Source organism: Pectinophora gossypiella, chromosome 12 (assembly GCF_024362695.1).
Source record: "Pectinophora gossypiella chromosome 12, ilPecGoss1.1, whole genome shotgun sequence".
In the NCBI taxonomy this organism is placed as follows: Eukaryota; Metazoa; Arthropoda; class Insecta; order Lepidoptera; family Gelechiidae; genus Pectinophora; species Pectinophora gossypiella.
In genome coordinates, this window is record NC_065415.1 from 14205885 (window position 1) to 14272972 (window position 67088).

Consider the following 67088-nt stretch of genomic DNA (forward strand, 5'->3'; position numbering starts at 1 on the left):
ACATTGAGCTGCCAAAGGCGTTACATTTTCATATCTAATATCTGTCTATGTAATATTTATAGATATGTATTAAGTACATCATTGTTATTGAAGGTTAGATTACACATTAATAAACTACATACATAAATAATTCATGATAAATTTCATACTTTTCATCTATTAACACTTCACGCACGTGTGTGTAAGCGAGTTACTCGGTACACACAAGCCACTTCTGATAAAATTAACCTATCGCAAATATACGACAATTTCTTCATAAGATTAATTTCCAATCAAATGAAATTAGCTTGAAGTACAGAGTTCAAAGGCAAGCTAAATTCAGTATGATAATATTATACACGAGTTATAATCATAGTCTAGTAGGAAACTACCCACGTACCATACAATTACATTTTAATAACATAAACTTATAACGTTCTAATAAAATAAGTTCATCATCATCAATTTAAGAGCCACGCTCTTGTCGGTGTAGCATTTTCCATTCCAGTATATCAAAGGCCAATTCCTTGACTTCCCTATAAGACACGACGTTAACCTTTTCTTTAATCTGTTCCATGTAAGCTCTTCTTGGTCTTCCCCTTCCCTAGCTTAAAATAAGTAGATCTAACAAAAATCTCGGTGAAGCGTGAGCACTTAGTTCATCTTGAGATGGATGTATCGTACCTCTGACAAAGTCGTGAGCTTTCTGCTGTTCTTAATAAAATGAATTTACGAATTGGCGATTGTCGGTTTTAATTTTATTCATACAATATACATAAACCTACTAAAGGGATGAGCAAAGCACACAGAAGACAACTTGCAGCCACTTTTGCTAAATGGAATTCTGAGATGCCTATGACAAACTGTACGGCGAGTTTGATGTTAATTTTAGTTCTTTACTCACTGAAGACGCTCAATGGGTAGGCCTGCTACAAGGTGGGCCGACGATCTGATGAAGGGAAGCCGCTGGATGCGGGCAGCGCAGGACCGATCGTCGTGGAGATCCCTGGGGGAGGCCTATGCCCAGCAGTGGGCGTCGTACGGCTGATGATGATGATGATGATGACTCACTGAAGTACAAATTAGTAACTAACGTAATCATAGGACACGACACTGATTTCCGTAATAAAGGTATCTGAATGTAGCTCAAGAGGTAGGAGTACAAAACGAAACACAACGTTATTCTGTGTAAATAAAGTATTTCTTATAGATATCTAGGGCCCTGTGCCGAGGTTTTTCTTGCAGCTTCTTTTCCCCGGCTATACAAGTTGTGAGAAGCTGCAGTAGTTTTAGGCGGATGAGACGTTCGTTATGTAAAAATTGACGATTCAAACTGTAACTATGTTACCTACTGAATAAAGATATTTTTGAATTTGAATAATTAGTGTAAATCTGAATCGGGCGCACAATACGCACCAAATGAATGTACGTGTTTGTTTCAGTACGCACGCACCAAGTGCGTACACTTGATAAAATTAGTCCACGGTGCAGATTTGGCGCGCATCGCGTTCTAGTTCAGACACGTGACATTAGTGGGGTAATGCAAATTCAATTTTAATGCTTATGAATGAGGGGCGCCATTGATATGCTGGTAAGACGGGGGTCATAAACTCAGATTGGGGAGTATTTTATTAATGAAGGACGCTGATGATGAGGTAATGTTATTATCTTTTTTCAGGAACTTAAAGTTTAAAGCTTACACACATCCAATCTCTGTCTGACGTTGTCAGCTCCAACTGATTGATCAAGGGAACGTCAGAAATCAGAATAATTTATTCAACGTAATTATCATGGATAAACTTGTTGACGGTCAATGTAACATTTAAATTTACATCATTTCGCAAGGTGTTATGGCTGAGGAGAAGAAATGACAAGAAACTACAACAGCGACACATATTTTAAATCAATGAGGGTATACATTACAACAAGTTATTTGATAACTAGAGGAACACATTTAATACCAGACATTTTTTATCATTTAGGTAAAACTCTATTGACGATAAATTGTAGTAAATACCTTGTCATTTTGAATGTATTACGTGGCCTAATAAACGTTTGTGATCGAACTGGCAAAACTACTTATAACCATTTGATAATAATAGTTACTTATTATTATTTTTAGATTGGTGTGATTTTATAAAACACGTTAATATGTGATTTGTTCCAAGCATAATACTCTAACTTTGTGAAACAATCTACGAAAACTTTCGGGTTCACACCCTAAGGAGGAGAATGCAATAAAATACCACCTTAGACCCGACAAACCTTTGTCTTGTTCGGAAAATTTACGCCGTTTGGCACCAGGCAGACTCTGCGATTACTAGAGATGAATACAAAAGGTTCTACTCTCCTAATACAATTGTTTCCAAGTGGATGTGACCAAAGTCTTAATCTAATTTGATATAGATAAAATAACTAGATACTTAAATAAGTAATTACCTAAGTAACCTTGTGTTTATAAAAGAAATTAGAAAAATATAATGTCGTTATTACAATTAAATTCTAAGGATAACTTTTTTTTAAAAAGATATGAAAATAAGCACCGCATGACTAAGACGATAACGGGTTAAACACAAAATAAAACTTTATTTTCATAATAATTCCAATTTCCTTTCGCGTGCGAACGAATATCTGCCATTCACAGTCAACATAATAAAATGTGACTTTATTTTTTAAATAATTCAAATTTTGAAATTTTCGCGCGAAATTCTTTTATTTAAAAAGAAAACATGTTTATTTTTAACGGCCTTCGTTATTTTTAAAGTTTCAATCGCCACAGATACAACAAAGAGGCGCGAAAATAAAGTGTAAACGTCATTATAACGGCGGTGGGTGGTCCGCATTGCGCCTCGGGAGCCCCCGGGACCGGCCCGCCGTCCCGGGCAAGCCATTGTGCCACTATCCACTCCACTCAACACTTGTATCTTGAAGAACAAGTTGTGTTGTAGGCATTTTTAGATTTTCGCAAAATAATTTTTATCGTTCTCGTCGCGATAATTTTGGAAAAAAAAAATAAAAATCTTCCATTGAAAAGTTGAAAGGGGGTATCGCAATGTCTACAATGTAATCATTACATTTATTTTGATTTAGTTATCGAGGACTTTTATTCAGAAATATTTTTCTTTTTAATTCACTATGCCTGCCTGAGTCTGTTTTGTTTGAGTTCTTATACTCAACCCTTATCTGGCTTTGACTTCAAACGCAATATTTATTGAAATATCTCTTAAATATTTCTTTTCTATTTTCTTCCTACAGCCTTTGAATCTTGAGACTGTGAAACTGAGCAAAACTAATTTCAGGCTTCATTCAAAGAGAAATATTAAATAAATTCTTAAGGTATTTCTATCACGGATAGCGTAGACACCCTGTTAATTAGCTGTGATTAAGATTAAGTAGGCAGATTTATCTGATGATAAAATTAAATGCAAATGAAATTTGATCATTTTGTTTCAAGTTTTGTTAACAAAAATGTCACCCGAATGTGACGATAAGCAGGTAGAAGAAAGCATACCGATATGAGCAAACCATCGCATGATCGATGGACAAATTCATTGAAGATTATCATCTCCCTAGCTTTATCCCGTTTTTCACAGGGTCCGCAATGTAATAGCAGAAGGATATCATCATCATCATCAGCCCATTAACGTCCCCACTGCTGGGGCACGGGCCTTCCCTATGGATGGATAGGGAGATCGGGCCTTAAGCCATCACGTGGGCCCAGTGCGGATTGATGGTTATTAACGACAGAAGAAGCATATACAGAAGTATATATATGTGTGGCAGAAGCATATATATAAAAATAATTGCTTGATATTTGGATTACATTATGTATAGAATTATGTTGCTACCTGTGTTGCTTCTCTTTATTTTGATCAGAATAAATAGTAGATGGAAGATGTAATTGTGCCTGTAATAAAAGGGTTATCATTTATACCCAAAAACAAAGATAAAAGCCATGATATGAGCCAATGTCAGGGGCCTTTGGTGGTTCAATAGTTACCCTGACACCAGGGTTGATGAGGTTGGTACACTGTAACTCATAATCCACACGATAGAAGAAGAAGATAAAAGATGCATTATATCTGTTATCCATGAAATTAGAAGGTTAAACGATGGAAATCTGTACAGCGCCATCTATATTGTTTTTGAAGAACTTAGCCTGGAAAGTCCCTCATTACGTGTTTAGTTTTAAATGTCATGGATGTAACTAATGTAATATATGTTATCATCACCAGCCCATTAACGTCCCCACTGCTGGGGCACGGGCCTTCCCTATGGATGGATAGGGAGATCGGGCCTTAAACCACCACGCGGGCCTAGTGCGGACTGGTGGTTATTAACGACTGCTAATGCAGCCGGGACCAACGGCTTAACGTGCCTTCCGAAGCACGGAGGAGCTCGAGAGGAAAACTTTTTTTGTGGTCACCCATCCTATGATCGGTATTTGCGAAAGTTGCTTAACTTCAACAATCGTAGACCGAGCGCGTTTACCGCTGCGCCACCGAGCTCCTCCAGTGTAATATATTTTACTGCAAATATACAATACTTAAATGTATACCTGTCGAAATGTATTTATTAAACAACAAAATTATATGATAGTCGACTACGAGTATACGCAATGTATGAAAGTCCCCATCCACTCGAGTCACTGCGGCTCTGTCGAGAAACACGACACACTAATGAAAACCCCGGGCACCGACTGTGTCGCACGGGTGACTCTTTATTTGTACTGCGACAAATTAAAACAATCGCTTTTACAACTGCTGCGTTTTATTTTTCTCCAAAAGTATTATGAACGTATACAGTAAAGGTTAAAATGATAAATATTTTTAGCTTGTGGTGGTTGAGTGAAGTAACTTACTAACTTGTAAACCAAGTATATATGTATGATATGTATGTATCTACATACATAAACTCACGCCTATTTTCCTCTGACGTAAGCAGAGACTATGGAATTCCACTTGCTTCGATCCTGACACACTTCCCTTGCTTCCTCCACATTCATCAATCGCTTCATACACGCACGCCGCTTCAGCGTAGATCGCACTAAACCTTTTCTAAGGACATCTTCAATTTGGTCAATATATGCCTTTCTAGGTCTTCCCTTGACATTTATTTTTGGTCATCTTAAACTGGCTTTTATTATTAGATTAGCATTTTATATTTTATTTTTCTTCTTAGATCTTCAACGGTAACTTCAGACCCAAGGGAAAACCGGAGCAACTAACTATATTTTCTTTCCTGACTCAGTCACGTCATGAAAAAACTTCGCTTACACGGGTCCTGTAACTATGGGTTATTAACCTTTCTCACTTAACACTTTCAAGGACAGAAAGTCTAATGACGTTCCGGTCCCAAGGTGTCATAATATTATTACCTATTATGAACCATCAATGACCCATGATCTCTGTCCGTGAAAGGGTTAATAACTTAATTATTAAGTGTTATGTTAGGTGACAGTACCAAAAGACTGCAATGTAACCTGATTACCAAAGTATTTGTCGTAGCCAGCTGTAACCGCATTAATTATTGTAATTAGTTGCTTTGGAAGCACGCAATACCCACATAAATCTTTTACATTTGTACGAAGTTGTCAGTGTGGTATGAAAAAGCGGTGCAGTGGTTTGAATAAAAATGGAAGGAAGTTAGTACATACATACATAAACACACGTCTATTTCCCACCGGGGGGGCTTTTATATTTTATGTCCGAAACATCTAACCAATTCTCTTTATAATAATCTTGAATTTAATTTGTGTCACTTATTTTTTATGTCTATTAAGTAACGGCAAACACATGTTTTGTGTAGGTAGATAACCATGATATTTTGGTAGACATTACGTTATATAAACTCGCGCCTATTTCCCACGGGGGTAAGCTGAGACCATGGAATTCCATTTGCTACAATCCTGACACACTTATCTTGCTTCATCCACATTTATCAATCGCTTCATACACGCACGCCGGTTCAGAGTAGAAAGATGGTCCGTGCTTCAGAAGGCATATTTAGCCCATTCATTTTATACTACTTACTGATGTAAATTCATAGTCCAAACATGAGAATCCGGCCAAGTAGTTAATGCCATCTGCGGCAAATCTAACTCTGACACGATAGATTTCTTTACTCTCATATTTGGACTGGGAACAGTCCAAAAGAGAAGTTTAATAAAAATACAAGACCTCTCTACGTAGACTATTAAAATGACAATAATTTTCTAAAACACAGGACAAATCTTCAGCCAACGCTAAATTACCTCCAAATTGGCTAGAACCCGGAAATTGTGACTGGGGTTTGAATTTACTGCGGGTATATGGCACGAATGAAGATATTAAATTAAATTATGGACCTCCCGCCGTGAAAGATGCATGCCACTTCTTTAACTGTGTTTAAGAGTTTAAGTTTACTTACTGTAAAATGTCAAGCCAAGTTCAAGAATATTAGTTATCATCACCTTATAGCATAGAATAAGGAATAATACTACGAACTTGGGGGTTGAAATGGCCACATCGAAGCAATTTATCTAAGAAAGCAATATTGCAATTTGACATTTGCTCATATAAAAGCAATGCAAACAAAGTGCCAAACCTTCTAGTGAAAACCACGGAAGGGCCCTTTTGAAAAATCACATTGTTGGGATTCTCGCTCAGCAACAAAAGATGGCGTAAGTCTAGCGGTGATCGAAATGATTATTTTTGTCATAGATATACTAAATGAGCTCTATACACCTTTTTGTCACTACTTGAAGTTCTCGAGAACCTACAAACAATAAAAAATATTGTAAATACTCTGGGTCTGAAGTTACGTCCTCTTTTTGTTACAAATAAATATAAAACTTTTTATATGTAGTTTCTAATAATAAGTAATATAAATAACATTTAAGTAGGAAGTTGTCATTTTTTCATTATGTTTATAATTGTTATTTTTTATATTATTTTTTGTGTTGTGTTTCTCGTTTTTTTATTTTAGTTTTTTTTTTTACATATACTTACTCTTTATTGAATATGTTTACGTGGTTTTCACTGTAAGGCGACACGTTATGTGTACTACTGCTCTCAGGTGGAAATGTGCCCCTCATAACCTAACGATTTAGCAATTCTCTTGAATAATGTTATATTTTTTAAGCAAATGTTAAATCTCCAACTCTTCATAGCGGATTACCGCAACCGAAACAATTCCCCGCCACCGCTTTCCAGATAAGGCAGGAAAACCGTTCGCGTTCGAAAAAGAAGAAATCAAAAGTAAAAACACTTGAAATTTAATGTCATATTTAAAAGAAAAATCACGACTTTATTCTGTTTGTTATTACCAATAACTGTTATTACTACATACATATTTCCTACCGGGGTAAGCAGAGACTATAGAATTCTATTTGCTTCGATCCTGACACACTTCTCTTGCTTCCTCCACATTCATCAATCGCTTCATACACGCACGCCGGTTCAGAGTAGATCGTACTAAACCTTTTCTAAGGACATCTCCAATTTGGTCAATGTAAGTCCTTCTAGGTCTTCCTCTGCCGGCCCTACCATCAACTTTCGCTTTTCTTGCCCGCTTTTGCAATTCTGTTACTGTTATAACTAAATTATTATTAAATAATAATAAATAAACTTCGGCCTGTAGCTGTTAACATTCGATTATTCTTTTGTCTATAAAACAAAGGTACAGTAAGTGCACTAACATTAACTTTACGAACTTATTAGGGCACTGCACTGTTTGCTTACCTATGTTAGGGCAGTGACCGTTCATAGTCATGCCCGTAATCTTTGCGTCCATTCCACTCTATTACAAAAAGAAGATTAAAAATAAAACCAGGTTTAAAATATAGTTCCCACCACGAAAGAAGTCCACAGATTTTAATGGAAATAATTTACAAGTCATACCTAATAATTCTATGCTCAATCTCCGACGAAAGTTGTAGACGAGTAAAGTCAACATTCAGGACATGTCGGGTAACTAAAATAAAACAAATATTTGCCTTCGTAAGTGTAGTTAGACTGACTGAAACTGTAGACGTTTTAGATATAGGTTAGGTACACACTTTATTATTTCTATACTACGAGGTAGTCAAGGCTTCGGCACACCAAAAGCAATAGCAAATAGCAGCGCAGGTCTGCCGTGGCAGCAGTTTGAGCACAGGCCTATGCGATGACAACCGTAACAACCAGATCAAAATGCGTCATGGATTTACACGAAAATTATCGCATTAGTGCGTAAAAATAAATATTTATATGATTTCAAAGACAATTACTATATAGATAGAAAAGAATCGATCGACCTCATATCGACTGATACATCACTATGCTAATGAAGGTCACGAGTCACGACACTAGCTTACGTACTTTGACAGATCTAATTCTTATCGCGCATTGAAGCTATTGTTATCTTTATTGAAATATAAACACTAATTGTACGAACTGAACTGGGGGGTTAAAAAGGCCACATCGAAGCAATTCATCTAAGAAAGCAATAATGCAATTTGACATTTGCGCATATAAAAGTAAATGCGCAATGCAGACAAATTTCCGACCGGAACACTGTTTAATAATATTTTTGTCCGGCCAAGTAGTTAAAACCATTTAAGACAAACCTAGAAGACCTAGATGAAGTCATATGATCATCATCATCAGCCGTACGACTCCCACTGCTGGGCATAAGCCTCCCCCAAGGATCTCCACGACGATCGGTCCTGCGCTGCCCGCATCCAGATCGCCGGTTCACCTTGTAGCGGGCCTACCCACTGAGCGAAACTGAGAAGAAGTCATATAAAAAGTTAATCCCGGTTTCAGACACAGACTCATCTAGTTTCAACTGCAGCTGAAATCTAGATGGGGGTCAAATGATTCCCGCGGTACTCAGCTTATAGTCCAAACAAAGCTTTCACAAACGAATGCAAACTCGTCGTGTTTTGAAGATACTTATCAACATCAACAGAGGTTTCACATTAAACTGCTTTCAAAACACATAATAACGGGTTCTTACCGCGTTTAAATCAGGAATATGAGACTCCTGAACTCCCGGGGTAAGAACCCGTTATTATGTGTTTTAATTATGATAATAACCGCGTAAATTAATGTATAAACTGCTTTTTACTGTTAGTACCGTCAACGCACAAAGAGAAAATTAAATCGAAAAAAAATTCTGGCTCGAACTGGACTTGATCCCGCAGCTCTTGTCAAGCAGAGACGAGCAAGTAATATTAGTATTCAATGTTCTAAATAGATATATGCTGCGTGGACCGCCCTCTGTATGCTGCCGCCCACCGTCTTCTTCACGATGTCAGACCACCTCGTAGGCGCCCTTCCTCGCGCACGTTTGCCATCCATTTGCCCAACGATGATCTGCTTCTTTAGACTGTGCTTCGGAGACCGCATAATATGTCCGAAGAAGCTTAAGGCACGATTCCGGCATATTGAGGAGAGCCGCGTCGTGATCTTGAGCTCTTTTAATATGGACTCATTCGTACGCATCGCAGTCCAAAGTATGCGTAGCAACCTACGCCAACACCACATTTCGAAAGCATCGATCTTACTGCAATCGCGGCTCTTCAAGCTCCAAGTTTCGGCACCGAACGTCGATATGACGATACATAGATCTAAAGATTTAAAAAATATAATATATTATTAAAGTTGTGATAGATCACACACTCATCATGCACTCTTTATTATATAGGTACTGTTGGATAAAACAAAATCGATCGGCCTGATCTCGACTGATACATCACTAATGCTAATGAACGTCACAAAACTGGCTTATGTGCTTTGACAGATCTAACTCGTATCGCGTATTGAAGCTCTTGCCCTCCGAAGAACGGAATCATCTTACTTTTTGCGACTATCAGGTGATTCAAGCCTGCAATGTCCTTAGACAACGGACAGTCTCACAAAGTGATTTCGTCAATTTCTTCTATCGTGTGGGTTGTGAGGTGGAGTACCAACCTCATCAACCCTAGTGTCAGGGTTACTATTGAGCCGCCAAAGCCCCCTGACATGCCTCATGTAACGACTACTTACTTATATCAGTTAGTAGTAACCGGGACCTACAGCTTAACGTGCCTTCCGAAGCACGTATCATCGATAATGTCCCCATCGGGAATCGAACCCGGGCCTTTAGATCGTGAGCCCGACGCTATAACCACTAGACTACGAAAGCTGTTTAATACTACATACTCTTGTAATATATAACAGCTAAACTTAAACTAATTTTGTTAAGGTCCCGCAAAGTTATGAGCACTCATAAATTGTTCGGTTGACGACCTTATTAAGATAACACATGAGATAGGTAACTTTAACACGGTAGTGTGACCAGCAATTGCTCAGGATTTTGGAAACATGACCAACCCGCAGCTCTTGAGGGTTAAAAAGGTCACATCAGAGCAATTCATCTAAAAAAAGCAATAATTGTTTTTTGACATTTGTGTGCTTTGCGCACTTGCTTTAATATGCTTTGCTTTTATATCTGTTACCTATCCATGAAATTAGAAGGTTAAATGAAGGGAACTCTGTACAGCTCTATCATTTTTTTTTGGGGAGCATAGCCTGTAAAGTCCTTCATTAGCCGTAATAACCTCAATTTCCTCCGATAGTAACATTGTAATCACAAGAGCGTTCTTTGGTAAGTACCTACCAATTTGGGGTAATCATCCCCAAACTGAACAGAATATCTGAAATTTTCAACATTACATCTGGTAATGTAAACGTGACCTTTTAAAGATATCTTTAATTTTAAATGGAATCTTAGTTTTGTTATTTGCTGGTATACTGTATAAGTACAACCCGGATACTTCATATAAACAACCTCGTTTTACACAGACACTATACATAGACATTATCAACTCGTGCAACTGTGTGTGTGATGTCTGAGGGCTGCCAATTGCAATACCGAATTTAACTGTTATTATTTACTTAGGTAGTCTAGTATTACTTATGAAATATGCTATAAAACACAAATCACAAATAAGAAATTTTGAACAATTAAGGTTCGCCATATATATAAATAGGCTTCACACTTGACTTAAAAAAATCACTGAACTAATTATTTGCATTCACATTATTTTACATTAAATACTTAGCCTAGGTTCAATTTTATTGCAAATTATTAGCAAGTTTTGATGAACAATCACCATGAAAAATAAATATTTATAAGCGCCGCGCAGGCGTACCCAGCACGAGCATTTACTGTGAAATCAAATATTCGAATTAAACGAAAGAATATCGGCGTCCAGTTTTAAAATTCGAACATCTATACTTATAATAAATCTGTAGAGAGGTCAATTCTGTACATTAAATATTTTTTCAAAATAACTATCAGGGGGTGATAAGTGATCGATACTGATGCCAAAAATGCAATCAGTAAAATTTTTGTCTGTCTGTCTGTCTGTCTGTCTGTCTGTATGTTCCTTATAGAAACAAAAACTACTGGACGGATTTTAATGAAACTTGGTACAATTATTCTTCACACTCCTGGACAGGTAATAGTATACTTTTCATCACGCTACAATCAATAGGAGCAGAGTAGTGAAGGGAAATCCTTTTGTATGAAAAATCTAAACCACTCAAGTTAGACGTTTGAAATTTGGCATGCAGGTACCTTAGATACCGTAGAGGTGCACTAAAAAAGGAATTCCCGAAATTCCCACGGGAACGGGAATTAGCGGGAAAATCCTTTTGTATGAAAAATCTAAACCATTCAAGTTAGACGTTTGAAATTTAGCATGCAGGTACCTTAGATACCGTAGAGGTGCACTAAGAAAGCAATTCCCGAAATTCCCGCAGGAACGGGAATTAGCGGAAAAATCCTTTTGTATGAAAAATCTAAACCATTCAAGTTAGATGTTTGAAATTTGTCGTACATGTACCATATATACCGTGGAGGTGTACTAAGAAAGGAATTCCCGAAATTCCCACGGGAACGGGAATTAGCGGGAAAATCCTTTTGTATGAAAAATCTAAACCACTCAAGTTAGACGTTTGAAATTTGGCATGCAGGTACCATAGGTACCGTAGAGGTGCACTAAGAAAGGAATTTCCAAAATTCTCACGGGAACGGGAATTAGCGGGAAAATCCTTTTGTATGAAAAATCTAAACCACTCAAGTTAGACGTTTGAAATTTGGCATGCAGGTACCATAGGTACTGTAGAGGTGCATTGAAATGAAATGAAATGAAATGAAATGAAATGAAATGAAATTTATTCTGTGCATGGTATTCAGGTTACAAACAGCTGTTATTTTTCCTTGAGTATCACCAAATACTGCCTTTTCAGGCATACACACAGATTATTTAAAAACAATAACAAATAATAATATCAATTTTACAAATAATCCACACACTTAATATTTTTTATTTTATTCATTAAGAAAGGAATTCCCAAAATTCTCACGGGAACGGGAATTAGCGGGAAAATCCTTTTGTATGAAAAATCTAAACCACTCAAGTTAGACGTTTGAAATTTGGCATGCAGATACCTTAGATACCGTAGAGGTGCACTAAGAAAGGAATTTCCAAAATTCCCACGAGAACGGGAATTAGCGGGAAAATCCTTTTGTATGAAAAATCTAAACCACTTAAGTTAGACGTTTGAAATTTGTCATGCAGGTACCTTAGATACCGTAGAGGTGCACTAAGAAAGGAATTCCCGAAATTCCCACGGGAACGGGAATTAGCGTGAAAATCCTTTTGTATGAAAAATCTAAACCACTCAAGTTAGACGTTTGAAATTTAGCATGCAGGTACCATAGGTACCGTAGAGGTGCATTAAGAAAGGAATTCCCAAAATTCTCACGGGAACGGGAATTAGCGGGAAAATCCTTTTGTATGAAAAATCTAAACCACTCAAGTTAGACGTTTGAAAGTTGGCATGCAGATACCTTAGATACCGTAGAGGTGCACTAAGAAAGGAATTTCCAAAATTCCCACGAGAACGGGAATTAGCGGGAAAATCCTTTTGTATGAAAAATCTAAACCACTTAAGTTAGACGTTTGAAATTTGTTATGCAGGTACCTTAGGTACCGTGGAGGTGCACTAAGAAAGGAATTCCCGAAATTCCCACGGGAACGGGAATTAACGGGAAAATCCTTTTGTATGAAAAATCTAAACCATTCAAGTTAGATGTTTGAAATTTGGCACGCAGGTACCTTAGATACCGTAGAGGTGTACTAAGAAAGGAATTCCCGAAATTCCCACGGGAACGGGAATTAGCGGGAAAATCCTTTTGTATGAAAAATCTAAACCACTCAAGTTAGACGTTTGAAATTTGGCATGCAGGTACTTTAGTAAACTTTAAGCTTTGTTGCAACAGGATATTACAAAATTCCCACGGGAACGGTAGTTAGCGGGAAAATACATTTGTATGAAAAAATCAAATCTAAATAAAAGGAGAAACTGACTGACTCAGTGACTGAATTAACGCATAGCCTGAACGGCTAAATGTAGGCATTTGAAATTTGGAAGGGACATAGCTTAGGTACCGTAGAGGTGCACTAAGAAAGGAATTCCCGGAATTCCTACGGGAACGGAAATTAGCGGGAAAATCCTTTTGTATGAAAAATCTAAACCGCTTAAGTTAGACGCTTGAAATTTGGCATGCAGGTACCTTAGTTAACTTAAAGCTTAGTTGCAACAGGATATTGCAAAATTCCCACGGAAACGGGAGTTAGCGGGAAAAAAACATTTGTATGAAAAAAACGAAACCGCGTAAGATAGATGTTTTCATTTCAATTCAATTAAATTATTTATTGCATTCCATGTAGTACAATGGGGTGTTACATAGGCATAGGAACTAAAACATGGACCCTGTAGGGCACAGCAACGTTGAAGGGAAGAGAGGAAGTGTGTATTAAAGTTAAAACTCAATGAACAATCAATTAAAAAAAAATCAATTCAATCAATTGATTCAATCTAGCATGCATGCATACCTTAGTAAATATAAAGTTCATTTTTGGCTGTATTTTGAAAAATGGGAGTTATTGGGAAAAAAATTGTATGAAAAAATCTAAACTGCATAAGTTAGATGCTTGAAATTTGATATGCACTCCCACACACACAAAGATCTCTCTCTTATATAACACGCCACGCGGACGAAGTCGCGGGCAAAAGCTAGTATAAACTAAACTGATAAGGCTTTTTGGCGGGAAACGGGAACGGGACAGTTGCTTTCTTCATTGAATAATCTAAATAATTAATACGAAGTGTTGTTTTGTGGTTAATGATCGCATTAAGTTAGTCAGAAGACATTCGCGAGTGTTATTATATCGGAGTATTCAATAAACAAAGTGTATCTGCCTATTTTCGCTTCGAGGCAGGAAGCCGCTTCATAACTCGAAAGTTTATGCGGACTTTTGAGTTAATTCGTTTGGGGTTCGGAGTAGGAGTCTACTCCGAGGGTGGGGGCTTAGGTTTCATCATCATCACCTTTTATCATTTCATTAATCATCAAGAAAAAAATACGTAAGACATGGCTGTATGGGCATAGTTCCCTTTGCCTTACCCTTCGGGGAAAACCAAAACAAAAAAAAATTAAACTGATAAAAACGATTCAAGTCTAAACTGTGTTCGAGAGGGGTCGAGGTAAACCTATCTCAGAAGTTGGTGGGGGCGGAGAGTTGCCGTTCTATACGTAGTATTATTCCTTATTCTATGGTATAAGTACCACATAACGTAAACTTAGGACTATATACCCAATGGTCTTCCCAGGCTACGTTCCATAAGGGGACGTCTATGCCCAGCAATGGGACGTAATTATGCTGTTTATGTAAGTATGTTCTAAATGATATATGCTTCAATGTGTCTTTAGAGCCTGCTCTTTGATAGTTCTTATAATCATCATCATCACCATTGGCCTTATACGTCCGTTTCACACGATTTATGACGTCATTGCCACGAAGAAATGCATTTTCTTTCATGGCTGTGCAAGCCAATCCTAGAGCGGCAAACTCTACCGCACACTCTGCAGGAGAAGTCTCAAACTGGTGGATTGTTGTCGGTTTGATGGCGTTTCAATTCTTATAATAACTACGTAATATGATAACACTTTAGTCCCCCGTTTTAAATGAAACTAAGTTACTTAAGGTCAAGCGTAGGCGTTTTTAGCTTTGTTAATAGAATTCAAATGAATACAATGCATTTAAAATTCTAGCACTGTCCCATAGATAAGTGGAAGGAACTATCCAACACGGCAGTATATCATTGCGGTGAAGCTATAAATCAAGCGAGTTAGCAAGATGCCTAGAGTAATGTAGGTTTTTGTACGTTTTCAGCACCTGTGCCTGGTCTAGATGTAAGGTTTTTTGTATTCCAGAATTTGGAAGAAGGTTAAGTAGACAATGGCGGTGAAACTAGCACACAAATGTAATTTTATATTTAAGTTAAGTTATACCTATCATTTTCTTATCTGTCGAAATGAAAAAGACAGGCTACAACATTTATGGAACACAAGACAATAAAACTTGCGACGCTATCAGGACGATGAACACATTTATTTGTATCAAGTATTTAATTTATATTTTTGAATTTCGCTCGGTACAATATCTAGTAATGTTATGCAACAGTTATAACGTTGTGCCATTACTAGAAATGAAATGATAGACCTCCTTTGGTCTTTGCCTTTGATCTTATTTTTTTTTTTTTTTTTTTTTTTTTTTTTTTTTTTTTTTTTTTTTTTTTTTTGACGTGACTTATTGTAGATTTGCCGCAGATGGCATTAACTACTTGGCCGGACAAAATGCCTTTGATCAGACCTATAAAAGTACTATAATAATTCAATTTATTTTATGTCTTTAATTTTAGAATGTTAAGTTTGCGTTTGATCAGACCTATACTATAATAATTCAATTTATTTTACGTTTTAATTTAAGAATGTTAAGTTTTTAATTTTATATTGTGAATTTTACTTTTTTAATATTGTATATTATTTTATTTTAATGTAAGAATTACAATTTGTAATTACATAGGTAGGTAAGGTTTGAACCGGAAAGTAAAGATAATAATTACGTAGTATAAAATAGTCATAGTATAACGAACGTAGTAAAAGAATGACAACTCTCCGCTCCCCACCAGTGGCTGAGGTAGGTTTACCTCATACCCCTCGGTCTTACTTTAGGCTTCAATCGTATGGTGTCAGACGTCACACACACATAATTGCGCGTGTACGGTAACGTCAATGTGTAGTGTCTGTGTAAACGAGGTGTTTTTATATGAAGTGTACGGGGTGTGGTATAATTTAACTTTGAAGGTTAAGCAGTGAAGTTTAAGTAGGTAAGCTAACAGACTATGTAATTAGATCATTAGTTTCCAAGTGTGAACGTGTCAAGCTGTGTTCTCTGTCGTATTCTGAACGTGTCATAGATAAACTGCAAGTTAGCTAAGTCAGTTGAGACAACTTGTAGTGGGTACTAACTACCTACCAAATCCAATGGAACTCCTAGTGTAGGGCCGGGTTTCCACTGACGCGGAGATGTGCGGATTTGACCAATCACAGCGTTCGAGAGAGCGAAAAACGAAGACGCTCTGTCACTCTCTCCTTCACGGTGATTGGTCGATTCCTGCACATCTCCGCACAGCTCCGCGTCAATGGAAACGCAGCGTTACTGAAACAAAACTTGTGCCATCTTATAACAAAACGAAGACTAAATATAACTTCTAAGTTGGGTAGTTCCTGAGAAATGCGTTGCCAATCAAATATACGAAGAAGTAACATATTCCGCGCTTCGGAACGCACGTTAAGCTGTTGCTTCCGAGCTGCTAGCCCAAACACCTCCACCAACCCGCAGTAGAACGTCTACTATACAGCGTTTTAGCGTAACGAAAACTTCGATGGGCGATTCAGACCATGATTCTGAGTTAATATCAGGTGGATTTTTACGTCGCAAAATTCATGTTTTTTTTTTAATTATTTTTAATTCTATACTTTTGCAGTGCAAAATTCCACTTGATATCTCAATATGATGAGTTCAGCTTTTTTTTGACGTGATTTATTGTAGATTTGCCGCAGGTGGCATTAACTACTTGGCCGGACAAATGGGGAGCGCTGAAGGCTCTCACCCGGTACAACGTTAAAGATTACGCCGGCGGGGAAGGTATCGGGATCCTGAAGTGTTTGGTGTCGCGAGCTGATTGGCTGCCTCTATGGCTAGAGCAACTACCAGGGGTTTTGGGTGGTGCGGAGCAGAATCGAAAAAACGTTTTGAAGCTAATTTGAGCCATTGGGCAATGGTTGGCAGACCTAGGTCAATGTGCAGATTTTCATTGCGAAGGAACCACGGAGCTCCCATGGCTTTCCGCATGAAATGATTTTAAAATTTCATAAAATTATTTTCAGTTTCATACTTACCACCCAGTATAGGCCATTGATGTATAAATAATGCTACTAATAGGCTGTTTATATATATTATGTATTGTACGTTATATGGTTAGAATTTTCCGGGTAAAGGGAGGAATCTTTCGCCTACTGTTTAAATAATCTACTTAAGTACCTGTAGTACAGGTAGTTAGGTATTCACTTCAACCATATATACTTGTAACACTCCACTCCACTCTCGCAGCTCGGGGAGGTATGCATCATGGCGGCTCCCTGTAGACCGATTTCAGTACAGCACCGTACTTAATAGCGGGCTGTGCTGGTTATTTACAATATCGGTATCTAGGCAATATGTAGCGTGATTAAAATTGTGTTTTGAACTGTACATGTAAATGACAGATGTGATGTCAAGCAGTCGCCGTTCGGGGAGTCGCTGTCCACGCTACCATTCATTGTATTGTTATGAAGGCATCAACCCCGATAGGAGAAAGCGTGACTTAGGGTGGTATTAATAAACGAATATCAGCTGAGACTGCCCTTAAGATCATGCTCAAGTCCTGTTTTTATATGAGAACTGTCACATTGGCATGATCTTGAGGGCAGTCTCGAAGCTGAGATTAGTTTATTAATACTACCCTTAGAAGAAAGAAAGAAACATTTATTACTCCCGGACACCACAGACACAGACAGACAGGTACATTACATTCAACACAGGACAGAAACCACACGGAAATCAACCACACAGAAAAAAGAAAAAAAAAAACAAAACAAATAGAAAACCAAGTTCAAAAATCATTAACAAAAAAAAGAAGAAAAACAAATCAAAATCATAAAAAAACTAAGTATCTGTAGTACTTCCATCGTACTGTCGCTGGTTCCAATCCCGGTTCAAATTCTAAACCACGGAAATCGACTTTGAATTCATGTTGCGTTTCAGAGGTATTGGACCTAACTTGTATTGGGCTGGTTTTCCCTTCGGGTTGGAAGGTCAGACAGGCAGTCGCTTCTGTAAAAAACCGTTAGTAACCGCTTACTAACTCCCTGTGAAAAACGGGATAATGCTAGAAGATGAATGGATTTCTAATTCATGTTTGGATCATAGAATAATTGATATCACGTGGTTTCCAAGATTTAGGACCGGATAATGGCGGTTGGCTTGCTCATAATAACATGGGACTTAAACATATCTGTCGAGGAGTGGGTGTAGGACTGTAGGCACTATACATCTCTGGCTACCCCTTTGAGGATAAAGGCGTGAGTCTATGTTATATTATGTATTATCGGGTAAATCCAGAGGATATTGTGAGGTACAAATGAAGGACGTTATAGAATGACCCTCAGAGGCTGCCAATCAACTCTCGACAACAAACACTTCAGGATTTCGATAACGACCCCGCTGGCTCTTGCTCTTGGCCTCAGACTTGCCCGAAGGCATTGGAGGCCAAAGATGGAGCGAGCTCGCCCAGAAACTGCCTGTTCACTCTGGCCTCGAAAGCACCCGGGTTATATGCATTCGGAATACTGAAGACGGCAGAGAATTCCACTCCTTGGGTCTTTTTCAGCACTTATCGCTGTCGGCCCACTACACCCATTTGAAGACCATTTTTTTTGTTGTAGTGTTGCCTGGCTGTAACTTCTAATACCTTTTGTTGTTACTTTTTTGTTCTTTAATTACATAAAACTAATTCTACATACATGTTAATTACATAAGTTGTGCACGTCTGTAATTGGTGCAAACACTAGTACTAGCCTTAAGAAAGTTATATTAATTGTTGTGTGTTTGTACTGTTGATGTGCCTAATAAATAAAAAAAAGACCCTAGCCGATATTTGCCTCCATTTGGAAGAAATGCTAACAATAAACGGTGACAATAACATGTCTGTATCTCTGAAGGGGTAGGCAGAAGTGTATATTTATACCCACATGTATTCTAGCATTAATGTATAATATTCATGTATGTATTAGTATGGTTGTACCATAGACAATTTACATCACATGGTTTCCATAGTCGCGGCCTACTTAAATATAGCTAACCAGGGGCCGGTGTATACAGTGAGAATGCTCAATGAATAATTAAAAAAGCGTTTAACAAGAAAGTTTTTATTAAGGTAATTTAACTGAAAAGTACGTGTGCTGTTTTTAAGAGCATTTAGTTCAGTTAAATGGCATTCAGTTAAACTATTCCAACCTTAGTTACTATAATTTATTCAGTGTCGAAGTTTGTAGCGTGCTAAACCGATTAGTAGCAAATACTTAACTATTTAGACCCCCCCCCTATACCCCCTCCGGTTGATTGAGGGGAGGCCTGTGCCCAGCAGTGGGACGCATATAGGCTGTTTATGTACTTAAAACTATTTAAATTAGAACATAATCTAAAACGGTGTGGGCAAAGCTACAAGTAATACATAAAATAAACTGCCTATATACGTCACACTGCTGGGCACAGGCCTCTCCTCAATCAACCGGAGGGAGTATGGAGCATACTCCACTACGCTGCTCCACTGCGGGTTGGTGGAGGTGTTCTTACGGCTAATAGCCGGGACCAACGGCTTAACGTGCCCATGCTACAAGTAATACCTAAATTATATAAATTACAATTTATAAATTAAATCATAATAAACATACAAAACAATACTTAAAATATAAGTGCAAAAATATTGTTAATATATAGCAAGTATGATAAATACAAATCGTATCGCTGGCTAATAATTAAGTATGTTGTCCTCTCTACCAGTTGCAGTGCCCTTACCGCGTCCAAGTTGATACTATAATACTTACTTCTGTATTTTTATAACACCACAATTTGTACGAACACATGGTCGCAATAAAACATTTCTATTTCTAATTTAAACGCAACTTGATGCCACTTTTGATGCGAAGTTCTAAAACGGATATGATCTTTTAACGCGTAGGTTGTCAGATCGATGAGTGACCTTATCAACCCTGATGTCAGGTTTACTATTAAACCGCCAAAAGCCCATGACATGGCTCATGTAAAGACTACTTACTTAGGTAAATAGTAGTCAGGGCCGACTGCTTAACGTGTACTCCGAAGCACAAATCATCCTTACCATCAGACAAACGGATAATCAGCCTGTTGTATCCGAAACAAACTTGAGGTTACAAAGAGACTTTCGTGATGTGACCCCACCGGAATTCCGAACCCCGGTCCGCCGGTTCGAGAACCCAACGCTCTACTGGACTACAGAGGACGTTATTAATCATCCATTGAGTTAGAAACGGCACAATCTCAATGTAACATAAGCTCACTATACAGAGTGTGGGGGATTCAGGTCATGATTCTGAGTTAATATTAAGTGGAATTTTCCTTCGCAAAATTCGTGTTTCTTTTTATTTTTTCAAATTATTTTCAATTCTTGCGATGGAAAATTCCACTTCATATGAACTCAGAATCATGGTCTGAATCATCCCTCAAAGTTTTCGTTACGATGTCACTAACACCCTGTATAGTTAGAGGTACATCCATAGTAGGATGATTTATACCTACTATCCACGCCTCACGGAGGGCACAATCTTGCTGTCGGTTTTTACGACATGCCCGGGACGATAAGCAGCTGAACGCTCTATTTTTGCTATTCGCTTCCAATTCAGCTTAGCAACTCATGGAGTATCCTGTCACATTTATATAGCTGGTGATATAAATCGATGGCCGTGGCTGAATGAAGTCAATTTCCTGTGCCAACATCATACTGACGGATGAGTTGTAGAGCAAACATTTATTTTAGTACTTACTGACTCTAGAAGTGTCTAGAACTGTTTTCCTCTAGGTATTAAATGACTTATTATAATACCCTCATTGATTTAAAAGATGTGTTGCTGTTGCAGTTGAATCCTCCGCGGTCCAGTGGTTTGAGCGTTAGGCTCACGATCCGGAGGTCCTGGGTTCGAATCCCGGTGGGGACATATCACAAAAATTACTTTGTGATCCCTAGTTTGGTTACGACACTACAGGCTGATCACCTGATTGTCCAAAAAGATTAGCCGTTGGTCCCGGTTATTACTTACAGATAGTAACCGGGACCAAAATAAGTTAGTAGTCGTTACGTTAGCCATGTCAGGGGCCTTTGGCGGCTCAATAATAACCCTGACACCAGGGTTGATGAGGTTGGTAAATCACCTCACGACCCACACGATAGAAGAAGCAATGCTCACGTGTTTGCAAGACCTCGGCTGAAGGGGCGGAGTGAATAAAATATCCGATGCATCGATTATGCTCGCTGCGGTTGATCCGGGGCGCTGCGGATGTTCACGTGGCTGAATTACAACCTCCGTGGTCTAGTGGTTGGAGCGTCGGTGTCTCGATCTGGAGGTCTATCTCTCTCTCTCTATTTAAGAGCTGCGCTCTTGTCGGTGGAGTAATTGCCATTCCTCTCTTCCTCCCGCCAAAACCTTCACCTCCCGATACGACACGACCTGCACCTTTTCTTTTATTTGTTTCATAAATGTTATCCTAGGTCTACCCCTTCCTCTCTTCCCTTCAATTTTTCCTTCTATAATGTTTGTTATAAACAATAAATAATAATATAATAATGTTTGTTAATGTGTGTTGTCTGGAAGTCCCAGGTTCGATTTCCGGTGGGGACATATCACAAAAGTCACTTTGTGATCCCTAGTTTGGATTAGCATTTGCAGGCTGATCACTCGATTGCCCGGAAGTAATAGGTTTTCGAATTCATGTTTAGATCATAAATTATTATCAGGCACTCGTGAAGGATACATTCCCATACAAAAGAATTTAAGTACTAAGTTTCCGTATGTTATGTTATAATAAGTAATAAAAAGAACATTTAAATAGGAAGTCGTCAGTTTCAGACCCAGAGTAAACCTGAAGAAAATAGGATGGGTTTATAATATTGTTTATTGTTTGTAGGTTCTCTAGACTTTCAAGTAGTGCCAAAAAGGTATTGAGCTCATTAAGTTTAAGTTATCTGATGTCAATAAAAAATATCTCGGTCACCGAACGGTGTAGCTACACTTACGCCATCTATTGTCGGCGAAAATTATATAGCCAATGTCGTGGCCAGATCTGAGAATTGATCATTTAAAAAAAATTGTTATTTAAAAAAAAACTACATAACATAAACATAAACAGCCTATACACGTCCCACAGCTGGGCACAGGCCTCCTCTCAATCAACCGGAGAGGGAAAAAATTGTACAATTACATCGATTCATCGATTATAATATCAGTTTTAAATATAATCGACACCAGCGCCACTACCGGTGGATAATGTTACTAATTTTACGATATGATTGCCAACGTTTGGCCATATCATGAAGTAATCATGCATTTAGTTGCTCATATCGTTAAACGTTTTGTGTTCATTGACCTGCTCAAACCACATCATGATGTGGCCAACTGAAAAGGCCGAGCACATCATGAAATGATCAATTCTACGATCTGGCCACGACACCAACACCCTTAACAACGTGTAATGAGTGCGCTAGAATGAAGGCCATTGAACAGTTAGTGGGATATTACCACGCTGGAGGCTGTAAATCTCCCAGCTGGTAGCGTCTGGGCTAACAGAGCTGTAAATCATCTCAGAACGTTACAATAGTTTTTGAACGTACTCTGTTTTAAACTACGAAGAGTTTTCAGTGTTACGAAAATGTATTTTGGATTTGTGCTAAAGTTTCGTAAAAACCGACTCAGGGATAGCGTTGTTTTTGACCCACTGTTGAGCACTGGACAAGTTTTCCTTTGTTTACTTGTGGCTTAGCCACCCTAGGCGTGAGTTTTGTAAGTACTTATTACAAAAAAGTAAATTAAAAAAAATATATACAAGTGGGCTCTATTTTCCGCATATCGACACAAAAATAATAATTTAAAAATACATTTTATAAACTGTCAAATTAAAACTGTTTTATGTTAACCCCGGGGTGGGAAATATGCGTGAAATGTATGTATGTGTGTCAAATTAAAATAGAAATAGCTATAAAATCTTGAAAAATTGCAAACAAAATGTTGATTTTGATTGGGGTATTTCTTCACCAATCACAATCGACTATTATGTTTGGGCTTTTGGCCACCCACTCAAACCATCAGAAGACAACTCGCAGCCACAATTGGTACTAGGATAGCGCTGAAGATGGTTTTAGAGAATCACAACAACAGAGAAATGGAAAATCACATTGTAACCAACATTTACTCGCTTGCACAAGATAACAGGCTCGCGTCGTCGTGCGCATATAGAATGAAGGCAAAGCTTTCAATATCCTATCCTGCCTACCGCCGTAAAGATTTTATTGCAACTCTGGCTTCCAATAAAAGGCCTACGTTTCAAAATTATTGATATTACCTACCTAAATTAGCCTGTTTGTGGTCTGTCGCATCACGGTTAGGTAGGTAAGTTATATCACGAGCTGTTAATCTGTCACCGCTATGGCTGAAGGGCTGATAATATGTCAGTTGTATGGCTGAATGGCTGGTAATCTGTCAGTTGTATGGCTGAATGGCTGGTAATCTGTCACTTTATGTGAGCGAACGGTTGGTAATCTGTAACCTGTGTGGTTGGTACCTAATCTGTCACCTTTATGGCTAAAGGATTAGTAATCTATCAACTTGTATGCGCGAAAGGCTGGTAATCTGTAACCTATATGGCTGGTAATCTGTCAGTTGTATGGCTGAAGGCTGGTAATCTGGCACCTGTATGTCTGAAGGTATAGAATTTCGTCTCGTCAGAGGAATTGTAGCTCTATCCATCCTGACAAGGATTAAGAACGTGAGTTAGTAACATCATCATCTATCCAGCATTATCCCGTTTTTCACAGGGTCCGCTTACATAACCTGAAGATTTGACAAGCCCATACTGATTGGTCATTGTTTCTGAGTTCTACTCCATTCGCATTCGTATCTGTTTTCTGTGAGTCTTTGATATTGTGCTTTATGTTGTGTGGAGAATTGCCAAGCTGAAGGGGCAGTGGGCAGGGCATATAGCGAGGAGAACCGATGGCCGCTGGGGCGGAAAGGTTATAGAATGGCGACCACGTGTCGGACGACGCTCAGTGGGTAGGCCCGCTACAAGGTGGACCGACGATCTGGTGAAGGTCGCGGGAAGCCGCTGGATGTGGGCAGCGCAGAACCGATCGTCGTGGAGGTCCTTGGGGGAGGCCTATGCCCAGCAGTGGGCGTCGTACGGCTGATGATGATGATGTTGTGTGGCATCCTTCAAAATGAACGTCCCTTTCTTTTTTTCAATCAACTAAGCTAACCTTTTGGTCATAATGTCTGTAATGTTTACCCAATTCCATTGTAGATACTTACCTATACAAATGTAACAGTGACCCAATATAATTGATTCCAACATTGAAGGTTACTGCCCGTGCCAGGCACTGGAAACAAACAGGCAATTCCTACAAGAACGCCGTCGCATTAAATATACAAAGTCGTTAGAGCGCACCCATCGCCATACAACCAAATAGACCCCTAATGTTCGTTCATAGAATTCCAAGAGATCCTTCTTCTATCGTGTGGGTTGTGAGGTGAATTACCAACCTCATTAACCCTGGTGTCAGGGTTATTACTGATCCGCCAAAGGCCCCTGACATGGCTCATGTAACGACTACTTACTTACATCAGTAAGTAGTAACCGAGACCAACGGCTTAACGTGCTTTCCAAAGCACGGATCATCATACTTTTAGACAATCAGGTAATCAGCCTGTAATGTCCTAACCAAACTAGGGATCACAAAGTGATTTTTGTGTTTCCCACCGGGATTAGAACCCGGGACCTCCGGATCGTGAGCCAAACGCTCAACGGACCACGGAGGCCGTTATTCCACAAGATGAATGAATTGTATGCTCCTCTTATGTTATGGGGGGGGGGATGAGAGGAGTGTGTCAACTAATGACCTTACTGTCTGATGATTTCACAAAACTCATTTGTCTATTATTAAGAGTCTAGATGTTGTATCGTCATCGTGCGAAAATTGTCTAATTTTCACATGGCCCCTTGCTGGGCGCCAAAGTTAGTGATTTGAAGTTGCAGATATTTAAGCCAGTTTCAGCCAATTAATAAGAAGCCACTTAGAGGTTGTAAGTAAACTTATAATTATTAAAAAAAATACTAATTATGATGTATAAATTGAGAAGTATTGAGATGTTTATTAGTCTACCCGCATTTGTATTGATCAATGAAGTTAACTAAGTTACGGCGAAGACTCAGTAAATGGGTCGTTTGGTTTTTTTTACGACTATCGTTCCCAGCAACTGACATTATAGATATATAAAGCTATTTCATTATTCTTTAGGCATTTGAAGCTCCAAGGGTTTTCGTCGATAGAAACGGGCACGGGATAAGGAGTTAATCCATGACTATGACTCCACTTAATCCAAAATACCCCCAATATGGATACCTGGCAATAAGGGACTTTCCAGGCTACGTTCACAAAAAAAAAAAAAATATACGGTCGAATTGAGAACCTCCTCCTTTTTTGAAGTCGGTAAAAAGCAATATAGACGGCGTTGTACAGTCATGAGCAATATCATGTACCCAGTTTAGAACTCTGTCGCACTATCATATTTGACATTTAATGAGACTTACGGTTTAAATTGTCAAAAAAGTTAATGCGACATGGTATCAAAGTGTATACATATTAGTACTCGTGACCGTACAGCTTGAATGTGATAATTACCTATTTTCTCATTACACCGCTACATAATTATTCCAAAATACAATGTAATAGCAGAAGCATATAACAGGGTGTTCGTGACATCGTAACAAATACTCAGGGGAATGATTCAGACCATGATTCTGAGTTAATATCAAGTGGAATTTTCCGTCGCAAAATTCGTGTTTTTCTTTAGTTTTTGTATATTATTTTCAATTCTATACTTTTGCGATGGAAAATTCCACTTGATATCAACTCAGAATCACGGTCTGAATCATCCCTCAAAGTTTTCGCTACGATGTCATTAACACCCTGTATAGAAATAATTGTTGCTTGATATTTGGATCATATATTATGTATAGAATTATGTTACTACCTATATTGCTTCTCTTTATTTTGATGAGAATAATAATGGGTGGAAGATGTAATTGTGCATGAATGTAATCAAAAGGGTCATCATTTATACACAAAAACAAAGATGAAAGATGCATATGTCTGTTATCCATGAAATTAGAAGGTTAATCGAAGGAAAATCTATACAGCGCCATCTATTTTGTTTTTGAGGAAAGTAGTCTGGAAAGTCCCTCATTGAATTGAATAAATAAATAAATAAATTGTGTGATCGATTATGTAAATAGGTAGGTAAACTAAAAATTGGCTCGCTATCAACTTTGTATTCCCAGATGGCGCAAACGCGAAACCTCTTATATTTAGTTATGTTTTTAAAATATTTTACGCGCGTTCTGCTTTAAAATAAATAAATATATTTCAATAGATTTATCTAAGCCCAATGCACTCAGAGCCGGTACTGCGTTGCAGAACAGAGAGCGGGGAATTTCCTCTTCTATCGTGTGGGTTATGGGATGGATTACCAACCTCATCAACTCTGACATGACTCATGTAAAGACTCCGTACTTACATCAGTAACTAGTAACCGGGAACAACGGCTTAACGTGCCTTCCGAAGCACGGATCATCTTACTTTTTGGACAATCAAGAGCTCAGCCTGTAATGTCCTAACCAAACTAGGGATGACAAAGAAATTTTTGTGATTTGTCCCCGCCGGGTTTCGAACCTGGGACCTCCGGATCGTGAGCCCAACGCTCAACTAATAGACCACGGAGACAGCTAGGTGTTGGCTATAAATCCAGTTATAAAGCCAGGTCTTACGGTTGTAAATAAGACGGGTAGTGCAACAGGTCTCAAATTATACGGTGTCTTTATTGCTTTTACTAATGGATGCTAGGTAGAGGTTTTATTGCTCGGTCGTTATTTTATCCACCTATTTAAAGTGGTACGCTGCGCTTTTAGAGCTAGCTATTTGCTTTTGTTTAATGGAGGCTTTAGCAGTCGATTGAAAGAATGTAATGTTATTGTTAGGGACTGCAATCCCGATCTCGCGCAATCCCGATCTCGCCAGATCTCGTCTAATTTTTCGGGATCAATCCCGAAGCATAATATGACGAGATCCCATTCGAGATTGACGGGATTGGGCGAATCTTCCTGAATTATACTTTTTGGTTTGATTATGCCGATTATCAAAGAAAACTTAATTATTTAGTTAGTAATATTTATTATATTTTATTAGTATTTTATTGTTTCTGCCATCCTTACTTTACATTTTTTTTATGAACTAGAAGAGACCATGTATTTTTTTTTGTGCGTCACCTTAGTCTGCTTAATTCATATAAAGAAAGCAATAATATTAATGTGTAATATCCATTTATTTTCAAACAAGTAGGTACTACAAAAGTGAGATTCAATTTAAAACCCAAATGCCTTTTAAAACCCAAAACCCACTGTATATCTAGCGTCTGGAAATTCGGGCCTAACGAGGTTAAACATTAGCAAGAGCCGGTATGATCTTCTCATAGATCTGTATTCCTCGCATGAAGACGTCCAGCTTCAGGCTCTCATTGTGCTGGTGCAGCCCTGGCTCCGTGTTGATGATGGGCGTGAATCCCAGCGCTGGGATGTTCAGCTCGCGGATGTAGCGACTGTCGGTCCCTCCGGGGAATGTGCAGATTTTCACCGGGAGTTTTCTGGGAAATTAATGAATAAGCATTTAAGACAAGCTCACGATTCCTCAATTGGGGTAATCAAAGCTACATCCATCGCAAAATGAACTAAGTGACCACACATCATCAAGCTTTTTGTTAGGCCAACGTGATAGGTGGTGCGCCGTATCGCCGTCTATAATGGTGGAGCCAACTGTGTTAGTATAAACTGCCCTTGTCATTGCTGCAAGCCCGGTGCCGGGGTTCGAATGCAAATAATTATTTAAAGATAAAAACTTTTATTGTGTATAAATTTAGATACAAAATAATAGTTGCAAATTACGTCTCACTAAATTTTGCCTTTGCAGGCATATACACATTTCACAGGCAATGAAATAACATAAGAGAGAGAAAACAATAAAAAAAAAACTATTAAAGAATATATGCAATGGATAAGTAGGTCGATGAATTAACTATTAGTTTTCGTTCAAAAATTATTTGACGTCATTATTTATTTGTACACAAAAGGACGGACAAAGGGGAAATACAAACACATTAGAAATGAGAAAAAGATTTCAGATGCTAGAGTCGGAAAAGGAAGGCCTAAGCGAACACACCGCGACCAGATCCAGGATGTTTTAAAGAAAGGTCGGGTCAAGAGTACTCTAAACCGGCGACTTTGCTTGAAGAGTGATGAAAGTGCAGGAATCAAAAGTGCCGTGTCAGGATCGTAGTACGGTCACGCACGAGCATTAATATGTAAACACTTTGGTACCATGTCACATTAGATAACTTTTTTGACAAATTAAACTGTAGGTCTCACTAAATGTCAAATATGTTAGTGTGACAGAGTCCTAAAGTGGGTACATTATATTGCTCATGACTGTACTTAAGCGGAATTCCATGGTCTCTGCCTACCCTAAGGCGTCAAACTGGATGACAGCGGGGGCGGCGCGGCGGCGATCACGGCGCGGGGAGCGGCGCGGCGGCCGCTGTTCCGTTCTCGATGCCAGCAGCTAAATCGCGCGGTGTTGCGGCGGTATAGAGTTGTGTCTCAAATGAACGCAATGTCGAAATGGCGACAACGTATTTTCGATTGTAGTTCTTTTGTTTCGTACGATTTATTATGGGCAAAAGAAACACCGCTCGACCAGAGCGCACCGCTCGTACCCCGCTCCCCGCGCCGCTGCCATCGAGAACACTTCATAATAAATCTTAACATTTGAACGCGCCGCTCCCCGCACCGCCCCGCCGCCGCGCCGCTGCCGCTGTCATCCAGTTTGAGGCCTAACAGCGTGAGCCTTTTGTATGTATGAATGCATATCGCGGCAAAAGCAACACGTTTTTGTCAAAGGGTGTCAGTGGTAAAAAGTATGTAGCACTACCTCCTTGGTATAGTGGTTGAGCGTGGGGCTCACGATCCGGAGGTCCTGGGTTCGATTTCCGGTGGGGACATATCGCAAAAACTACTTTGTGGTCCTTAGTTTGGTTAGGACATTACAGGCTGATCACCTGATTGTCCAAAGAGATGATCCGTGCTTCGGAAGGCACGTTAAGCCGTTGGTCCCGGTTACTACTTACTGATGTAAGTAGTCGTTACATGAGCCATGTCAAGGGCCTTGGGCAGCTCAATAGTAACCCTGACACCAGGGTTGATGAGGTTGGTACTCCACCTCACAACCCACACGATAGAAGAAGTAGGTAGCACTTACGTCATAAAAGCGTTACGTACGCGTGTAACCAAAAATAAAGCTCTATTTATGTACAGAAATGAAAACATTGAGTTGACGACTACCTATTTTAATATCAAGTGTGGGTATCAAGTATGATTGGCCCTGTCGTCATTAGTACGGCGCCTGTTAAAAGTGTAATTTATTATCAAACCCATCAAACTGTAATTTTCCAAACACGACAATGTTGGGGAAAACTGACTGCTATTTGGACTGATTGAGAGACAGACAAATGTAATTGAGTTCTAATCAGTAGATCGAAGTGGAAGAGGTAAAAGGAAGGTATAGGGAATTACTAACCATTTTACGTTAATTTAATGATTTTTTTTTTTTTAATTATAATTTATTTAATATAATGTAATGCAATGTGTGGGCCTAGGTGCCTGAATAAAGAATTTAATAATAATTAAAGCACATAATAACGGGTTCTTACCGCGTTTAAATGGGGATATGAGACTCCCGATATTTCGACACTGTTACAAGTGCCATGATCTGTATGTCTGCCCGTAGAAAATTATGGATCTATCTACTCCACTCCAATCTCATCAGTCATCCCGTGATCATGGCACTTGCAACAGTGTCGAAATATCGGGAGTCTCATATCCCCATTTAAACGCGGTAAGAACCCGTTATTATGTGATTTAATTATGATAATAACTTAAAACAATTTAAAACAATTTAATAATAATTAAAAAAGGCGACAGACTATTTTTTGACGTGACTTATAGTAGATTTGCCGTAAATGGCATTAACTACTGGGCTGGACAAATTGGGAAGTGCTGAGCGCTCCCACCTGGTACAAAATTTAAAACAACTGGCCTCAGGGTGCCCAGTTGGGCACGAATCTCGACTCGGTTTCATTTCATTTCAGGGCATTGTCTGAGAGGATTATATTGGAAAGAATTAATCGACCCTAGTGGGCCGATAGCGTTAAGCGCTGAATGAGGGCGGCAAACCACGCATATACCAACCAAACAAAACCAAACCATGGAAACCATGCATGCATATACTTTGTGATCCCTAGTTTGGTTAGGACATTACAGGCTGATCACCTGATTGTCCGAAAGTAAGATGATCCGTGCTTCGGAAAGGCACGTTAAGCCGTTGGTCCCGGTTATATAATGGATGTAAGTGAGTAATCGTTACATGAACCACGTCAGGGGCCTTTGGCGGCTCAATCATAATCCTGACACCAGGGTTGATGAGGCTGGTATTCCACCTCACAACCCACACGATAAAAGAAGAAGTGGGAATAAAAAATACCAAGAATCCCTTCCCAAACCAAAATCCAAATATGTACGATAAGGTGCAAAAGTCCAATCAGTTCTTGCAAAGTAATAAATTAACTGGTTGCACTTAAGACCTCCTGATTACATGTCGTTTCTGTAATAGATCAAAAACACTTACAAAAACATATATTTTATAATTATGACAACTTTACGAATACTGCACTTTTGTTCCCTCTTCTTCTTATCGTGTCGATGGCAAACTAAATAGTATCAGCCCAAAACTTGGCAACAAGTATTGTTGACAATTGCAACATAAAAATACCTTTTAAAAAAAAGGTTATAAAAAAATATTAATTCTTTACTATTTTTAAATTAATTTTGTATTCATCGATCTTCGGCTTTTTGGCGGGAAACGGGAACGGGACAGTTGCTTTCTTCATTGAATAATCTAAATAATTAATACGAAGTGGTGTTTCGTGGTTAATGATCGCATTAAGTTAGTCGGAAAACATTCGCGAGTGTTATTATATCGGAGTATTCAATAAACAAAGTGTATCTGCCTATTTTCGCTTCGTGCCAGGAAGCCGCTTCATAACTTGAAAGTTTATGCGGACTTTTGAGTTAATTCGTTTGGGGTTCGGAGTAGGAGTCAACTCCGAGGGTGGGGGCTTAGGTTTCATCATCATCATCACCTTTCATCATTTCATTAATCATCAAGAAAAAAAATACGTAAGACATGGCTGTATGGGCATAGTTCCCTTTGCCTTACCCTTCGGGGAAAACCAAAACAAAAAAAAAATCATCGATCTTCTCTTATTGTCGGACGTGTTTATAACCTTTGTAATTACCTACTATTACTGAATTATATGCGAAGTGGCAAAACAATCAGCGTTTCTTTAATACAGTCTGCGAGTGGTGAAATAATCAATCCACACACATTTAAACAAGTATGGCGCTATCTGCAGCGCTCATCAGATCCTCCCAGGGAGATCAGGGAGATCTTTTGGTCCCAAAAAATTTTGAGTAAAAGATCTCCCTGATTATACCCTATTCATTAGAAAATAAATGTTACTGTTTTAAGGAGCAAGGGAGGGGTAATACTTACAGCTCGTCCGTGGTGGCTTTGAAAGCGAGCCAGTAAGGGTTGCCGTTGTCCAGGGGTGTGGCAGCCACAAATGCGTCCTTCTGGTCGAAGTCGTAGGTAACCCCCGGACCCGCCTCGGAGCACCACTTCTTTATCTACGGTGCGACATATATGTTAATGTAAATGATATCAAAATACATCATTTCTACTCAAAATGATATAACGACGGGGAAGAAGCAAATACTCCTATATTACATTTTTAGGCAAATCGACTTTTTGATGTAGTTCGATGCGAAATTTAATTTTACGTTGGCTGGCAAGATCTCCGTTGTATATTTCCTACTTTTAGGGTGATTTTCGATGAATAGAAATAGCTCTTAAAATAAAGATTTTATATGTTGCAATATTTTTTATAAAAATATCTCCTTTCTACAGAAATAAATGACTCCTATCTCATATTTTAATCGATAATAGCTCCTATCTTCAGAATCAAGCATGAGTCTTTTTATTTAATGGAAGATGATGGAGGTTGATGGATGATGATGGGCAATGGGTATGGCACGAATGTGTCTTTGTTTCAAAAATAAGAGATGATGGACCCAAGATTTACTTTTTGGGGTGATTCGATCACTGACACTTTTCAATATTAAATTATTTTTTTCCTAAGCGTGTAGCTCGAAAACGGGCGAAATATCAAAAAAATATTATATTAACAAATTTCTAGACAATTTAATGTTCTTTAAATTAATATAAAAGTTATTTTCTCTAGGACGCATCGTTTTTGAGATATCAGCGAAAAACTCAAAATTGGTATCTCTGACCTACACCCATTCCGCAACACAAAACATTTTTTTAAAGACAGTTATTAATAAAAATTGTTTGACAAGTTAATTATTTGATATTGGATAATTGGGTTATTTATAATTATCTTTTTGTCAAAAAAAATCCCAGTTTTAATTTTGGAGAGAAATTTAGAATAAAATGTGAGAAGTAAATCGAACGACCAATACCATACAAAAATATCGATATTTTATATTTTTGTATGGTTTGGTAAACATTAAGTTACGGAAATGACACCATGTAAACGTGGGAATTTTTACTATGTTAACTCCATAAATAAGGACACATTCAGGAATGTGTTCCGGAACACATTCCTGAAGAAAAATCATAGGATTCCTCCCACATACTCTACAACCCCTTTATTGACCGGGCTATTGATAATGATTTTAATAAGTACCTACTTGTTGATCTCAGTTGATTATTGACTTAATAAATATATAATTCGTACTATATTGATATTTTTTTTAAATGCCAATTAAAAAACGAATGTGCCTACTTTATCATGATCAATAAATAATTTGTTAAACCTTGTTTAAGATCAAAGTTTATTTTCATTAAAAATGCTAAGCGTAGCACTTTCTTTAAAAAAGCTGTCGTTTCAGTATTTTTTTAAAACATACGATTATTTGTTATTATATTGCATGCTTTATAATAGTTTACAGTTAAATATTTACTAGTTAAATGTTGCGGCATTGCTTTATAATATCTCCTAAGTACTCCTAACTTGAACATAATTTGAAATTCATTCAAAGCAATACATCCTATCTTACAAAATCATGTATAATTTACGTTAGTTTTATAGTTATTGTTTTTTTAATTATGAATAGGTTTTTGAAGCTACAGTGAATAGTTTACAAAGAGAAATAAGTCAAACAATAGGAATTTGAAGGATTAATTGCAAGTGGAAAAACCGTCTAACGTCAAAACTTTCGACCCAACACAGAAACCAATAGGCTCTAACTTACATTAACTTTAATTCCTCTATATATACAAAATTAATATTAGTTTAAAAAAATGTCTCTTGAAATAACAAAACTACCTTCAGAACATGACGTCGCGCTATAATTATTAACAAAAAAGTTATACAGTTTTTTCCTCCTCCTGTAAAGTTAGGTCTGTGTACGATAGGAGTATTTGCTTCTTCCCCGTCGATATATTATATTGGTATTTGTACAAAAAATTGATGCAATACACAATAAGTACTTTAAGAAGGAACATACAACACGTAAAGACAAATTAAACAAAAGCACAAAAGGCGATCTCATTGGCAATCGTGTCATTTACACCCTGTATACGTACATACTAGATACATGTCTACTATACAGGGTGTTAGTGAGATCGTAACGTAAACTTTGAGGGGTGATTCAGACCATGACTCTGGGTTGATATCAAGTGCAATTTTCCGTCGCAAAAGTATGGAACTGAAAATAATTAAAAAAAAAGAATTTTCTGACAGGAAATTCCACTTGATATCAACTCAGAATCGTGGTCTGAATCATCCCCCTAAGTATTTACGGCGTTTCACTAACACCTATACCTACTTGTATGGCTACTTGTATGTACTTGGACCGGGTGTAAGTGACATCGTAACGAATACTGAGAGGGATGATTCAGCTCATTATTCTAAGTTAATATCAAGTGGAATTTTCCATCGTTACGATCGTATAATACTATCACTAACGACATAAAGAGCAGGGTGGCAAAAAGGCCACATTATTGAAGCAATTAATCCAAAACAGCATTATTGCTATTTGACATTTGTTCACTTATTTTTATTTGCGCAAATGTCAAATAGTAATATTGCTTTTCTAGATTAAATTGCTTCGATGACGCACTTTAAAGGTGTCTGATGATAAATAAATACTTACCATGTTTTCGAACTCCTGGTGGTTCACAGACAAAGCCAGGCGTAGATCGAAGCTGGCTACGAACTTCTCAGGCACCACGTTGTTCTGAATACCACCCTAAAAATCACAATACATAATATGTCTTACGTTCTTGCGACCAAAAATAAGATGGCGGACGGTTGTTTAAATAAGACAAAACGTAAAAGACTATAAAACGTTTTTAAATAAACAAAGTTAAATAATAATCGTTTCCTTCCTTTATCCCACAATTTTTGACCCAGACTATATTACTTATATTTAAAAGTACATCCAAGACAATTACAGTAACTAAAGGTAAAAAACAAAACAGTTTGTCAAATAATTAGAAACATACACGTAACTTCGTCACATCCAATTAGACGCTTAAGTGCTCTGAGTCTGACCTGGTCCAAACGAACTCGTCGCACTAGCGGCATTGCATCTTGCGATTATATCTTTTAACACGTACTTACAAAATTAAGACTAGTTAATCCGTGGGGAAGGGTAGGAACACGAATATAGACACGGACATAATTCAATTCAAATTCAAAAATATCTTTATTCAGTAGGTAACATGGTTACAGTCATGAGCAATATCATGTACCCACTTTAGAACCCTGTCGCACTATCATATTTGTCATTAAATGAGACTTAAATGTTTCAAAGTGTACACATATTAGTACTCGAGACCGTACACTTTGAATCGTCAATTTTTACATAACGAACGTCTCATCCGCCTAAAACAATCTGTATAGCCGGGGAAAAGAAGCTGCAAGAAAAACCTCGGCACAGGGCCCTAGACGTTATTTTTTTTTAAAGTAATTGTTGTCAGGTTTCAAGTTATAGTGGTTGTCAATTTCTTTGTTTGTTGAAATGTGACGTCACTGGGTTAAATGACACGAAATTTAAAATAATTGAAGAAAAATGAGTTTGTTTCTATTATATTAAAACTTTTTCGAGAAAATAAAATATTTTAAGAGGTATAAAATAAGCAATTGTTATTTTTAAAATACTTATCCGAATACTGGTGCTAATTCTTGTAAACACCATCTAATTTTATTTTAAGTTATATCTGTAATTTTCTTATCCGCCGAAAAGGAAAGGGACGGGTAATCGACAAGCATAAAATTTATGGAACACAAGTCAATTTTAAGCACAAATCTAAAACAACCGTCAAAAAATTTTACATTGGCCAATAACCCGCCGGAATTATGTTGACAGCACACGTGAAACGGTTTGCATACCAGCGAGATACCTTTTTGATTCGCCCGGGTAATCCATTCATTTACTCATTCTTCCTAAAATTAAGAGCTGTCAATCATCCGTCCCTTTCCTTATCGGCGGATAAGAAAATGACAGGTAGGTATAACTTAAAGTAAAATTAGGAGGTGTCTGCAGGAATCGGGGCCACTGTCAAGTTGCCAATTAACACTGTTAATGCTTCACGCTATCGCCCATGCAGTATGAGCGGTACTTACAGAGAGTATGGTCAGGTTGACAGAGGTGACGTCGCCGGCAGTCAGTTCTGGGTTGTCCTCCATCTTTTTCTTCGACTCCTGACGCAGGTCCATGAATTTGTCGATGATGTAGCGCACCTGGGTGTAATTGTTTATTCATTTAGGTACGTACTTAATACATAACTTCACGCCTATTACCCCACAGGGGGTAAGGACAGAGACACCGACTTTAAGCGAAATGGGTCGTTTCCTAGGTTCAAGATAAATCATGAAATTCTAATTATTAAATAAATACAGATGTAAAACTAACGAAAAACATTTTCTTTTCCTATTTAACTTATCGTAATAATAAGTCCAACATTTTATCACGTTTATCTATGACGTCACAGTGTGTTTTTTCATTCAAATTCTATAGTAATTTTGTGTTTTGACGTTTAGTAAAAAGTAACTGATTTGAAACTAGCCTAATATAAGTATTTTATTGAGTGTTTATTTTTTCCCAAAAACAGCAATCATTGTTATCGTAAAAGAAAGTTATTTAACTTTCTCCAGCGCCATAAAATTAATTATGCTACTGAACTCGTAACTCAAAAAATAAATCTAAAAAATCCAAAAAGAGTTTGTCAGAAGTGGGATTCGAACCCACGCCCACAGAAGTGGACTGCGACCTGAACGCAGCGCCTTAGACCGCTCGGCCATCCTGACATGACAGCTGGTGGCGAAATTACGCACCGCTATCGTAACGCGTGATGACAGATCAGCTGAAGCTAAGAATAGAACTTTATCGCGACCTTTGCAATGTCGCTTGAAGGAGTTTAAATTATTATAGACGTAATTTGTATACAAGTGACATTCACTTTTACCTAAACCCATCTGAACTGATCTAGTACTAAGACTCCCGCCCGCCCGTAATATCTATAGGGGTAGTAAGGCTTAAATTTACCTATGCAAATTCATCACATAAACATAAGATAGCATCATGCCTGTATCCCCGAAGGGGTAGGCAGAGGAGTACAGTAGGTATAAATCCCTCTCCTTGCCTGCTATGTTTAAATCCCATGTAATAGTGGTCGATACTAATTATCTATAATCCAAACATGAATTCAAACTTATAAAGTCGAATTCAGTGGTTCACACATATGATGACGGTGTGATCCAGCCGATTTCAGTAGTTCAGTGAATCACATAAACATTTACTCAGTAATATGAGGATGACATTTTCTTGTAAGAAAAATTCCTCTATAAAAGTTAAGAATAAAAAAATATAACAAATATGAAAATGTAACATTATTCAAGAGAATTGCTAAATTGTTTGATTCCGACGAGCACCTCCCCACCTGAGAACAGTAGTATTATCACAAAAGGTTGACAATATCAGCATTTTAGGTCCATGGTGCATGGGTTAAACGTTAAGATCATGATTCGGAGATCCCGAATTCCAATCCTGATGACAACATAATCATTAAAATCACTTTGTGAACACTAGTTTGGCTAGGACATTACAGGGTGACCACCCGATTGTTGATCCGTGCTTCGTTGGGCACGTTAAGTAGTCGGTACCGGCTGGTATTTAGTTAAGTAGGTATGTAAATGACTTTTGTTTTGTGACATTTTCTTGTAAGAAAAATTCCTCTATAAAAGTTAAGAATAAAAAAATGTATACCCAAAAACGACGACGAATAAAGAGACATAATATGTCTGTTCTCCATGAAATTATAAGGTTAAACGAAGGCACAGTACAGCGCCATCTATTGTTTATAGGGGAACGTAGCCTAGAAAGTTTTTCATTACCACGGACAAACTTTGCACCAGGTGTCTCGTCTCATCATCTCCCGTTTTTCACAGGGTCCGCTTACCTAACCTGAATATTTGACAGGTCTAGTTTTTTACAGAAGCGACTGCCCGTCTGACCTTCCAACCCGCGAAGGGAAAACCAGCCCAATACAAGTCAACCTAGGTCCTTAACTCTTAACTCTCCTCTATGGTTTAAAAAAAACTTTTATCATCATATCCGCGATAAAATTTTATTCGCAAATTAAGGACTGTTACGGTCCACGATGACCGTTAATTAGTCTCCGGGCACATTGCCAATCTTGTGTTCCGTTACATTCACTGCGCATCCGGTGCAAGTTCATTATGCATATCCAGTGCTTCCGGAGAATATCTATTGCTGTGGGTACTAGTTGACTAGGACGATTAGTACATTGAATTTGGTATGTGTTAGGCAATTGAGCCATTTGGCACAATTTCAGGTTTCTACCAGAGACACAATTTTTGTTTCGACCGAATTGGAGATGTCATTAGAAAAGGCTACCTGCTGTCATTAAATAAGCCTATAAGGGGAAGAGCTTGGACTGTCTCGCTCGTACATATTATGCGTTAGACGGCACACGATAATAATGACATTTTAGTATAGAGTCTCTGGGCTGTGGTCATAGAAGTACACGGACCTCCTTGGCTGGTGGTAGAGATTTGGCTTGAAAATAATAAGCAAGTACTTATATAAGATTTGCATAAACTATGAGACGGAAACTTGCCAACAACAGACTATAAAATGATACAACTGTGCATAAGTTAAACCTTTATAACAAAGCATAAAACTCTTCCCGGGTTGAAACAAAGGAGTATGGTTTAACGGCAGTATACTAGAATGGAGCTGGGTTTAACACATGAAGCGTGAACCATCCATTTTACATTTATGTTCATGAAAGTCTGTAATCTGTAAAATTTACTAAAAAGTGTTAAGGTTCGGAATGTTTATTTTATTATTTAATTATTATTAGCTTATATAACTTAATAACAGACGGAATAAAGTCGTGAATCTGTGTCACGACTTTATTATTTGCAATTTGGAACTGGCATATTATTTCATTTGTTTTTATTTTGATTTCTTCTTTTTCGAACGGGATCGTTTTCCCGCCTTTTTAAAAAGGCGGTGAGGGGAATTTTGTTCGGTTGCGGTAATCTGCTATGATAGAAGTTAGATCTGTCAAATTACAGAAGCCAGTGTTGTGACGTTTATTAGCATAGTGATGTATCAGTCGAGATTAGACCTGTCGATTCTGCAGTCGACTACTACATTCTCGGAAATAAAGATTTTGATTTGATTCAAAGACGGTCTCTCGCATCGACGCATTCTTCTTCTATCGTATGGGTTATGAGGTGGAGTACCAACCTTATCAATCCTGGTGTCAGGGTTATTATTGAGCCGCCAAAGGCCCCTGACATGGCTCATGTAAAGACTACATATATACACCAGTAAGTAGTAACCGGGACCAACGGCTTAACGTGCCTTTCGACGCATTGCACCAGGCCGTATCAAGTATATAGGTTTGAATTATTGAACAGTGAAATAATCCGAAGTTTAAAATACTCAATAGTCAGTGGTCCTGAACCAACTTGCTTCTCAAATGGGGAGCGCCAGTTCGAACCCCAGTACCGAACTTGCACCAACGAGTTATTAATTTATCTTAAGTGCAGTTTTCACTAACACCCTTGGCTCGACCATTATAAACGGCGATACGGCTAAACCTATCACGTTGGTCTAATAGAAAGCTCGGTGAGGTGTGGGTACTTAGTTCATCTTGCGATGGATTACCCCAATCGGGATATGTCGTGAGCTTATCATCATCTCCCTAGCATTATCCCGTTTTTCACACGGTCTGCTTACCGTACCGAAAGATTTGACAGGTCCGGTTTTTTACAGAAGCCAACTCGCGAAGGGAAAACCAGCCCAATACAGGTTATGTCACTTCCGAAAATGCCTTTCTCGGGAATGTGGGTTTCCTCACGATGTTTTCCTTCACCGCTGAGCACGTGAAAATCATTTATGATCCAAATTTGAATTGGAAAACAAATTCGACAATCATTGGTTTAGGCGTTCTACCAACTCGGTACGTGTTTTATATTATATATTTGTTATTTGTTTTATATTTGTTACTGTGGTGTCCCTTTATAATAAACGTTTATTTTTTCATTCAACTGGGCTACCACGGCTTGTAGTCGTGATGTTATGTTATGTAAAAATAATACTAACCTTTTCTCCGCAGTTGTCCGGTAGAAGCAGCGACCCATGTCCGGATTTTCCGGGGCAGGTGATGCTTATATCTGTAAGCATAACGTGTGCCTTTGATTCCCTGTTCGATAACAAATGAACAAGATACATTCATAATCGTCCCCCTCAGTATTCGTTACGATATAACTAGCACCCTGAATGTGTATGTAGGTAAGTGTAGTAAGCTAAAATTGTAAACTTACACTAAAATGTGATGCTGAATGTAAAAACATGTACCATTTTTTCTGAATAAATGTTTTTTTTTATAAAAAATAAAAAAAAACGTCACTGGAACAGCAAAATTACGTAAGCGCCACAATTGCCTAAACTAGCAGTCAATGTTATAATATGTATTGCAAGATATAGAAATATGAAAAAACGTTGTAATCTTACGTTCCCTTCGCGTCATCGAAATGAGGAATTTTCCAGGCTACGTTCCTAAGAAACAATATAGATGGCGCTGTTCAGCTTTAACATGATAATTATCAAAAATTATTCAAAAATAAACTCTTAAGCTGATCACACTGCAAGCTCGCAGGGAGCGTGGAGACTTAATAGAGACATACAAAATCTTAAACAGTTACTATGACGTGGACAACTTTGAAGCACTATACTTGCTCAATCATAACACCAATCTAAGAGGTCATACGCTCAAACTCTGTAAAAGAATTTCAAACAACAACCCCCATAAGCATTTCCTGACTAACAGAGTAGTAACAGCGTGGAACGGGCTGCCGCAGGACGTGGTCTCCGCTTCTAGCATCAACACCTTCAAAAACAAATTGGACAATTACCATAAAACAGAGAAAGGAAAACACAACTGAATAGTTGAATACAGGCACTTATCAGTGAAAACTGCCTGCCTGAGTTAATAATAATAATATAATATAATATAATGGTAGAAGCATAATATATTATGTAAAAGTAATTGTTGCTTGATATTGAATTAGATTATGTATAGAATTATCTTGCTACATATATTGCTTTTCTTTATTTTGATCAAAATAATAACCGGTGGAAGATGTGTCGAGCCTTGGTGTAAATATAATAAAAATATTCATCATTTATACACAAAAACAAAGATAAAAGATGCATATATATGTCATAACAACAGCCTCCGTGGTCTAGTGGTTAGAGCGTTAGGCTCACGATCTGGAGGTCCGGGTTCGATTCCCGATGGGGACATTGTCGAAATCACTTTGTGAGACTGTCCTTTGTTTGGTAAGGACTTTTCAGGCTTGAATCACCTGATTGTCCGAAAAAGTAAGATGATTCCGTGCTTCGGAGGGCTCGTTAAGCCGTCGGTCCCGGCTATTAGCCGTAAAAAACACCTCCACCAACCCGCAGTGGAGCAGCGTGGTGGAGTATGCTCCATACCCCCTCCGGTTGATTGAGGGGAGGCCTGTGCCCAGCAGTGGGACGTATATAGGCAGTTTATGATTATGATATTATGATATATGTCATGAAATTAGCCGGATAAACGAAGGCCAATTTTTACAGCGCACTCTATTTTTTTTCTTGGGAACGTAGGTTGGAAAGTCTGACAAACACGCATGATGAACAGCTGAACGAGTAATAATAGAGCCCAAAAAAATAACCTAGGTTTTCCTTTAACAGCATTATCTGCCTGATACATTCCATTTAGTGGAATTTATGTTTAGTCCCCATTTTTTCCCCTGGTACGAATGACAATTACACGCAAGCGATCAGAGTAGGTTACTTATTAGGAGGTTTTCGCTTCAACACGAACAAAGAATACGTGATACAGAGACAGATTCAGGGGGTCAGGGAGATGGCTACTATTGGCAACTTGACAGTTTTCGGATAAGTATTTTAAACTTAAAAACTTATTTTATACCTCTTAAAATATTTTAGATACATAGACACATAAACTCACGCCCGTAATCCTTAATGGGGTGGGCAGAGCCACAAGTAATCAAAGACAACTTGCAGTCACTGTTGATACGATGTCGTAAGCTGGATATGATAAACCTTATGGTGATAAGGGATCAGCCTATCGCCCATTACATTAGTCCATCAGACAGAACACAATCCCTCTGTCGGTTTTTACGACATGCCCGGGAAGACAAGCAGCTGAACGTTTTCTATGTTTTTTATTTGCTCCCAGAACAGCATAGAAGCAAAATATTTTATTTTCTCGAAAAAGCTTTATGTAATAGAAAAAACGTATTTTTCTTCAATAATTTCAAATTTCGCGCTAAAACGGTTGGCCAAGTGACATTTTGCCCGGTGACGTCACATTTCAAGAAACAAAAAGACTGTCAAAAAATATGACTTGAAACCTGACAGATATATTTTGTTTATTTTGTGAAATGTGACGTCACGCGGAGCTCAATCATGGCCGCCCATGTTTCCTTCGATTCTTGAATAACACAGATAAAAAATCTCATTCTTATTTTGTAAAAATAAAATATTTAAAAATGATCTTAATAAAAGAAATCTATTGGATAGTTATTGTTAAATGATAAACTACCATATCCGACATTATTTTTTTCTTTATTATTTTCTTTATTTTCATATTTTATTGTTACAACTGTCTAGTAGCCAATTGTACCCTCGTTTGAACATGACTGATCGTTTGCGGTCGGCATGTCGACGACATCGTCGCCCGTCTGTAAGCGCCCTAAGGCTGCAGTTTCCGCAAAATTTGTTGCGAGTTTTTGCTGTCAATTATTTTCCTTTTTTAGACATTATTAAGATATTTGTTTGACTATCGTTTATTGTACACTATTATATTATTGCGTATGGCAAAAAATATACATCCTGCGTGGATCATATATCTAGCTTAAGCTCCCTCAACCAAGTCTCTGCCGCATCCGTCACTCTATGCCACCTGGGAACCGGTGTAGAGGGCACAAGTTTACTATGTAAAAGTACATGACATAAGTAATATACGCGTATTATTTTTAAAGTACATTTAGCCAGTTTATATAAGATAAATACAGTATCGAGTCATTTTTGTGCAGTCAAATTGAAGAAACAGCAACAAAATTGGAAAATCTACTCAGGCTATCCTGATCATAGTTATTGTTAATTAACATAACATAAACAGCCTAAGACATTATCCACTTACACGTTCTTTGGGAAAGTCACAAAGAGAAAATTTATATCGAAAAAAATCTGACTTGGACGGGACTTGAAACGTCAAATTCGCTGGACAGGAGGAGGACCCGGTGCGCGGTGGTGTAATGGTTAACACGCTCGTCCCGGCTTGACAAGAGCTGCGGGTTCAAGTCCCGACCGAGGCAAAATTTATTTCGATTTAAATAATAGTAGAATGATTTACATTGACCAACTTCGAGATATCCTTAGAAAAGGTTTAGTACGATCTACTCTCTCTACTCTAAACCGTGTGCGTGTATGAAGCGATTGATGAATGTGGAGGAAGCAAGAGAAGTGTGTAAGGATCGAAGCTAATGGGATTCTATAGTCTCTGCTTACCCCGGTGGGAAATAGGCGTGAGTGTATGTATGTATGTTAAATAATAGTGACAGCCAGACCACTAACCAACCTCCTGGCTGCGGCCCTGGCATGACTTAGACAACTGCTAACAAGGTCAGTGGCATGTCTGTCAACTGGTTAAGTTGTACTTTTCGTTATACTTGAAAACAAAATGTTGGAAATGTTCCATAACGTTAAAAACTTCCTTTAAAAGAGTTAATTTATAGTTTCATAAAATTGCAGTGAAGTGCAACAACATGTTGAAATATGTTAACCAAGGTAATGTATTTAATGGGATTTTTTTAGGCATAATAAAAAATACGGCACGTTTTCTTTAAGACTCATTTAGGTAAGTAAGTACTCTCTTAAATGCGCAATTGTATGCGCATATGTCAAATTTCAATATTGCTTTTTTAGATAAATTGCTTCGATGTGGGCTTTTTAACCTCCCAGATTGGCAATCGCTTCTGTAAAAACCTACCATATCTTTAAGTTAGGTAAGCGACAAATGACATAACGTAATGCTAGGGAGATGATGAGGTGAATCTGCGCTATCGCACTGTTCATTATCGTGTCCGGTATCGGAGCAATACTGACTGGAATACTATGCAGACATAGTTTAATTATATACTCACTCTGTACCAACCGGGCAACCAGTTTATATTGGAATGTGTCCGCGTGATTTAATATGCTGCGAACGCAATGTCTCAACTCAGAATACACTGGTGAAGCAAGCTATGCCATATTCGAATAAAAAAAAAATTGTTATTGTAGCTCTTATTTATCATATACCCTCAAAATGCTTTTGTACGTATACTTAGTTTTTAAGTTCTCAAGTAAGTGAATTTGTATTCTTATTGAGAATAAAGATTTCTTTAAACCTATATACAGGGAGGCCCAGAAGTTCAGGTTCAAAATGAAAAATTAGATAGAGGGGCTCATTGGCTACCAGAAACACCCCCATGTATATTCAGCGAATATTTACGATTTAGGAGAAAAGACCCATGTCATATATTTTTCTAGATTTTCTACCTTATTTCATAACTATTCCCAAGGATGTGTACCGCTAGGGGAAAAAATAAAGACAGTCAGATCAAAGATAAAAAAAAGTTATTGGACATCAATCATTTTTGTTTCTAAATTTATAATATCGTCACTGAAAAGGCAAAAATACGTAAGCGCCAAAATGTAATTTCAAGAAAAAGCTGTTTAAAGTAGCTTTCTCGCTTTTTTATCATAACTTTTTACCAATTTATTCAATTTAGATGACGTCATCGTAAGATTACATGGTTTTTCATTTTCTATATCTAGCAATACATATTATAACATGGACTGCTATTTTAGGATATTTTGGCGCTTATGTAATTTTGCCTTTCCAGTGACGATATACATATAACAATTGGGTCGTGTACTAGGTTCAATATAAATTATGAAATTCTGTTTACTAAATAAAGACAGCTTTAAAACTAACGAAAAACATTTTATTTTTTCTATTTAACTTTAATTTTATTCAATAAAAACGTAATAATAATAAGACAATTCATCACGTTTCTCTATGCTTACTTGAAGCTTACTTTATGTAAAAAAGCTTATTATAAGATTAATGACTAAGTACCTTAATGATAAAAAGTCTGGTATTGAATGTGTTCCTCTAGTTATTAAATAACTTGTAATGTATATCCTCATTGGTTTTTAAAAGATGTGTTGCTGTTGCAGTTTCTTGTCATTTCTTCTCCTCAGCCATAACACCTTGCGAAATGACGTAAATTCAAAAATGTTACATTGACCTTCAACAAGTTTATCCATGATAATTACGTTGAATAAATGATTCTGATTTCTGATATGACGTCACAGTGTGCTTTTCATACAAATTCCGTAGTCATTTCGTGCTTTGACGTTTAATTAAAGGTAATTGATTTGTGTAGTCGGAAACTAGCCTACTGTATGTGTATTATTATTATGTAATTTATGTACTCGTAAGTGTCTTGCTATCTTTGTATTTGATTTTTATGTACAAGCCTATGCTACACTATCCCGCATATTACATAATATTAAATATCTCCCTCCGGTTGTTTGAGGGGAGGCCTGTGACCAGCAGTGGGATGTATATAGGCTGATTATGTACTCGTAAATATCTCCCCTACTCAAAGGTTTCCTGAAAGAGATTGCTATTTAGCATTAAGACCGGCTATTGTGCTGTTTCTGTTTCTCTTCTGTTTTGTGTTTTGTATTTCCTGTGTGTAATAAAGTATTTGTTGTGTTATTTTATGTTACATATAAGTGTAATTATAAAAAAAAAAAACGACTCACGCCAAATGGACCGCTCGGCGTTGTAGACGAGGTATTCACTGGACGCGCTGGCGAGGCCCTCGTCCAGAGAGAAGCCCACGTTCAATGCCCTGAAGTGTTCCGACTTCACGAACTCGCCCATGCCTTGCCTACCACCGACCTCTTCATCTGCAGAAGAAAAGAATAGGTTAGAAATCTTTAACAGCATTTATACATCGACTTCATTCGCGTCATGATTCATCATTCTCCTGCCATTATCCCACTCTAGGTGTGGTCGGCACAACATGTATTCCTCTTCCATTCATATCTGTCAGTCATCTCAGTACTTACACTTTTCACACACATATCCTTCCCCGTATCCTTCATGATAAACAACTTCTTCGTAACTTACAAACTTCCAATCCCTTTTTTAACCCCTTAGGGTTTGAATTCCGCGAAATTCCACCTTATTCAGCACCTACGTCTAAAAGGAAACAAAATGCAAAATTTGAGACTCCTAGCATTTATAGTTTCTGAGATTAGTGATATTTTGCTTTTATATATTATATAGACTTGCTTTTTCCCGCAGCTTCGCTCGCGTTAAATTCGGGGTAATACGGTTCAAAAAATAAGGCAGGTTGTTTTCGTTGGTAACTGTGATGTATTTAAGTTTACCTTCATAGTTTTTTATATTTCTCTTTGTCATCCTCAGTCTCGCAATAAACGATTTACGAACTGGACGTGCGCCTTTCATTAGTACATAATAACTGGCAAACGAGGATAATTTTTTTTTTACGCGTGTGTTGAAGGATAGATTGTGTAATGTCAGTCGGAAGAGTAGGCGAATTTAATGTGGCAGTGGGGAATTGGACCTTGTATCTCGAGCGGATGGAGATGTATTTCCAAGCTAACAGTATCGACGACGAGATGCGTCTACCTACTCTGATTGCAGTCATAGGAGAGGAGGCATACGATTTATTAAGCAGTTTAGCAAGCCCTAAGAAACCTAAGGAGTTGAGCTACGACCAAGTTACTGAGATTATGAAGAACCATCTCGAACCAAAACCATCATTTATGGCCGAACGTTACCGGTTTCGCCAACGAAGGCAACAGGAAGGGGAAAGTATTACACACTACCTCACGGAGTTAAAAAAGTTAGCGAAGTTTTGCGATTTTGGTGAAACGTTGGAAGATAATCTCAGGGATCAATTTACCTGTTGTTTACAAAATGAAATAATACGGCAACGATTATTTGCGGAAGAAAACCTGACATATAAAAAAGCGGTAAGCTTGGCATTTTCATTAGAGGCGGCAGAGCGGGATGCAGCGATGGTGCATCGGTCGAGTGTGAGTGACACGAATGTCATCGGTAGGGAGGGCGCGGGCGCAGGGCAAGCAGCGGCGGCGGGTATACCGATTCATTCATTCACTACGACTTTGGCGCGCCGAGGATTACGGAACAAAGGTGGCGGAAACACATCACGTTCGCATTATAATACTATGGCGTGTAAATCTTGCGGGGGCGGGCATCGAGGTGAAGAGTGTCGCTACAAGAAGTTTACATGCAGCAAATGCGGGCAAGTTGGGCATTTAAGACGGGTATGCCCAGCGAGAGCTCTGAGCAACCAACATGGTGGCTCCGGCGGCGGCGGTTCCCGGCGGGCGCTGCATCACGTCCAGGCGGAAAACTGCGAGACTCCAGAGGACGGTGACGATAGCACTTCGGAGATTGAAGAAGAAATGAATCACCTCTGTTTAAACGGCTATAGACCGGTAAGCTTATCAATATGTATTGATAACATTAATTTGAAGATGGAAATAGACACGGGTTCGGCAGTATCGTGCATCAGTAGGGAAACGTACGAAGAACATTTTAAGCATAGACCCATCGAACCATTTGACTTAGTGTTTAAGTTTTATGATGGGAGTAAAATACGGCCTCTAGGGATAATTAAACCTGATGTTAATTATGAGGGTAAAATAAAAACCCTAGAATTATTTGTTATTGACAGGGGGACCACTTCCCTGCTCGGCAGGCAATGGTTATCTGAATTAGGCATACAAATTCCGGTATTCCATAGTCATACTAGTGCCAATAGTAAACTTGGTGAATTACTTGGCAGGTATAAGGAGTTGTTCAGCGAAGGATTGGGGAGGTTCACGGGTGGTAAGGCGAAGCTGCGTGTACGTGAGGGGGCGGCGCCGGTGTTCTGTCGGGCACGGCCTTTGCCCTACGCCCTGAAGGCGCGAGTAGACGCGGAGCTGGACGCAATGCTGCGGGAAGGTGTCATAGAACCGGTGGACACCTCCGAGTGGGCCACGCCGCTGGTTCCGGTACGTAAAGCTGATGGTGGATTACGCATTTGTGCAGATTATAAAGTGACCTTGAACCCCGCCTTACTGATTGATAGGTATCCTTTGCCTAAGATTGATGATCTGCTAGTGGGTCTAAATGGTGCTAAAGTATTCTCTAAGATAGATTTATCGCAAGCCTATAATCAGGTAGAACTAGATGACTCAAATGCATTTACAGTGATAAATACACATAGGGGTTTATTCAGGTATAATCGATTAGTTTATGGACTGTCATCAAGTCCGGGCATTTTCCAACGGATTATGGCCACGCTACTGAGTGATATTCCTCAGGTAGAAGTTTTTCTAGATGACATTATAATAGGTTCGGTGGATGAACAAACCCACATGATCATATTAGATAAAGTTTTACATAGATTACATAGTCATGGGATGAAGCTTAAGAAGAATAAATGTTCATTTTTTGTGGACGAAGTACAGTATTTGGGCTATATAATTTCTAAAGATGGTATAAAGGTGGATTCGAACAAAATTGAAGCGATCACAAAAATACCGCGACCGCAAAATGTTACAGAATTAAGGTCATTTTTAGGCCTTGTAAATTTTTATGCAAAATTTGTCCAAAATATGAGTACTATTTTAACGCCTTTATACGACTTGTTGAGAAAAAACATTGCGTGGAAATGGACTCATAAATGTGAAAACGCATTTAAAAACATTAAAAATATTTTAACTAGTGCAGAAGTACTCATGCATTATGATCAAAACAAATGCTTGATATTAACTTGCGATGCAAGCGCGCGAGGTATAGGCGGCGTGTTGACTCAACCGTGCGCGGGCGCTGGCGGCGGCGGCGGCGGCGCGGAGACGGCGGGGGTCGGGTTACGCGAGCGCCCCGTCGCTTACGTCTCCCGGTCATTGAATGAAGCCGAGAGAAATTATTCACAAATAGATAAGGAGGCATTAGCTATAGTGTTTTGTTTGGAAAAATTACATCAATTTTTATATGGAAGACGATTCACTTTAAGAACGGATCATAAACCGTTAGTAAGCATCTTTGGGCACAAACAGGGCATACCTCCAATGGTGGCGAGTAGACTGCAGCGGTGGGCCATTAAGTTATCTGCTTACACATATGATATTGAGTACGTGCGCACCGAAGATAATGGCGCGGATAGTCTGTCTCGCTTGCCATTGCCGCCGCCTGCTAGCAACGCTGAGTCACACGATGCGCCCGAACAAACGTATTTACACTTCGCACAGAACGAGTTATTGCTTGATTATAACGATATTAAGATTTTTACGCAGCGAGATCCGTTATTAAGTCGCGTACTAGGTTATATACGATGCGGTTGGCCTAGTGATAGTGAAATAAGGAACTTACAACCTTATTTCAATCGCAAGCTAGAACTGTATGAGGAATTGGGTTGCGTGATGTGGGGACATCGGGTAGTTGTTCCGGAGGGGTGCAAGGATAGGGTTTTACGCGAAATACACGAGGGCCACATGGGAATAGTTAAGACCAAAGCATTCTCTAGGAGCTACGTGTGGTGGCCGGGCATAGACGAGGCAGTGGAGGCTATGTGCCGAGCGTGTGTGGTATGCGCAGAAGAGGCGACGGCGCCGGCGCGGCATACGCTCTGTCCATGGCCATGGCCCGCCAAGCCATGGTCGCGGATACATTTAGATTTTTTAGGCCCTATATATGGGAAATTGTACCTAGTCATTGTGGACGCGAGAACTAAGTGGTTAGAGGTTTTCCCAGTGGCAAGTACGGCGGCAAATACCACTATAAATATATTAAGCGAAGTTTGTGCCCGGTGGGGATTACCAAAACAAATAGTTTCCGATAATGGTCCGCCTTTTACCAGTTCAGAATTATCATCTTTTCTTAAATTCAATGGTATAGAACATTTGTACTCTGCTCCATACCATCCTGCGTCAAATGGTGCCGCAGAAAATGCTGTGCGTACAATTAAAAAAGTAATTAAAAAGGCAGTGCGGCAAAAACAAGACATAGCATCATCACTTAATACATTTTTATTGCATTATCGGAACACACCGCACTGTACCACTGGCGAGAGTCCTGCGGCGTTGATGATAGGTAGACAAGTTAAGACTAAGTTAGATGCCCTTAGACCTGATTGTGAAAATAAAGTGCACCGAGCACAGGAGAAGCAGAGGGACTACGCGCGGGGTACTAATCGTACTTTAGAACCAGGCGATAGGGTTTGGTTACGTCATTATCAGGGAAACAGAAAATGGATACCTGGTCAAGTTGTATACAAGTCAGGATCTACTAATTATACAGTGTCAGATCACACAGGTAGGGAATCACATAGGCATATCGATCAGTTAAGGCGAAGGTCGAGTTCCTTAGTCTGTCCAACAGACCCGTCAGCTTTGCAATCACCGATAACCTTAGATATAAGGCCAGAATCAGGACTGGCAAGCCCAGTCTCAATTGCGACGGATGCAGCGAGCGAGACAGATCCACCATCTAATAGCGAACTGACCGTGTACGATAGAACACCGGAGTCCACTGCCAACCCTGTTAAGTCACCGATACAACCAATCGCCGCCACCCCACCCCGTGAATCATCCCGTCCTGTAAGACAATGTCGGCTCAGAAATCCTCCAAAATATAGATAACCACAGCAATGGCTCACGACAGTATTCCCAATTGATACTACATAGGTATTGTGGTTTCCTTTTAAAGGAAGAGATAGGAGTTTTTGAAATGTATAGTATATAAGTAGCGCTTTCTTTTTTTTTGTTTGTAATAAATAGTTCCGATTAGATATTATTTTAGTTTAGATATTAGTTTAATGGTAATCTAGCTGAGATTAAGGAGTCAGATACCTTTTAGTTTGTTTAAACTTATTATAATGATATTGTATGTTGTGCATGATCTGTGTGTAACATGAATTGTTTCTTGCATGCTATAAATAAGGAAGAGAGTAGTGTGATGTATTTAAGTTTACCTTCATAGTTTTTTATATTTCTCTTTGTCATCCTCAGTCTCGCAATAAACGATTTACGAACTGGACGTGCGCCTTTCATTAGTACATAATAGTAACAAAGAGTCTGTGTACCAATTTTTAGCTTCCGACCATGAAAACTGTAAAATTTCACCTTGAAAATTGCGGAATGCTCCATACAAACTTCCACCCCCCATTTTAGGGAAGTGGGGTGTTGTAAAGAGACAAAAAGTAGCCTATATCACTCTCCATTCCTTCAACTATCTCTACTTAAAAAATCAAATCCATTCGTCGCTCCGTTTTGCCGTGACAGACGGACAAACAAACAGACAGACACACATGTGAAAGCACATTTATAATATTAGTATACATAGATTAACGACTTATATGCGCAAGTCTTCCCTCAATTAACCGGAGGGGGTATGAATAAGACTCCACCACGCCACTCCTTTTTTTTTTTTTGACGTGACTTATTGTAGATTTGCCGCAGATGGCATTAACTACTTGGCCGGACAAATGGGGAGCGCTGAAGGCTCTCACCCGGTGCTGAAGGCTCTCACCCGGTGCTGAAGGCTCTCACCCGGTACTATCGACTCCGTTCATTAAAATTGATCATAAAAATCGAACGAAATCTACAAAAGTATTTTTTTACGTAACTAAAGTTATCGTAGATAATTAATATCAATATGCATGTTTCAATATTAGATTTGATTTAGATTTGCCGCATATGGTACTATATTTGGCAATAACTGTGTGTTGGTAAGTTCCATCAAAAAAGAAATTGTCTGTCGAACAGACAATGTTCCAATTTATCCCACTTGTATTGTTTTCCCCAAGGACATGACCCCTAAATTGCGGTGCCTACCTGTCCGATATGTTACGATAAACCTATTTAACTGGTGACAACCTATTATATTCTATACTCGACTCTTCATACAAAAAGCCTCGTTTTATACAAACACTACACATTGGTGTTATCTTACACGCGCAATAAGTATGAACTAAATACCCACACCTCACCGAGCTGTTCGATAAACCAACGTGATAGGTGGTGAGCCGTATCGCCGTCTATAATGGTCGAGCCAACTGTGTTAGTGAAAATGGATAACTCACTGGTGCACCACAAGTATAACTCCCGGCAAACTTCTTGAGCATCGAGTGTCGTAGTGGGGGAAAGTTCGCGCACGTACACTTCCGTGCAAAAAAAATGAACTTTTGATTATTTTCTTAACTTCATTAAAAAAAACAATTATTATATTATTTAATTATGTAAATAAAACTAAACTTATATTATTATAGTTTATTAAAACTTATATTATATTATTATATTTAATAAAAATCTAATCGTCAGGTAAGTATAATATTGATTAATGAAGATTAATATGAGGTTGAAACCAGCAATACCAGAGCTAGTGCTAGGTTTTGGATCTGTAGACACAGACCTCGTGCTAGTAACTAATTCTTAAACTTAAAAAAATGAGCAATAACAAAAAAATCCAACAAAAGAGCAATAACAAAAACGTGACAGTTTCACTGCACGCAAGTGTATTCGGGAGTCAAAGGGACGAAGACAAGAGTGCGCGGGGGAAGTATCGACTGATCTACCAATAGCCGGTCGATGCGGGACTCACCCGCCCCCGCGCCCCGTACCGCACCACCAAAGAGACCTAAAATTCGGTTGTGCGCAGTCAAGGTCGATGCTCAAGAAGTTTGCCGGGACCTATACCACAGTGATTGTTTTATTTTAGTTTCTAAGTATTATACAGGGTGTTAGTGACACCGTAACAAATACTGAGGGGATGACTCAGACCATGATTCTGAGATGATATCAAGTGGAATTTCCGTTCGGAAAATTCATGAGAAATTTTGTGTTATTTTTAATTATTTTCAGTTCCATACTTTCACGCCCTATCTATGGAGTAATGGCGATTACTCCACCGACAAGAGCGCAGCTCTTAAATAAAGAGAGAGGGACTTTTGCGACGGAAAATTGCACTTGATATGAACACAGAAGCATGGTCTGGATTAACCCTCAAAGTTTTCGTTACGATGTCACTAATACCCTGTATATCTCCATTACATGGACCTACCTGGTACAAAAGACAAATGTATGGTCCTCTTGGGCTTGAAGCCAGTCTGCTTCAGCCGGCGTACGGCCTCAATATACTGCACAGCCACCGACTTCATATCCTGAGCTCCTCGTCCGTACACCACGCCGTCTTCTATCTCCGCCGCGAACGGTGGATGCTTCCAGCTTTTCTGGAAGTTATTGGATTTGGGGTTAAATTCAATAATTGATGAAAATGGAAATTAGCATTAATTTTTTTTTATTCAGAAATGGAATAAACGCCGAAGGACATAACATTATACCAGAAAGCTTATTTATTATGTTATGTATTTATTAGTATATTTTTTAATCCATCCTCCGCGCCGCCATTTGGTTGTACCTAAGTGGATTTAGCCGTTCCCGCATCAGCTTATTATAAGCACCTAACAAATATGATGCCGAGACAATGCTTAAATCGTCTTTCGAGTTATTATATTCAAATATACATAACATAATACCCCTTGTTCTTGAATAATGAGTTTTAACACGGAACAGTAAGGCGCATTTTGTTTCACGTGTAGTAACGCTTGCGTAGTAACTATTACCTACTCTGCTGTCAAGCTTCGTCCAGTCTCCATAAATACTGTTCACAGTACTGCCACAAACCGGACACTACATATAAAAATCTCAGTCTAACCGTGTGCCGTCTATAGCATAAGTGAGACATAGTCTGCATGCTTCTTCCTCACTCCTTAGCGGCGCCCGTTATGAATCTATGAGTAGGTAACATAGTCACACCCGGGACACTTCATACAAAAAGCCTCGTTTTCCACAGACACTACACATTGACGTTATCGTACACGCGCATCTGTGTGTGTGACGTCTGACGCCATACGATTGAAGACCAAAGTATGCCCGAGGGGGGTTAGGTAAACCTAGCTCAGACGCTAGTGGGGAGCGGAAAGTAGCCATCCTATACGTAGTATTATTCCTTATTCTATGACATAGTTACACTTTCAATCGTCAATTTTTACATAACGAACATCTCATCCGCCTAAAACTACTGCAGCTTCTCGCAACCTGTATAGCCGAGGAAAAGAAGCTGCAATAAAAACATCGGCACAGGGCCCTAGACGTTCTTAAAAAAAGGAACAATTAAAATACTTATTGATATACAATTCAGTAATTTGGCTGCCTAATATGTACAGGGTGTTAGTGACATCGTAACGAATACTGAGGGGGATAATTCATTCAGCTGATATCAAAATTCAGTTTTAGTGTTTTTTTTTTTTTAATTATCTTCAGTCCCATACTTTTGCAACGGAAAATACCACTTGATAATCACTCAGAATAATGGTCTGAATCATTCCCTTCAGTATTCGTTACTGTTCTATGACCTACCTCAAACACAGGCACAACATCCATATGCGAGTTAAGCAGGATACTCGGCAAGGCAGGGTCGGAGCCGGTCCACGTCATCACCAGAATGGGTTTCTTTGGCACTATCGTGTACTCCTGTACCGATAGACCCAGTTGCTGTGCCTGCCCGCGAAGGTAGGCGAGGCATTCATCTGGATAGAGACAAGATCATGAGTGTCATTCGTTGTCTTGTCCAACTGGTCCTGTCAAATCGTCAAGTTAGGTAATAATCATAATAAATAATATAGTTGGTGAGTTGGATAAACCGCCTCGCAGAAAGCGGTGTACACCTCTCGACACCCTGAGCTGCTCACAACCATGTTGCTGCCTTGCCGTCCAGTCGCGTCGGCTAGATAGGTGGCCCATCTAGTGAGTGGCGAGTCACCGCCTGCTCAATGTATCCATGTATCGGATACGCAAAATCGGATACGTAACTTACATAAATACATACTTCTATCTATCTATCTACTCAGCCTGTATCCACCCACTGGTGGGTATCCGTTTTTACTGTTAATTAACTACTTGGCCGCACAAATGGGGAGCGCTGAAGGCTTCTCACCTGGTACAAATTTAAAACTAGAGGCCTGAGGGTGCCCTTAGTAACAATCAGCCTGTAGTAAAAGTAAATTAGGCGCGAACCTCGCTTCGGGGCGTCGTTTGAGAGCATAATATTTGAAAGAACTAATCGACCCCAGTGGGTCGATAGCGATAAGCGCTGAATGAAGGAAATAGTCGACCACGTCCGCGTCGGCGGGGCCCGTATCGAGGATGTACGACGACGAAACTTACTCTTTTTACAATAACTAACTAAAAGCTGAAGTATAGGTAAATTAAAGTGAGTAATTAAACTGTAATTTAAGACTAAAAGTAGTTAACTTGTAGTTAACCCTAAACTTTGGTACAATGGATAAACTTAGTTAATCACACTCACTTCGCCACACTTTGTCACACTACCAGGGCAGGCAGGGAGTTTTATTAGGAGACAACTTTAGAGTCTCATTTCTCGACATATTTTTTTATATATATTTTTCTCGAGAAATGAGAGCCTCATCATCCCCCTAGCATTATTCCGTTTTTCAGAGGGTCCGCTTACCAAACCTGAACACTTGACAGGTCCGATTTTTTACAGAAGCGACTGCCTGTCTGACCTTCCAACTCGCGAAGGGAAAGCCAGCCCAACACAGGTCTTTATTTTTTACGTGACTTATTGTAGGTTTGCCGCAGATGGCATTGACTACTTGGCCGGACAAATTGGGAGCGTTGATGGCTCTCATCGGGTACAGCGTTTAAAACAACAGGCCTGAGGGTGCCCAGTTGGGCGCGAACCTCGGCTCAGGGCGACGTCTGAGAGGAAATTATTGGAAAGAATTAATCGACCCTAGTGGGTCGATAGCGATAAGCACTGATTGAGGAAACGTCTACTACGCCGGCGGGGTCGGTATCCAACACAGGTTAAGTCACATACTTACCTCCGAAAATGCATTTCTCGGAAATGTGGGTTTGTGTGTGAGAACCTATCTATCTTGTATCTGTACATATTCCATAGACATGTATCGCTTTTCGTTTTTCGAATGAAATTAATTGAAAGAAATCGAGATTTCTTTACAAAGTTATTTTTCAAATAGCGGTTACGAAGTGTTCATTATAAGGCGACTTTATGTTCATGGAAATGATCGTCATGGTGAACGACTGTTTGTGATAACGATATAAATAATCGCTATGTGAACGTAGCTTAGGGTATTAAGCTTAAAGCGTAGTATTATTCCTTACTCTATGCTTAAAGTTTGAATATTCATCTCGACATGTGTCCAAGAAAACTGCGGCAAAGGCCTTTTAGCCTGATTAAAAAATCCGCAGCTTCAGCGATAAAAACAACTGTATTTTGTTAAGCAAAGAGGTCTAAGTCGTGTTACAAAGGATCGGTTATTTAAATATTGGGTTACAAAGGACAGGGGTCAGTAAAAATCCTTTTCCAGGTAGGTATATTAAATGTTGCACGCTGTATTCTAACGTTAGAATACAGCTAACGTAATTCCGTTCGCTTTTTGCTGGGTCACCGAAACTTTGGCTGATGGAGTGGACATTGAGAGGGAGCGCAGAGCTCTGTCTGTCCGTAGCAATATGTTGGCACGCAGATTTTCACGTTGTAGTGAGCAAGTTAAGATCACGCTTTTTAAAGCATTCTGTCAATCCTTCTACACGTGCAGTCTGTGGGCCAACTATACGTCGCGGGAATACGGAGGACTGCGTGTCCAATATAATAACGCGCTCAGGGTGCTGTTGGGGCTGCCGCGTTTTTGCAGCGCATCTTTAATGTTTGCTGAGACGCAGACGGATTGTTTCTTTGCAATAGTAAGGAAACGTTCCGCCTCAATGATGCGTCTCTTGGAAGCCAGCTCCAACGGCATCCTGGGTGTGTGGGCGGACCGCTGGGAGTCGTCATTGATGACGCGATGGTTGCAACTACACGCACACATACCTCCTCCCGCTAGACGACTCTAATTTTCTACTAAATATTAGTCTACTAACATTAGGATTAAGTACTATGTTACTAACATCTATGGACAATAGTCTGAAAATAAAGATTTTGAATTTGAATTTTAGGTAGGTATTCGTTTTTCAAGTTTGGTTTGTTTTTTTTTTCTAAAATTTTTCTTTTTTTTTGACGCTATCTACACATTAAAGTTTTATGCCAGTTCATTTGAAAAAGGCATATACTTACATCGTATTTCCACTTTCTATTCGGCCTGACATAGCTTCGAAGCGGTGTCTTTATAAATATTGAAATCGGTCATGAAGTGAAATCAGAAATCAGAATCATTTGTAAACTAGTTAAAGGTTAATTTAACATTTTTGAATTTACGTCATTTCGCAAGGAATTATGGTTGAGGAGAAGAAATGACAAGAAACTGCAACAGCAACACATCTTTTAAATCAAATTACTTTTAAAACAATATACATTACAAGTTATTTAATAACTAGAGAACAGATTTAACATCAGGAATTTTTATCGTTTTTACATAAAAATCTTATTATAAGATTAATAATTGAAATAATAAAAAAAAAACATTTTATTAACAGCCTTTAGCGATTTGGCGACCCAATTGGCGCAGTCAGAGATATAGCCATCACAAGCTTAAGATTATTTTTTGATTATCTACAACAGTATGTAATATCTCTAATTGTAAAGTACCGAAACAAGGATTCGAACTCCGAATGGTGAACGAATGGAACTTGGCACCTAGTTCACCTACAAATAGGTAGGTACAACGACTTTCTCAATTGAGCCGCTTTTCAACACTTATGAAAAAAGATATGTGTCCTTTGGGAGTGATCGTCGTTTGTTTTTTTATGTCGTATTTGGCGATGTACTTTTGTATTTTTTTTTACAACAACACGTTCGGTCATGTTGAATTGGGTCAATGTTTATTGTCTGCTACAGGTAAAGGTACGTTTTCGCTCGCTCTTGGTAAGTATCATTTTACATTTTTTGTACATATGCAAAATTTCATAGTAATCCGTTGAGTCGTTTATGCGAGTTATTCCGTTCTAATACCAAAAACTAATACCGTTTGGTATTAGTTTATTTTCGAATTTATTTTCCATTCCCAACGAGTACCACGTTTTTTTTTTTAATAAAAAATCTATTACTAACAAATACCAAAACGTTAGTGTTTGAACACTTTTAGCTTCATCATCATCATCAGCCGTACGACGCCCACTGCTGGGCATAGGCCTCCCCCAAGGATCTCCACGACGATCGGTCCTGCGCTGCCCGCATCCAGAGTTTAATTTAGCTTCACAAAGTTTTATTTTATTTTCTAAGATTTATCATGTAAATCATAATATAGTAATAGATATGTACTAAAAGTCTTAAAACTTTCCAAATTAACTTCATTCCACGATATTGAAAAAAAATAAAAAACAGAAAAATATCTCATCGTTAAATCGTTTTCATTGTTAGATCGTAAGTAAATTCCGAATTTTTGATATTTTTGTAAAAAACATTGTTACATTGAAAGTTGATTGTCTGTGATATTTTATAATTTTGTAAGATTTTAAGTAAATACTATTCATATTCGCTTTTATTCCAAATGTTTAAGTGATTTATTATTAAATACGACTGGGTAGTCGACAGAATAAATCGTCCCTTTTCGTCAGATAAGAAAATGAAAGGTATATATAACTTAAATAAAATTAGACGGTGTCAGGTGGGATCAGCACTATTACCATGTTTAAAATAATGGAATAAAACAAACAAACAGGCCCTAAATAAAGATCAGCAAAGGGCATCCTGGTAATCCCAATTTAAGTAAGCAAAGTGAGGGCTCATCCGTGGTGTAATTTATGCATTTATTAATACGAGCTTATGCGGAGTCCTTGTGGTAATTCTTGTTTGCCCGTTGGAGTATTTCAAGTGCCGAATTGTTGACAATGGCAACATAAAAATACCTTAAAAAAAGTTTTTAAAAAATTATGATTTTTTTACATTTTTAATTTATTTTGTATTCATCGATCTCTCTCTTATTGTCGGACGTGTTTGTAACCTTTGTAATTACCTATTTAAATCGAAGTGGCAAAACAATCAGCGCTTCTTTACTACAGTCTACGAGTGATGAAATTATCAATGCACACAAATTTTAACACGTTGAATAAAAATATAGAAAAAATGAAGTGCGAACAAACTGCTGTGCAGTTTGGCGGACGGTACCGATGTACACATACATTTTTGAAATAAATCATTTAAATTTAAAAATTTAATTTTTTTTTTTTACGAATACTGATTAATGCCACGAAACTACGTCACATCAGGACATCCGGATCGTGGACCCAATCTGTGGCGCAACTATTGGGGGGGGGTTAAAATGGCCACATCGAAGCAATATCTATGAAAAGCAATACTGCCATTTGACATTTGCGCATAGGTATGAAAATAAGTGCCCAATGTCATATATCAATATTGCTTTTTTTACTGAAAAATAGTCCACAAAATATATATTCAAAACGTGTTTATGTGCAGTGTAGCTACAAATACATGGAAGAAATACAATATTACTTACAAAATAATGGATATAAAAAAAAAGAATTATCCAAATAGGTTCATACACGACGAAGTTATCCCCGAACAAACATAAAAAAAATACGGTCGAATTGAGAACCTCTTCCTTTTTTGAAGTCGGTAAAAATAATAAATAAGATAGTGTTAAATGTATACAATACTAATACTTCGGGCTTTTGCAGTAATCTAATACAGATATATACGGGTAAATATCATAATAAAGATAAGTACCTATGAAATAAGATCGATAACAGCTCACCACCAGGAGTGGGTACTTAATTCACCATGTGATGGGTGTACCTCTGACTACCCATATTGGGATATAGTCGTTATTTAGAAATAATAATATACCTATAATAAATATAATATAATAATGATAGATGAAAATGTATAATTACCATATAATTAATAATTACCATAATTAACATTAGGATGAACAGAACGGATCCTCAAGTATGTCTGCAGGTTGAGCACTGCGGGGTCGGCAGAGACATCCGTCGACATTGTATCTCGAAATAACACGTAACGCGAACAAAAATATGCAAATAAACTTTTAGATGAAACAAAGAACTCTCTAAAATGTAAACTAACAAATAAAAAATGCTTTTATTTATTTATATTCTATTTTTACAAACCGCAGCTTCGTGTTAGGGGAGAACGGGCAAAAACGGAACAACAAGGAAATTGTATTAATTGAACAAAAAACCTGCGTTTTCATTTCCCTATCATGACGCGCTGTGTTTTATCTATGTCAGATTTAAATTGGTATTTTCGAATAAAACGGACGAAACGTTTTAATTTTCCTGAAATAATTATGGTAAAACTATCTGTAACCTCATCATGCTTATCGCGTAGCGTAGGTTCATATACCACATCGCACAAGTTATACGGACTCTATGCTGAGGCTACTGATAATATTATACCAGAATGTAAGTCTTCTTCTCTCGTGTGGGTTGTGAGGTGGATTACCAACCTCATCAACCCTGGTGTCAGGGTTAATATTGAGTCGCCAAAACCCCCTGACATGACTCATGTAACGACTACTTACTTACATCAGTAAGTAGTAACCGGGACCAACGGCTTAACGTGCCTAACTAACGTGGCTTTATATAAGTAATAAATAAACACAATGTAAAAAAAGTAATACTATGTAAGTAACTAGAAAAACAATAAAATATAGAAACTGAAACCAAAGAAAGGGAGTCAGGCGGGCCATCTGGTGTAAATTATTTGTATGTTATGCAAAATGCTGAAAACTTTTATTTTATATTTTAGGTAACGCTTGCTTTATTTAAGATTAGTCCGGCCAAGTAGTTAATGCCATCAGAGGTAAGCCATAAGTCACGTCAAAAAGAGCTTTATTTAAGCGCAATGTTAAAGTAGATACCTTCAACGCAGAATCAGAAACCATAAATTATGCTAAGATTATTTTCATTAGGTTTAATATACTGTATAAATATGGCCAATTTAAATATACATAAATACACTTACATCATACATAGCCCATTGTCCTCTTCAATATTGATCAGTAGAAATAGAAACCGCATTGTGGCAATTTCCGATGTTTTGACACACATTCCAGCACTAGTGATAAGATATAATAACACATAAACATGATACAAATTAAATTTTATATAGAATATAATGACCCTTGGTCATCAATGCTGTGGGCTGACCCCAGGCTGCTTGTGTAACGGTTACTACTTACTGCTGTAAGTATGTAGTCGTTACACGAACCATGTCAGGGGCCTTTGGCGGCTCAGTAATAATTCTAACACTGGTGTGTCAGGTTGTTGAGGTTGGTTTTCCACCTCACAACCCACGCGTTAGAAGAAGAACCATAAGGTTCACTATATCCATCTTAAGTGTTAAATACCTGCGTGTGTTGTTAGTGTGTTGTAGTGCTCATATTCTGAAGCTCTTGAGTTGCTTATTATTAGGTATTTTGTGTGTACTATTTATTTATATAAGTAGGTATATATGTTAGGTTATGTATATAGGTTAGGTATATATTATATTTGTATGTTATAATATTTATTTGCATGTATTTATTGGTAAGTTGCCTGGCCTATGCCCAGCAGTGGGCGTCGTACGGCTGATGATGATTGGTAAGTTGTACTTATAGTTTGTACCCGCAATCTTTCAATATTTTTTTTTACATTTTTTCTTCACCTTATGGTTGTCTGGAAGAAATCGCTTTAAGCGATAAGGCCGCCATTTGCCATGTACTTAGTTAAGAGTCTTTTTGTAATTTTTTTTTTTTTTTTTTTTTGGTGTTATTTCTCTTTATATATTGTACCTGCAAGTTATCTTCTGTAAGCAGCTGAGCTTTTTTTATTCGTTTCCAGTCTAGCGTAGAAGCAGTAATATATCGTTTTAAAAGCCTATTTTCTCTACGATGTCTATTTTCAGACAGGACCACCCTAAGCCCAGCATTAGTCACTGATAATTCACCAAACCTACGCAGCTTGGTTGTAATTTGTCACAGCCTGATCTTTTTGTTATCTATCGCATTCTAAATTATACGTATGTCACTCTCAAACATTTCAGGTATGTTTTTGGGGCCTACAATAGGTTCGATCGCAGTGTAGTGGCCGACCAATTCTTCCAAAGGCGAAGGTGATGGAGAATAATTAAAGTAGTCAGTGTCAGACAAAAAGATGTAATTTTTAATTTCGTTACAGAAAAGTCCAGAGAGCCGAATGACAGTCTCATTCGCAACCAGGCAGTGTTGCCATAATAATAAAATTCGTTCAAAAACCATTATAACTATCATTATAATTATTATAGCGTTACGTTATAACTAAAATTAATGATATTATTTATTATAACATTTATAATTGAAATAAAAGGTTGCGTGTTCAAATCACGTCGGGGTCACCAGTTTGGGGCCTACAATAGGTTCGATCGCAGTGTAGTGGCCGACCAATTCTTCCAAAGGCGAAGGTGATGGAGAATAATTAAAGTAGTCAGTGTCAGACAAAAAGATGTAATTTTTAACTTCGGTACAGAAAAGTCCAGAGAGCCGAATGACAGTCTCATTCGCAACCAGGCAGTGTTGCCATAATAATAAAATTCGTTCAAAAACCATTATAACTATCATTATAATTATTATAGCGTTACGTTATAACTAAAATTAATGATATTATTTATTATAACATTTATAATTGAAATAAAGGCGTGCGTTCCAGAACGCCACATGTTCAATCAATCAATCAATAAATCTTTATTGCACAAAACATATACACAGGACATATACATACGAATAAAAATAATCACAATAGGCGGCCTTATTGCTAAACAGCAATTTCTGCCAGGCAACCTTATGGAATAGGGGGGAATGTTTTGAGTTACGTTTCGTCACATCACTCAAAAAAGTCAAAATCTGATATAAGTAGTTTATTTTTAAAGTAGGATCATTATTACTAGGACGGTGTCTTTTTTTTTGTGGAATAAGTTATATTTGAATTTGTTTATTAAAACTCAAAAACATGGTTTTCTTTACTAGGTACAATCTTATATTATCTTATCTAGGTTTAAGTCCCTATATGCATGTTTTTTTTTGGCCTGTGCCCAGCAGTGGGACGTATATATAAGCTGTTTATGTATGTTATGTATGCATGTGTTTGTTAGCAGTACTACTGTTTGCTAGACACTCAGGTATAATATCCTGCAAAAAAGAAAAAAATGTTTCCGTAACAGTGACTTCCCGCCAAAACCTTCACCTCCCGATACGTCACGACCTGCACCTTCTATTTTATTTGTTTCATAAATGTTCTCCTAGGTCTACCCCTTCCTCTCTTCCCTTAATTTTTCCCTTCTATGATGTTTGTTATAAATGAATGAATTGAAGAGAGGAATGGCGGTTACGCCACCGACAAGAGCGCAGCTCTTAAATAAAGAGAGTTTTTTTTTGACGTGACTTATTGTAGATTTGCCGCAGATGGCATTAACTACATGGCCGGACAAATGGGGAGCGCTGAAGGCTCTCACCCTGTACAACGTTTAAGACAATAGGCCTGAGGGTGCCCAGTTGGGCGCGAACCTCGGCTCAGGGCGTCGTCTGAGAGGAAAAATATTTGAAAGAATTAATCGACCCTAGTGGGTCGATAGCGATAAGCGCCGAACGAGGGAAATCGTCGACCACGCCGGCGGGGTCGGTATCGGGGTCCTGAAGTGTTTGGTGTCGCGAGCTGATTGGCTGCCTCTATGGCTAGAGTAATCGGGTCGTCGGAATCGTATTACGTCCTTCGCATAAAGAGAGAGAGAACAGTGACTTACGAGATAACTGCCCATTGACAGTCATATCTATACCTTAATTTAATTTTAATGTATTTTATAGCTAAGCAACCGGCCATTTGTCTTTGTGCAAACGACAGCCAATCGTATTTAAACAATAGAATATCGACTTGATTGCAAATGTATTCGCTGCAGGCAATGTAGACAAATCCGTGCAATTGGCAATTAGAGTGACTGCTACCTATTTCCATTTGCGTTCAGAATTACCGTAGTTTGTAAGTAATTTGAAATAATTACATACATAAACACCCCTAATCAAAATTATTATATTGGTGTAATAGTTAACACGCTCGTCCAGGCTTGACAAGAGCTGCGGGTTCAAGTCCCGTCCGAGTCTGATTTTTATTCGATTTCAATTTTCTCTTTATCCCAGTTATACTGAAGATGTAACATACCATTTATTTGTCTCATGTTGTATGTAAGAAAGAAAGAAAGAAAAAAATACTTATTCGTCATCATCATCAGCCCATTAACGTCCCCACTGCTGGGGCACGGGCCTTAAACCACCATGCGGGCCCAGTGCGGATTGATGGTTATTAACGACTGCTAATGCAGCCGGGACCAACGGCTTAACGTGCAACGGCTTAAAACTTTTTTTTTGTGGTCACCCATCCTTATTCGTCTTATTCGTCATACTTAACATTTATGCTTCAACTCAGCGAATGTCACGGCCTAGCTGTAGCTAGGTGTGTATGTAGTACCTATAAAAAAATAATTCACTACGTTTGGGTAGTACCTAGCTTGTTTTGTGTAAAAAATAAAATGAGTATTCTCTTCATAAAAACTGTAGTAGGAAATAGTATGAAACAATTTTCATTGCGCTTGCAATATCCATTGTAACAATGGTCGGACCTGTCTGTCTGTTCGTGGCAAAAACTCCAGTCTGTGTAGTTATTTTGTGCCAGTAGGGCTGTCATCTATGCATGCCAAAACATCTTGCGACATGTAGTAAAACGTAGATAATAATATATTGATTATTTATTTATTTATATGTATATTTACGTTTATAGATATATACTTATGTAAGTATTTACTTACATACACATTTGTGTATGTATATACATTCTGATTTTTGTCTTAAAGTGTTCAAAAAAGCGAAGGTAGGTTTAATATGTATTCGTTTTTATTCGCTACTCTTCTGCTTTCTCCATGATTATCTACTCCAAGGTTGTTGTGCCTTCTTTGCTGGCTGGGTGCGCATAAAAAACATGGCACGCTTTCAATTGCTTATCAAATCATTTATTCATAATATTCATTATACGTCATACAGAATGCATTAGACAATAGTCTTAAAAATAATATCAATAAAAATAAATAAATTAATAAATACTGAAATCAATAGGTAATAAATTAGTAATAATATCTATATTTATCGTAATTACTAACAATATATAATTCCATCAATTCCGATTTATAAATTCATCGTAGCTATAGAACGATTGTTCGACGAGCCATCGTTTTAGATGGACTTTGAAAGATGCCGTGCTCGGAGCCTCTTTAATGGATTCCGGAAGCCTGTAGGGCATGTTGTAAAAGCGATGGGGGAATAACATTTTTATTATAATGAACGATTGGCTAATTACCTGTTACCGTCGTCATAGGCCTTTACATCTTTATCAGATGATTTATAAAGCGTTTCTGTAGCAATGTCTTGTATGGCTGAAAAGTCCAATACGAGAGCGCCAATAGCGTCGGAACGACTGGCATTTCAGCTAAGGGTCGTTGCCGTATCCATCATGGCTGTAAATTGTCTTTTGAGTACTTGGAAGATATTTAAAAATCAGGAGCAGCCCTATATCAGTGTCATTCTGTACAATACAGCGAAATGACAGAGCTCCGTCACTTCCGCTAATTCGCTATTTGTTTCGGCGATACTCAGAAATATTACTTACTTAAAATATGAGAAACATACCTTAAGTGAGTAGCTTTTAGTATAATAATAATTTGGAATGAGATGGCACCATAGTTTCTGACCTAATTATACCACGGCCGTAATGTAAAGTAGGTACCTAAGTTTTTAATTTACTAATTCCATTAATAAAGAATGTTTAAATCCTATAATCCCCATTTTCCCCTAATCCTTAATTCCTTTGTCATATTTTATACAGTTCTATGAAACCAATAACTGTTAATTTAACCAATCATTTTTTCATCATTTTGTTCTAAATCCCCTCACAGTTTTTAGCATACAAGTTTTTCTGTGCGTTTTTTTAGTTAAATAATACATTATAACAACGCCATCTGTGCCACTCATTTTGTACTACCACAAAATGGCGTCTTACGTAAGGGAAGTACTGAAAACAAAGCTACAGTCTCCCTGAAAGTTTACATAGCGTTACACGATATTTCACTTAGAGGGCGCCACCAAATATTTTAATTCTGTTATTGAAAACTAAATGCTGTAGATGGCACTGGCGTATCGAAATATCGTACGAGTAAGCGGGAAAACTTTTGTTTTATGTGAGTTTCGCAAATAGATTGGATATTTTCGCGTGTTCCTCTGGTAGAGAGAAGGTACTTAGGCCGGTATAACACTTATCAACAAATAAGATTGTACCTAGTCACTAACCACAAATAAGATAGTAAAGCTATTTTTTATAAATAAATTGTCGTTTTAGGCGGATGAGACGTTCGTTATTTAAAAAATGACGATTCAAAGTGTAACTATGTCACCTACTGACTGAAGATATTTTTGAATTTGAAATTGAATTCTAGAACATTTGCAGCCTAAAAAGGAAAAAATCTATGACGTAACTTTTTTCTTTATCTTTTCCATTTTATTTAACCTCTTCCTCGATACTACTTATTTTTAGTTACCAGACCCAGTCGTAAACTTGTTAAGGGTAGTTTAAAATCACGTAAAGCATCCATTCTGTACGAAACCATCTTTTTGGAGCACGACCTTAATAAAATACCCGAGAAGACGATTGATGTAGGCATGTAGAATATGTGTTGCCATGGTAACCAAACATAACGTAAATATCTAGCCTATATACGTCCTGATGCTAAGCAAAGGCCTCCAATCAGTCTCTACTTCACCACGCTGCTCCACTGCGGGTTCCTAGTTGTCCGATAAAGAAA

General features: G+C 38.2%; 2 protein-coding genes and 1 non-coding gene across 3 annotated transcripts; 1 reads left to right on the forward strand and 2 right to left on the reverse strand.

Moving 5' to 3' along the window:
* Positions 1-27608: 27608 nt before the first annotated feature.
* LOC126371283 (aminoacylase-1-like) lies at positions 27609-60282 on the reverse strand. Its single transcript, XM_050016579.1, has 9 exons — positions 60125-60282; positions 54632-54801; positions 53274-53442; positions 45932-46078; positions 40142-40212; positions 36127-36243; positions 34652-34747; positions 31965-32098; positions 27609-27945 (listed from the first exon to the last, which is right to left on the reverse strand). Exons 1-9 carry the CDS (start codon positions 60210-60212, stop codon positions 27741-27743), a joined length of 1197 nt encoding a protein of 398 aa, XP_049872536.1. The 5' UTR covers positions 60213-60282; the 3' UTR covers positions 27609-27740.
* On the reverse strand, positions 36727-36810 carry Trnal-cag (transfer RNA leucine (anticodon CAG)). The gene has a single exon. It is a non-coding gene; the product is annotated as a tRNA-Leu (tRNA).
* On the forward strand, positions 46736-49770 carry LOC126371309 (uncharacterized). The gene is made up of 2 exons (XM_050016614.1): positions 46736-47662; positions 48013-49770. The coding sequence occupies exons 1-2, from the start codon at positions 46778-46780 to the stop codon at positions 48016-48018; spliced, it is 891 nt and encodes a 296-aa protein (XP_049872571.1). The 5' UTR covers positions 46736-46777; the 3' UTR covers positions 48019-49770.
* Positions 60283-67088: the final 6806 nt, after the last annotated feature.

Excerpts from the sequence above, each read along its gene's own strand:
- LOC126371309 (XM_050016614.1), top strand. The coding sequence starts at position 46,778 with ATGGAGATGTATTTCCAAGCTAACAGTATCGACGACGAGATGCGTCTA.
- LOC126371283 (XM_050016579.1), bottom strand. The coding sequence starts at position 60,212 with ATGTCGACGGATGTCTCTGCCGACCCCGCAGTGCTCAACCTGCAGACA. Across the intron at positions 54,802-60,124 it reads TCATCCTAATGTTAATTATG|ATGAATGCCTCGCCTACCTT; the intron begins GTAATTATTAAT and ends GTCTCTATCCAG. Across the intron at positions 36,244-40,141 it reads CGGACAACTGCGGAGAAAAG|GTGCGCTACATCATCGACAA; the intron begins GTTAGTATTATT and ends AATTACACCCAG.